Source organism: Hevea brasiliensis, chromosome 4 (assembly GCF_030052815.1).
Source record: "Hevea brasiliensis isolate MT/VB/25A 57/8 chromosome 4, ASM3005281v1, whole genome shotgun sequence".
Lineage (NCBI taxonomy): Eukaryota > Viridiplantae > Streptophyta > Magnoliopsida > Malpighiales > Euphorbiaceae > Hevea > Hevea brasiliensis.
The window spans coordinates 78,249,134-78,321,222 of record NC_079496.1 but is presented as its reverse complement, the minus strand read 5'-3'; the positions used below and the strand labels follow the sequence as shown (position 1 = coordinate 78,321,222).

At 35.5% G+C, this 72,089-nt stretch overlaps 1 protein-coding gene and 1 long non-coding RNA gene across 8 annotated transcripts; one reads left to right on the top strand and one right to left on the bottom strand.

Annotated features, from left to right (window-relative positions):
- The first annotated feature begins 23,572 nt into the window (after positions 1-23,572).
- Positions 23,573-66,412, top strand: LOC110654817 (potassium transporter 10). 2 transcript variants are annotated; one of them, XM_021810935.2, is made up of 8 exons: positions 23,573-23,970; positions 24,396-24,621; positions 25,940-26,185; positions 31,420-31,470; positions 31,575-31,835; positions 31,998-32,165; positions 64,900-65,154; positions 65,257-66,412. In XM_021810935.2, exons 1-8 carry the CDS (start codon positions 23,842-23,844, stop codon positions 66,270-66,272), a joined length of 2,352 nt encoding a protein of 783 aa, XP_021666627.1. In that variant the 5' UTR covers positions 23,573-23,841; the 3' UTR covers positions 66,273-66,412. The 2 variants fall into 2 exon arrangements, with proteins under 2 accessions (XP_021666627.1, XP_021666628.1); XM_021810936.2 differs by lacking the exons at positions 23,573-23,970; positions 24,396-24,621; positions 25,940-26,185 and adding an exon at positions 31,299-31,317.
- LOC110654818 (uncharacterized) lies at positions 25,897-63,407 on the bottom strand. Of its 6 annotated transcripts, none has more exons than XR_002494775.2 (5): positions 63,297-63,407; positions 61,012-61,147; positions 26,797-26,871; positions 26,356-26,440; positions 25,897-26,277 (listed from the first exon to the last, which is right to left on the bottom strand). It is a non-coding gene; the product is annotated as an uncharacterized LOC110654818 (long non-coding RNA). The 6 variants fall into 6 exon arrangements; XR_002494772.2 differs by having other exon boundaries at positions 25,897-26,242; XR_009148260.1 differs by lacking the exon at positions 26,797-26,871.
- Positions 66,413-72,089: the final 5,677 nt, after the last annotated feature.

The window sequence follows — 72,089 nt, the reverse complement described above, 5'->3', positions numbered from 1 at the left end:
CCACCTTCTGGATAGCCGGTATAGGTTCAACAATTCCTTGTAACGTAGCGCCTAGGCCTTTGCCTTCTTCATACCCATTCTTCGACATTATCTTGGCTACCATAGCTATAGCCCCTTCATTTCTGGTTTCTTGTAGTTCAAGGGCCTGGAAGGAGCTTTCCAATGACTCCTCAGCCGCTTCCACATAAGGAAGTGATTGTGGCTTGGTGACCAAAATGGCTTCTTCCCCTCTTACAGTGATGATTTTGCCGTCCATGATGTACTTTATCTTCTGATGCAAGGTTGAAGGAATGGCATTTGCTGAATGGATCCACGGCCTCCCCAGCAACATAGTGTAGGCCGGTTCAATGTTCATCACCTGGAATGTGACGTTGAAGGTGCATGCGCTAATTTGGAGTGGCAAGTCGATGTCTCCCAACACTTCTCTTCTTGTACCGTCAAAGGCTCTTACCACCATAGCACTTTGACGTATATCTGATCGGTCAACTGGCAACCTAGCCAAGGTAGCACTAGGCAGTACATTGAAGGCTGATCCGTTATCAATAAGGACCTTGGCCACTATACAACCTTTACATTTCACTGTCACGTGGAGGGCTTTAGTGTGTGCCAAGCCTGCGGGATCTATCTCTTCTTCAGAAAAAGTGACAAAACTGGATGCCTGGATTTGTCCCACTATTTTCTTGAACTGCCCCGGTGTGATGTCGGGGTTCACAAAGGCCTGATCCAGGATTTTCTGCAAGGCATGACGGTGCTCCTCAGAGCTCAAAATCAGCGATAACAGTGAAATTCGGGCAGGTGTCTTTCTCAACTGTTCCACCACATTGTACTCACTCTGCTTCATTATTTGGAGCAACAGCTCCTCCTCTTCTTTAGGCCCGGCGGGCTCTACTTCCCCCGTTTTCTCAATCTCCTCTTCTGTGTTCTTCTGTAATTCTCCTATTTTTACTTTCCCCTTCTTCTTTTCTTTCTCTTCGTTCCCGTAACATCTCCCACTTCGAGTTATAAACTCGACTTCTTGCTCAGGTGGGGAGGATTTTGTGCCAGCGACGGGCTGAGGATTAGGTTGGGGAGTAGTATTGCTGGTAGGTCCGGCGTAAGTCATTCTGAAGTGCTCATGAGGAGTGAAGCACGATTTTGGAGGTGCCGGAGGTGAAGTAAGATTAGGAGCCGGCATACTGCTCGATGCTCCTTGGGTGAAAACTTGGAAATTGTAGTTCCAAGGGACAACATGAGTATTTGTGACTGGGAGCTGAGGCGGGGTTCGGATAATCGTTATTGGTGGTGAGGGCATTGGGGCATTGGGGACAGAGAAGGTTAATCTAGGATTGGGGGTAGAGGTATTCTGGCCAAACCTGGTGGTATTTACTTCGCCCTCCACTTTCGATCTCCTTTGGCATCTTAAAATTTTGAGGGACAGCAAATTCTAGACCTCTTGCCGGAATCCCTCACAGTCTTGCAGCTCATGATCAGCTGCCCCTCCATGGTAAGGACATCCCGTACCTTTTTCTGATTCCGATACCTGAGGGCAAAGGTAACCTTCCCTCATCGCCATGGCAAAGATTTTCTCAAAGTGAGGAATTAGCTCTTCTACCTCTGGTGCCAACCTCTCTCCATCTGGTTCTATCATATTTACTCCATTGCCCGCATTATGATTGGGCAACGGGTTTGAGGTAACATTAGGGAGGCAACCATTTCCCTCAATCTTTAAGCACCCGTACCGGATTAAAGCGTGCACTCTCCCTCTGAGTGCCCCGCAGTTGTCAGTTGAATGCCCTTGTGCCTCTCCATGATATTCACAACGGGCAGTGGCATCATACCACCTGGGGTATGGTGGCTGAATTGGGTATAGGGGAACTGGTACAATCTGGTTTATACCGACGAGGTATCGGTATATTTCACTGAGTGGGAGGGAAAGGGGTGGATCAGGGTTTCTTGGTGGTCTGGGATTATTTTGAGGTGGCCTGGGTTGGGTAGGTGGAGGAGGTGGTCTGGGTTGGTAATTTGTAGGTGGGTATTGTGGGCATGGGTGTGGATAATTTGGGAAAGGAGGTGGAATGTTTGCAACTGTTTGGCCATGAGGGGGACGATATGGCCGGTAGTTATTTTGAGGAAGTGGAGAGTAATTATTTTGCCGGGTGACGGAATGCACATCACCCTCCTTCTTTTTGCCAAAATTGGCAGTTTTCTTCGTAGGATTCTCAGTCAACTCCTGCAACCGTCCCATCCTTAAATTAGCTTCTATCCTTTCACCGGCTTGGATGATGTCAGAGAAGCTGTTGGAAGTGTTTCCAATCATCAAATTAAAGTAAGGAGCCTTCAATGTTTCGATGAACAGGGAGCATAATTCATTATCGGTCACTGGAGGATATACTTCTGCAACCTTCTCTCTCCATCTTTGGGCATATTCCTTGAAGCTTTCCCTGTCTCTCTGCACCAGGTTTTTGAGGTCCCTCCTTGTAGGGGCCACATCACAGTTAAATTTGTACTGTTTCAAGAATGCATCAGCTAAATCCTTCCAGGAGTGCAGTTTGCTCCTGTCCAACTGTATGCACCATCTCAGGGCTGCTCCAGAGAAGCTCTCATGAAAGAAGTGGACGAGAAGTCTGTCATCTTCTGTCAAGGCAAACATTTTGGCGATGTAGGTTGCCAGGTGAATGCGGGGATCTGAGTTCCTGGTGTACTTGTCGAAATCCGGGACTTTGAATTTGGGTGGCACCACCACATCTGGCACCAATCTCAGTGACGCCACATCAACTGAACCATACATGTTCAACCCCTCTATTGCTCTCAATCTTTCCTCTAGAGCAGACAGCTTCTCGTTTTCCCTGGCCTTACTTTCTCCTCCTACTGCATAAAATGCTCCTCCAGTTGGGAGATGAGGGGTAAAGTGAACTGGAGGGATTACTATTGAAAGGTATGGGTCAGCATTTGAGACAGCTGGGTAATGGGAGAAATGTAGGTCATTATTTATAGTAGCCGGATTGACAATGATTGCCGGATCTGGGATAGGTGACTGAAAGGTGAAAGAAGTTGAAGCTTGATGCGGATCATTTGTTGTAGGTGGTGGGGGAGGTAATGGTAGGTTAGGTTCTGAAGTGGGTTTATTTTGGGACATCTCCCTCATTAGTCTCATAAGTTCTGAGACCTGATCCTTCAATTCGGAAACCTGTCCTTATAGGTTCTGTACTTGTTCCTGATCTTCCATTATCTTCTTTGTTCGGGATCTTGTTAAGTACACTCGCTTGGGTTGAACCGTGTGCTTGGTCAGACTTGCCTTGTTTGAAGCAATGTTGATTTTCTGTAGGGAAATAAGTAAAAGCTTTTTGTAAATTTTGAATTTCGTAAAAAAAATTAAAGGTCCTGGTTCGGACAAAGGATACAGTGGCATTTGGGTGCCAAAATGAAATCTGCAGAAGGATGGTTGCATCAAATTTATCATGGCATCATTCAATAGTCTGACTGTGAATGACTGGATTGAATGCGCGTTTATGATACCTGTTCATATGGCATATCCAATTTTTCGCATAACCCTAGCGAGGGGGTTCCTACGGGAGTTATACTATTCATTCACAATTTTGCTAAACCATGGCCCGAACCGCCTTATAGATTCAACAATGGTTTAGCATTCTGTTCTGGTCTAAGAACTTCTTCTGCCGACTAACTTGAGGATGCCATGTTAAAAATGATGCTTATCCTTTTACAGACCTTAATTTGGTGATGCCTGCGGGAAAAACTTGTTAGCAGGATAAATTCAGGTAATCTTGAATTATACTATTGGCAGAGTGACACCTACACATTTATCAAAGTAGGAAAATGTGTAGGTTTTCTTAACAGTATGATTCAAGATTACCCTTAAAAATAAGAACAAAATAAACAGAATAGGGTAAGAATAAGTATGCCCCTTTTGTCCTAAAGTAAAGGAAAGTCCTAATACCGGCTGGGTGCTACCTAATTGGACAGATCTATCTTACAAGGTAGCTTGCTACGGCTTCCAGCTATCGTGATAGTGTAGCTCAAGGTCTAATTCTCTAAAAGCCACAGGTTCCCAAATTGCCCCTCATCAGAAAAGAGAGCCCCATTTTATCCCCCATGATACTGTCGGGAAAATTCCACGGGTATCACAGTGAATAGAACGAGTTTCAATTTGAGCAGAAGCCTTCACGGATACTAACGGGGTAAAAACCCACAGGTACCGCTACATGACTCCCTCCTATTTTCCTAAAAGGGTAAGAAAGCCTGGGTATAGGGTTGGAGTGTGTGAGGACATTATGTGAGTGCTCAGTGTGTGAAGGGACACCTTTACCTCTTCCCAACTCAGGGGGATTTTTATTTTTCCTCTTTTTTTTTTCCTTTTAAATGAAGAACGCTGTGGAAAGTAAAACAAGCAAGACAAGCAAAATGGTTAGCAGGGATAAAAATAATTAACGTGCAGCATTTTGCGGAGTAAGCCTACCTAACTATGATTTGATCGCAAAATTAAATCTACCTTTGGACCTCTAGACCGGGGTTAAGTTTTATGTCGTCCCCAGCGGAGTCGCCAAGCTGTCGCAAGGGGTTTTGCGATCGTCTGGATGAACACTCACCGAAGTGGGAAAAGTGAGGAGTCGCCACTTTAATTTTGAGGGAAATTAAAGAAAACCATTTGTGAAAGTAAGTTAAAATAAAACCACTTCAAAAACAGAGATTCTAGGTTCGGGGTCCGTAAACGAGTGGGGAAGGTATTAGGCACCCCACCTCGTCCCTCAATGAGGGTAAGCAGATTTAACTTCACGTTTTTCGTAGTTATGAGGGTTTGAATGGAAATGTTAATCCTTTTTTATCGAAAGGAATGTTTGATTTTTCACTAATCTGGATTACCCAGATACATAAGTAAATGAGACAACCTTAGTGAGTTGCTGTTGCGTATTAATTTTATTTCAGGGGGAATCATCTTACGTATTTGTTAAAATTTAATTTGGGAATCGGATAAGAACTCTCCTCCGATCTCCTTTAAATATTTATTAAAATTTTTAAGCTTGAGAATCGGATAAGAACTCTCCTCCGATCTCTTTTTTAAATATTTATTAAAAAATTTTAAGCTTAAGAATCGGATAAGAACTCTCCTCCGATCTCCTTTTAAATATTTATTAAAAATTTTTAAGCTTGAGAATCGGATAAGAACTTTCCTCTGATCTCCTTTTAAATATTTATTAGAATTTTTAAGCTTAAGAATCGGATAAGAACTCTCATCCGATCTCCTTTTAAATATTTATTAAAATTTTTAAGCTTGAGAATCGGATAAGAACTTTCCTCCGATCTCCTTTTAAATATTTATTAAAATTTTTAAGTGGAAACCGGATAAGAACTCTCCTCCGATCTCCTTTTAAATATTTATTAAAATTTTTAAGTGGAAACCGGATAAGAACTCTCCTCCGATCTCTTTTATTTTAATAGGGATCGGATAAGGACTTTTCCGATCTCTCGAAACTTGATTACAGCTACCCGTCACGAAATCCTAGAACTAAGTGTTTTGGCATTTAAAGATGCAGGGGCTCGGAATAAGGCTTCTTTTAACTCATTGGTACCTTGTAACTAGTCAGGAGATACCAAACCGAATTTTCCGACCTTCCTATGTGGTCGCCTTACCAGTACCTTTTGATACCCAATCTATCCCATTTATCTATCTTAAAGTTCGGTTTTACTCTGCCTTGTGTTGTCTTACTCAATTGTCTTTTGCATTATTCTAGTGATTCGGCCTTACTATTTTCCCGACTCATTGTTTAGACCTTTTATTATTTTTAAAGAGACCCTTAAGATACGGTTACCTATATTTTACCCGACCCCTTATACATTACTCGAGACTAGAAGACTTGCGTTCAGAAATAACAAAGATTAATAAAAAGAATGGACTGATCAACAAAGAAGTAAACCCGAGAGTAACCTTTTGGTATTCTTTAGCGCAATATAAACTTAGAAAAAAAAACTATGTACATAAAAGAACAAAGGAAATACAAAAAATGAAAACGAGCACTTAATAAAATGGCAATACGAGCACTCACCTGTAGGGAGCCAAATCTACTAAACTAAGTATTGAATCACAAAGCTTAATAAAACTGCAGGTTGGTAACCGGAAGGTTAAGGTCCGCCTTGAAACGAAGGATGCTTCGCTAAAATGCAATCAGGTCGAAATAATACCTAAGTTTAAATGAGGTTGAGCCTGGACAATGGGAGTAGAACTAAATAAAACAAAGAGCTGAAAATGAGAGCACCACAGGATAATGAACGAACTGAAAATAGAGAGTTTCAGTATTCAAGAATCCCTTTTGCAAGAAAAACTTTAGAAAACTGGTTTCAAAAGTTTTTCTTATGAACGCTAAAAAAAGCAGAGTAACGAACTGAATTAAGTTTCAGAGTTCTTCCACTATAGTCACTGCCCTCTTTCTTTCGTCCTCCTTGAACAGTTTTTCATGCAGGTTTTTATAGGAACCGGGTGCTCCCCATGAAGGGTCAGGATCTGTTTTGGGGGAGATGGAGGGTTAAGATTTTGAAGGACATGATCTAAGGGCTCGGGAATTAAAGAGAATCAGAACGGACGACTGGGATCCCTTCTGGAGTATTTGTCCTTTTCTTTTTTCTAATCTGACGGCCCAAAAATTCTTGTCAAGAGCGATCCGAGGGCTAGGAGTGAAAGGCGCTGATCTTGTCGTTTTCTTCTTCGATCCGAGGGCTTCGAGCTTGTCCTTATAAGTAACATCAACGGTGGAGATTAGGATGTACAACACTGTCCTGACGTACTCTGGCACATGTCAGTAATGCGAGTGATTCTGGGGCGTGCGGTTGAGATTTTACCTGCAACGCTTTAACTACCTCGGCTTTGATTATGACGATAATCGGCAGGAGCTGTCTTATTCTTTTTGTCTTCCGACCTCCCCTCCTTTTCGGTCTTTCCAATGTGATCCTTTTCCGATCTCTCATACCGGGTTCCTCTCTTCCGATCTCTCCTGACACGCTCTCTTCCGATCTTTCATGCCGGTCTCCCTTCTACCGATCTTTACCACACCAGTCTTCCTTTTTATCGAGCTCGGTCCAGTCAAAGCATTTATTTCCCTCAATTCTCAAGGCGTCCGCTTCATTTTCTTCTTGCAATAAATGCTCAAATTTTCCTATATATATACCTTCAACCGGGAAGACCTACCTCACTTGACTTTCTCCCCTATTCTCTTCATTTTCCTTATTCTAGCTGCTCCGGCAACAATCCCGGACAAAATGACTGCTTTTAATCTTTTTCCGGTTGTCCTCTTTGTTCCTTGCCTGAAAATTTACGATCCTGGTGATCGAAAAATTATGATGACCTTACCTGATGACAGTGAGAGAACTGGACTAATTAACCGATCTGGATCGAGGACCTCGACCGCGCTGATCTTGAATCGTTCGCCCGATATAATCGGCGAACTGGTTTCTGGCGAGAAGACTGCTAATATTCCCCTCAACACCGGTGACTGCTCTTTGGTGTTCATCTGGCTCCTTTCCACCTTTCCACACCGGTGTTCCGGCTTTCGAGCGGTAACTTTAATGACGACCTCTCTCATTCTCATGAGAGTCATAGTCCCCCCAGCCGGTCTCCTGGTCAAACAAATCTTTTGACTCAGCCACGAGACTAGGCTTTGACATAGGCCTTTTAGATAGGATGTTCCGCCGGTCTCTAAAGATCGCCCTTATGATGTAATCAGACCTTTAATGTAATCCGATCTTTAGAGATCGCCCAAATGATGTAATTAGACCTTTAATGTAATCCGATCTCCAGAGATCGCCCAAATGATGTAATCAGATATTTTCGGAAATAAAATTTATTTTAACAACTGTTGTTTTATTATTATTGCATTGATTATTTTCTGATCTCTGAAGTATTTATCCGATCCGACTCTTAATTTGAATGACACTTATCCGATCCGTAATTCAAAACACCTTAATCTATCGCTCTATAGTTAATCGATCTCTTTATGGAATCTCTGGAATATTCGTGAGACGTGTCAGAACAGCTGGCGAGTCCCGCTATCCGATGCACTACCTGGAACATCGTGAGCATTAAATGCTCGGACGAGTATAAATAGGGGTGGGGTTAGCCGGTTGCTCCGAGTGCGGAAGGGGGTCCTTCCCAACCTCCTGTAAGGTCTCTTTCCCGCGGTGCCCAAGTCTTGATCCACTCATTAGAGAAGAACCGCACGGTTCGAGAGAACCCTGGTTTTGCTAAGGTCTTGGCGTCCTCCATCTGCCTTCGAGAAGATCGGGATAGGCTGTCTCCGGATAACCTTGATGACATCTTGACCAGATCTATGAGCCTGAACGTGGAGTGCTTGGTGAACCAGCACATGGTCTGGGAGAAGGCTCATCGCCTGGGTAAGGAAGTCGAGAAGATGGGTCATGAGGTGTCTTCTCTCCGATCCCAGCTTTCGTCCGCTCAGGACTACATATCTCAAATTGAGGGACGAATGAAGTTCTATGAGGACAAGCTGGCCGAGCAAGCTCATGTTCTGGCCGAGCGAGATCGTGTTCTTGAGGAAGCTCAGGCGCTCCGAGCTGATGAAGCTGCTAAACTCGCTCATCTTGCTGAGGAGCTCAAGGCAGAAGAAGAAGAAATGGTGACCGGAGTGGCCGGCGCTTATGTGAATGCTCACAGAGATCTCCTGGCTGAGCTCAAGAAGCATTATCCCGAGGAGGCCTTCTCCTGGATGGCCAACCTGGCTCCCGAGGACGAAGGTGAGGATAGCGAAGGGGAGGCTGAAGGTGAGAGAGAAAATGAACAACATGTAGTTCAGGCTGGGGGCGATCCCCTAGCCAAATGACTTGTATAAATTTTGAAATGAAATGAAATGGAAGTTCCCCTTTTGTTCAATGATTGATTGTGATCGAAAAGTTTCTAAATTGCGTAAGCACTTGATTGTTTGAACATATTAGAATGACAACTAAAAGTGATTTTTAATCTAAGTATAAGAGATCGGAAAACACAATATGCATGAGATCAGTTACGAAACGGGACTTAATTAAAATTAGAAATTTGGCTTTGAACACTTAAGATCGGGATCATCATTAAACCGAGTCGAAACCTTTATCATTCTCAAATTTTTTAATGAGAGACCGGCAATCAGACTGGTGGTACGAAGGCCTAATGTTGGTTCAATCTTATTTGACAAGAAAGATCGGAAATATAATTAAATGATCAGGGGACTCGAGAATTGGTTTGAGGGATCGGTGAGGCTTTAAATGACCTGGAGACTTGGTATTAATTAAATTCCTTTTGAGGGGAGATTGGAAATGTGGTCGGTTGGCAAAGGGGACTGTGTTGGGGATCGGCTTCAAAGTTTATTAATTTCGGGGGGATCGGCCAAAATATGGTGTCAACCTTAATCTTTGAAAATGTCATGAAAATTAAAATTGTGGTACATTATATTAATAGTGAAAGAAATGATAACAAAATTACAAATTTGGAAACTTGGATTAATTTAATACTTTAACCAAACTTAGTGCTCCACTAAGTGAAGTTAATGGACATTAAAATACAAAATTAGTGGACAGAAACTTCATCTTCAACCTCTCACTTCAAACTAGCCGAATTACTCTCCTAAGCTTTCATCCACGGCTGCCCACTTTCCAAGCTCAAATCTCTATGATTAAGCCATGCTTTCCTCAACTTGTCTTCATTAAAGTTTATCCTCACCTTGCAAGCAAGAATTTGATAGTGATTTCAAGAGGAATAGGTGAGGTTTGGTCAAGCTCACAAGGGGTAAGTATCCATTTCTTCATCTTTTCTTTGTTAAAGTTTGTGTGGGTGTTGTGGTGAGTTGATTTATGGAAGAAATTTTGAGGTTTGATAAATTATGGGAGGAGTAACTTTTGGCAGCCATGGAAGTTCAAAATATTTAGCTTGTTTTTACATGTAAATGGTGATTGAGGTGTTGATTTAAGTGCTTATATGTATAGGAGTGATTTACCATGTATATAGTTTGAATTGTAAGTTTGAAAAGTTAAAATGGAAGCTTGATGTATATGTGTTACTTGGGCAGCCTCATGGTGAAGATTGAAAGTGTTTAATTTCATGAAAAGTTTGTTAAATTATGGTACTAAAAGGGGCAGCATATGTATATGATTTACTAGTTAATATATGTGTAATTTGATGATGGAAGTTATATGTAATGGTTATGAGTATTATGTGGAGACATTGTTTAGAATTGGATATTGTGAATTAAAAGTGTAATTGGTACATTGTAAATTGGTTATATTCAATGTAAAGTGATGAATGGTTTTGGTATGATACAAATGCAGAATTATTTGGGAAGTGAAGTTATAACAAGGTTAATGTGTATTTGGATTAGTGTTTGAGAGACATGTAAAGGGCAGCATGCAAATGAGCCTATAACCCTAAGTGTGTGACTCCAATTAGTATGAGGCCAATTGGAGGTGAAACTAGGCACAAAATGTGCCAACTTTCATGTTGGAAGCCTACCTAAATTCTGTCCAAAAAGTGACATGAAAATTGACCAAATCCGAATTGGTGACTTTGCAAACCTGAAAATTTACCATTTGAACAGCAGTCAGTATTTTGGCCATAACTCACTCAAAACAGGTTCAAATGACCTAAAATTTATATGGTTGGAAAGCTTAGACATAGGGCTACATCTTTTGTACAGATAACAAAACCCATAAGTGACCATAAGTATGTCAAAATGATTGCACAATTTCGGGTATAAAAACTGCCAGAATCGGAAATGACCTAAAAATGACCTAAGTTTGCCATTTTAGTGCAACCAGTCCAGCATTGGTAAAATGACCATAACTTGGTCTAGTAAACTCCAAATGACCTAAAATTTGTGGCAAAAGTTTAATAAGACATAGACCTATAAGTTTATAATTCTGACCAGAATCCAAAAACCAAGGAAACTAGGTCATCCGGCTAGGTCAAAACAACATATCAAAATCCGATAAATTGCAATAAAATGCAATACACTTGAAAATGAAATTGGTAACATATAATAACACTAATGGACTATAAAATATGACATATTGATAACATTAAAATTGATTCACCTAGAATGCATCAAAAGTCAATATTATAGGTTGACTAATAAAAGCAATAGTATTAAATAAATTAATTATTGAACCTTGTTATTAGAGACAATTTAACTGAGTACTGAAACACTTTAAATTATGTGTTTCAGTTAGCAAAGACTCAGGAAAGGGGAAAGAACCATTGAGTCAAGGCCAAGAGGCATTTATCAGAGATTTGTGCACAACAGTTATTTCTTTTGAATTTTCACTTGAAATAAATTATGACAATTTGTATGTTATTGCTGAAATTGTGAAAATTTTGTTTGAATGAAATTTGATGGATACTTATTGATTGAATTTTATTGTAAATAGTTTGAAACCACAACTATCATGTATATTTGATTGAATTCCTCGCTAGCTTGTCTAGTGGGACGAATTGGCTTTGAATTTCCTCTCTGGCTAAAGTGTTGAGGTGTATGCCAGTTGAGGACGAATAGGATGAGGACGAATAGGATGAGGACTCATATAATTGCTAGCTAGCTATGTTATTCCTCATTAGCCATTGGCTTTTGGGATGAATTGGACTTTGGAATCATGATTAAGCTGTGTGTGTGATTTATTGATATTCATTGAGACATTGTGAAATGGAGTTTAATTCTTTATGACCTTCTCTCTCTTTTGAATTTAACTATAATTTTAAGTATCCACAGTTTGTATAATTTATGGTTTATGGTTTTAAATTGTATTTTCTTAATGTTGTGCACCACTGAGACATTGGCTCAGCGATAGCTTTTTCATTGCTGTCGTAGGTAGACAAATAGATAGAGCAGTAGAGTAGGCTGCTTGTGCTACACTTTTGAGATTCTTCTGGGTATATTGAGTATACCGCTTTTTTTGTAGTTTTGTTGTAATGTATGTGACTGTATGAATATATAGTGTACTTGGTCTTGAGCAGTTGTAAACTAAAGTTATAAACTAAAGTTGTAATATATTTCTCTTATCTCAGCTTTTGAACTACTCAGTCATTTTGTAGTCTATCTTTGGAAATACTGAAAATTGATGTTGAATTGAGTTTGACAAATGTTGAGAAAATTGATTTGTGTTGAGCCATATTGGAGTTTGGGATTGAACAAATATATTAGAGGTGCTTTTTACAGGTTTTTGAAGAACTATTTTGTTCAAAATACAGACGGCACCCTGTCAAAATTTTTACAGAAATTATTGATACTCCAGATTTGTTATTTGGTTTCACTTCAGTAAAAAAAAAATTTTAACACCTGTCAAAAGTGTTCACCACCGTAAAAAGAAATAAGAAAAGGTTTAAAATTCCTTATAGTGTATTTAATGGGTTATCAGTAGACGAAGTTAGGTAATTCATTAGGTATACTACGGATTCATGTTATGCCTTACGGAGGGGTAAGGTGTGACAGGAATAGAATTTTGCTATGGCGCAACTTTACCAAAATAGAAATTATTTGCAAACCTCACCATGGAACACCATAGGGATGCACACAACTTTATATAATAATCAAATGTCGATATTGTAATACGCATCTCACAGCACAAACAATGAGAACATTGCATAGGTTACTATCATATGTCCTAATAGACCATGTTTCCCAACCTCTTATCTCTCTTTAACTGAATGATACCATAAACTTACCCTAACTGGGCTATCCACTCATAACTGCCAATAGTGGTACCCTTACCCCTATCTAGGGTAGTTATACTACTATAACTCACCTTTATGTACTTATACCTTGCACTAGATAGGCACGCCTCTTAACCCCATTCTGATAAAAACACAATATTCCATGGAATACGTATCCCTATAGAAGACCTCAACACATGAGCTAGCTCAATTTCACATCACCGTGTACTCCACGAAAATCATGACACTAAACTGAAGCAATATTACACTACCCAAGGAATAATGCAAAATCTAAAAATAAGAAATTATGAAATGAGATCCTGTACTCTGTATGTGATAACTCTAGGTATACAACTCTAGGTATACACTTTTTCATAAATCTAGAGCTTAAGCTTAAATACCAACTTTACCATGACCCAACTCTACAGGTTGGACAAACACTTGGACTTGGGCTAGCATAAAACCCCCAAAGTCTATAGTAAGTCTTACAACTTCCTAACCCAAGACTAGACTCTATTTCAAGGCCCAACAAGTAAAAAAAAAAAAGAAATAAAGTATTATAAATTAATTTAGGCTAACTCAACCCAATTGTAACACCCCTATATTTGGTAGTATGTTTTATTGTTCCAATGACCAGTGTCTATCCGGACAACTAAAATATTTGGAACTACACTTAAATATTAGTGAGGAGACATGAAATAATAAAATACAATAGAGGAAAATACAAGAAAAGCAAAGGAAAAATAAGAGCAATGAAATGTAACTAAGTTAAACAAGTAAAAAACCGTAGCGATTGGTGACCGCACCGGGAAGTTGCAGCGAGGACCGTTGACTAGCCCTAGACCGCGGGAAACCCTGAAAAATATTTTTAAGACTTAAATAAACATTTATTGAGGTATAATTGACTTAGAAAATGTCAAAGCAAAATTAATAAATTAGTACAAAGAAAAACAAAAAATTGAGAAACCGACAAAAATTGGTGTTACCGAAAAATTGGGAATACAAACCGAATATGGCCATTTTAGCCAATTGACACCTAGAGTTGGCTTTTTACCTAAATGTCCATTAAAAATAAATAGTATTAAAATTTAGGGACCCCATGAAAAAGGAAATTAAATGTGTAATGAAATTTAGGGAAATGTGGGGGATTAAATGCAATTATGAAAACTTTAAATTATAATAAGATTAAAATGGGTTAGTGGAGCACTATGGACACCTTAAAAAATTACTAAGGAACATATTAGTGGAGCACTAGTCGTTACATCTTCTTCTTCCACAAATTCCTTCAAAGTTGCCGAATCCATTTTCCTCTCAAAACTCCATGGCCGGCCAAACTTAAAGCTTCATGCCACCTTGATTCAACCATGAAATCCTCTAGTCTTTTTCACTAAAGTTATTCTATACAACTTAGGTAACATTTTGGGAGCAAGAAAGGAAAGTTTTGGTGGAGTTTTGAGAAAGTCCATAAGAGATAAGTAACCATTTCTTCATCATTTCTTTGTTAAAGTTTTTGTTTAGTTTGAGATAGGTGATTTGATGAAGAAATTTTAAAGTTTTGAGGAGTTATTGATATATCTAATTTTTGACAACCATGGAACCTCATGGTTAATGAATTATTCTTACATATATTTGTTGGGAATTTATGTTGATTAAGGTGATTTAATGTCCTAGTAAGTTATTTCCATGTGTATGTGGTGATTATGTATTTGATATTGAAGTTGAAGAAATTATGGGAAACTTTGGCAATTTGGAGCATTTCGGCAGCCTTGAAACTTCTTGATGAATGCTTGAATTCATGAAGATATTTGATGAAATGTGATCTTAAAGATTGCCAAGTATGTATGTAATTTAATAGTGAATTTATATGTAATGGTTAGGAGTGTTATGTGTATATATTGTTTAGAATTGAATATTGTGAATTGGAAGTGTAATTGGTGCATTATCAATTGGTTATATTCTGCCCAAAGTGACTATAATGTAAAGTGATGAATGGTTGTGGTATGATACAAATACAGAATTAGGTTTGGGCAGTGAAGTTATAGCTAGTTGAATGTGTGATTGGTTGGTGTTTCAAAAATGTGTTAAGGGCAGTATGTATTTTAAGCTATAAATGGAATTGTGTGACTCCAATTGGTATGAGGCCAATTGGAGGTGAAACTAGGCACAAAATGTGCCAACTTTTATGTTGAAAGCTTACCAAAATTCTGTTCGGAAAGTGATACTAAAACTGACCTAATCCGAAATTGCAAACTTGGTAACCCAGAAATTGACCATTTGAATAGCAGTCAGTCTTTTAGCCATAACTCACTCAAAATAGGTCCAAATAACTTGAAATTTATACCGTTGAAAAGCTTAGATATAGAGCTACATCTTTTGCAGAGATCACAAAACCCAGAAATGACCATAAGTAAGTCAAAATACTTGCACAAGTTTGGGTATAAAACCTGCCAGAATTAGAAGTGACCTAAAAATGACCTAAGTTTGCCATTTTAGTGCAACCTGTCCAGCATTGGTAAAATGACCATAACTTGGTCTAGTAAACTCCAAATGACCTAAAATTTATGGCGAAAGTTCAATAAGACATAGACCTACAAGTTTGTAATTCTGACCAGAACCCAGAAACTGAGGAAACTAGGTCATACAGCTAAGTCAAAACAGCATACCAAAATCCGATAAATTGCAATAAAATGCAATACACTTGAAAATGAAATTAGTAACATATACCAACACTTAAAGACTATAAAATGTAACAAATTAGAAACAATTTAAATGAGTACTGAAACACTTTAAATTGTGTATTTCAGTTAGTAAGGACTCAGGGAAGGGGAAAGAACCACTGAGTCAAGGCCAAGAGGCTACTCATCAGAGGTTTGTGCATAACAGTTATTTCTTTTGAATTTTCAATTGAAATAAATTATGACAATTTGTATGTTATTGCTTAAATTGTGGAAAATTGTTTGAATGAAATTTGATGGATACTTATTGATTGAAAAATATTGTAAATGGTTTGAAACCACAGCTATCATGTATATTTAATTGAATTCCTCGATAGCTTGTCTAGTGGGACGAATTGGCTTTGAATTCCCTTTCTGGCTGAAGTGTTGAGGTGCGTGCCAGTTGAGGACGAATAGGATGAGTACTCATACAATTGCTAGCTAGCTATATTATTCCTCATTAGACATTGGCTTTTGGGATGAATTAGACTTTGGAATCATAATTAAGCTGTGTGTGTAATTTACTAGTATGTATTGAAACATTGTGAAATGGAATTTAATTCTTTATGACATTTTTTGTCTTTTGAAATTAACTATGATTTTAAGTATTCACAGTTTATATGATTTATGGTTTATAGTTTTAAATTGCATTTTCTTAATGTTGTGCACCACTGAGATTGTAACACCTCATCAGAGCAACTCCGCACATTCTCATCGTCCAGGTGACGGTCTGGCCGACTAGAACGTCCGGAAAAATATTTAAACTAAAGTTAGGAACCATAATTAACTCAAATATTAATAAGAAAAATTTAGTAAAAATTTTAGAAATAAAATACAACCAAGTTAAACGAGCCGGTGCCCAAGCGATGGGTAACCAGAGGTAAGTTGCGGTTCTCGCAACGAGGAGCCCTAGACCCAGAAAAAAATTCATAAAATAATTTTTGGGACTCCAGAGAAGGGTTATTGAGGTTTCTATGGCATTAGAATGCCAAGAAAATATTTAGAAAAATTTTTTAATCGGTACAGCCAATTTTGACCCGTTAAGCCAAACGGAGGGCATTTTGGTCATTTCGCCTTCAGAGGTGATTTTTGGCCGACTTGTCCAGTTAAGTAAATAATTATTATGATCTAAAATATGAATAAATATTGGTAAAAATTTAATTAGAAATGAGTTAAAGAAAGAAGAAAGAAAAATCAAATAAAAAGGGCATTTATGATATAAGCTTGATGTAATTAAAACCCCTTAGCCAATCAAAACTTAACAAATGCATTTATAAGACATTAAATAAGAGAAAAGAAGTCAAAATATGAAAAAGCAATCTGCTCACCTTCACCTTCTTCACCGAATCTCCATGGCCATTTTTCTTCATCAAATTTTCAAGCTTTAAGCTTGCAATATCTCTTTATCTATCCACCAAAATCCCTAAGCCTCTTGACTAAAATTTATCCCCACATCAAGAGGAATATTTTGATTATCAAAAAGTGAGGAAATTCCAAAGTTTCTACAAGTGAAAGAAGTGGTTAAAGTGAGGTTAGTGCTTACTTTTACAAATATTTCTTTATTTCTATGTTAAGGGACTTGAAATAAGCAAGGAATTGTAACTAAAATGAATAACAATTATGTGTATGAATGCCATGAATTTCGGCAGCCCTATTGAAGGAATAGAAATGAGTGTTTTGTTGGACTTAGAGTAGATTAGAAATGATGTTTAAGGTACATATACACAAGTATAATGAATTGGTATGCTAACTAAGGTAATTAGTGTAACCCTTGAATTTGAGCTAAGGTTTTAAGAATGAAAGTTTGACTTGGCTTAGGAAATTGTTAGAGAACATTTTAATGGTCAATTAGTGACCATTTTAGGTAAGTTGACCACAATTTGGACTGAAATATAGCATGGCCAAGTGAATGTGTAGGTCGTAAGGATGACAGCAGAGTGACTGAAATTTCAGTTCACTTGGACTGCCATATCCTTGGCTGTGTTGGTTCAATTGGTGTTTGGCCAATTGGACATGAAACTAGGCTTATAATGGCACATTTTTGCTGAAGAAACCATGCCCAAAAGACCAAAGCAAGAGGACCAAAAGTTGGCCCCAATCCGGATACCCTGCAACAAAGACTGCAGAATGACCAAATGAATAAGAATCGTTCATTTGGCCATAACTCAATGTAGATATGGTCAATTGATCTGAAATTTTTACAGCAACAAGATAAGATATAAAAAAACAACTTTCATGAAGAAACCTAGCCCAAATTATGCCATTAACTCATTCAAATTATTGAGCAAAGTTAAGTTATCAAACCTGCAACTCTGCAGATTTTCATTTGAGCAGTAATGTTTGGATGGCTATAACTCTCTCTAGAAAACTCGGATTTAGGCGATTCTTGAACCGATGGAAATCTAAGGTATGGTAGAACATTTCATATGAAGAAAGTTAGACCAAATTATGAACTTAACTTGACAAAATTACTGAACAAAATTGGATCAAAAATCGCTGCACTCCAAAATCTCAAAGATGAATAAAGCAGACGTGAACGGTAAATTTATTTTAGCCATAACTTGAGCTACAAAACTCCAAATGGAGTGATTCAAAAAAGAAAATTCAACTAGACAAAATAAGGAACAACTTTCATGTTTACCATTTCCTCAAATTCTTACATCAAACAAAGGCCCAATGGAATAGTAAAGTTGAGTTACAAAAATTGAAAATTTTGCTTCTCTTGGTTTAAGCTTAGAAATGGTATTAATGCTTAATGCCAACAAGTTTTAAATGCAAAATGTGGTACATTGGAAGTGTTAAAACCAATGCAACTATTTTCTATGCAAAAGTCAACTTTTTGTTGACCAATGAAGTAAATAGTGACACCAAGACTTGAAATTCAAAAATTGTGAAACTTAAAAGTGCAAAATGCCCTAGTAGGCCTAATGTGATTGGTTTGGATAGGTTGGCATGCCAATAGGGTATTGTTTTAGCAGTACTGCGAAAGGTTTTATGCCTGTATTCATGGCTTTATGCCTGTATTCATGGCTTTATGCCCGTATTCATGGCTTTTATGCCAGTATTCATGGCTTTTATGCCCGATCATGTGATATCATGGCTTTTTAGCCATACTGACTGCATAGGTGGTTGACGTTCTGCGTCCCATGGTATAACGGCCCGAGGCACCGCGGTGTCCAGCGCCAACGACCCGTTATCCACCCGATGCTCAAGATAGGTTACTTGGGCATGGAAAAGTATAATCAGAATTGAACCGATTGTTAAAGAAAATACGAAAATTAAATATCAGGAATGATTATGATAGAATACAAAGAAACTCAAGATCATGAAGAAAATAATTAACAAAATGCATGAAGAAGTTAATATCATAAAACGTAATTAGCCCTCGACTAAACATTAAGTTGGTAATTATTCAGTTCTTATGAACACAATGGCTAAGAAATTATGATTTTTATTTGCATATTATATTTTCTTGTATTATTGGCACCACTAAGCTTTATGCTTAGCGCGTCGCTTTTGCAACGGGTAGGTACTGAAGATTTGGACAGAGGGCTCAGTAGACCACATATTGAGTAAGGCCGTTCACAGTTCTGCATAGTGTTTGTGTCACCTCACCGTCTGCAGTGCATTGGTAGGACACTAGGTGTCATTTTGGTATTTTGTAATTGATTTTATTTTCTCATGTGTAAATGAACTTATGAAATGTAATTTGATGTTTATGTAAATAATGAGAATTGTGTTTGTAAAAGGAAAAGTGAATGTGTATCTATAATTTATATATGATTATCATATGTGATGAATGATTGAGAAATGAATGGTTGAAAAATGTTGAGATTTTGATAAATGGAATTGAGATGATTGAATATGAATATAGAAAGTGTTTTTCACAGGTTCCGAAGAACGGTTTTATCCATTTTTAGCCGGTATTCTGCCGGATTTTCTTTAAAATTTTCGGAACCTCAAACAAATAAAAATTTCGATAAATGGCTTAAAATGAATTATATTTCACAAGTTATATTCAAAATTATGATAAAAATTAATTAAGATAAAATAGAGTGCTCCGGCCCACTGAGTGGCATTGCTTGCTCGGCTACACTGTAGTCGGGTAAGGGGTGTCACAGAGATATTGGCTCAACGATAGCTTTTTCATTGCTGTCGTAGATAGACAGACTGATAAAGCAGCAGAATAGGCTGCTTGTGGTATACTTTTGGGATTTTGCCAGGTATATATGGAGTATACCACCTCCTTGTAATTTTTGTTGTAATGTATGTGAACTGTATGGATATATTGTACTTGGTCTTGAGCAGTTGTAAACTAAAGTTATAAATTATTTTGGCCTGTAAAAATGTTGTATTATACTTCTCTTATCTCAGCTTTTGAACGACTCAGTCATTTTGCATTCTATTTTTTTTTTGAAACTACTGAAAGTGAGATTGAATTGAGTTTGACAAATGTTGAGAAAATTGATTTGTGTTGAGCCATATTGGAGTTTGGGAATAAAACAAGTATATTGGAAGTGCTTTTTACAAGTTTTTTAAGAATGTTTTGTTCAAAATACAGATGGCACTCTGCCGAAATTTTTATGGACTCTATTAATATTGCATATTTGTTATGTAATTTAATTTTGAGTAAAAGATTTTAAAACTTGTCAAAAGTGCTCACTACTGTAAGAAGACATAGAAAATTGTTTAAAATCCCTTGTAGTGTATTTAATGGGTTATCAGTAGAAGAAGTTTAGTAATTCATTATATATACTACGGGAACATGTTATGTCTTACAGAGGGGTAAGGTGTGACACCAATAATTATCAGAAATCTACCACTAAGGGAGCCTAGATCAATCCTGATACCCAGCATGCATAAACCATTTAATACTATTAATTTTCATTAATTAATAAAATATATTTATACACTAGTGTTATAGCTGAATTCTAAAAAATTAAAAAAATAGATAAATAAATGAATAAATAAATAATCACCATAAAAACTAATAACTAAGAAGCGCCACAACCTACGGAGAAAAATGCTGGTTCAACTCGAAAATAAACTTGCTCCTCCTATAACCTAGGAAAAAAAATTGAACAGGAATGAGCATTTGACTTAGGGAGTTTATATATTAATTACAGATACAATTTTTACAAGTAACTAAAACTAATATAATTCTACCATAAAATGCACATCCAAAACATATAATAAACAATCTACCCAAAATTTGAACGAGAAGATAATTTGGAATTACTCATGCACTTAGTGTATCACATCAATGTTTAAATATGAGAGCTGATTCTCTATATAGCTCTCTTAATCCAAATATAACATCGAACTCAACTCAAGTTGGACTTTTGCTTAAATCCAATTGTGGGGGCCAGCGATACTCACTCAAAGCTGTGTCTCACTTGACTTTTCATATCTATAAGGATTGGGTTCCATCGAGACTAGCTCAAGCCAAGACTGCCCGTCCAATCCATATCCATAATATACCACATAAATATATCACACACAGAGTTTTAAATTATCCTCAAGGCAGCAAACACAATTAATTAACAATAATTAAATATACAATAATAGGAATGCCCTCAGCATATTTTAACTAATTATATGCATAAGTAATTATTTATAGAACCCATGAGTATGCCATGTATATAAATAATATTGAAATTATAAAAATAACTAATATCTAATTTATAGACTGGTCGACTTGATTGTAATTAGTTCGGCTAGAGGGAAGAATCGACTAGCCTTGATCACTAATACAGATGCATTGACTTCTATTAATTGACCTACAAAAATTAACCTACTAATTTAAACTATAAAAGTAAGAATTTAATTTAAGATTTTGCCAAAACTTCAACAGAGTCTCCTCTGTAACTAGACCTAATCCCCTACAAGAAAACTCAACTAAAAGCAACAACAACAATACATAAGGCCTCAGGCCCACCACATCAATCATTAATGCTCATTCAGAGCCTACAAGAAACCTAATCTAAGTCCATATCTCCATTCTCTAGCTTTAGTCCTGTTTGTAGGTTTTACAACCATCGCAAGTGCGTGGATCGCTAACAAGTAATAAAGTGATGAGTAAAGTATCATTCTCACGATAAATTATAGGTGTAAGTATTAAACTACACGACAACTTTGACCGTCTAAACTTTCGAAGGTTATAAGAGAGTAAATGTTGAATAACTATTGAAAACTATAAGAAAATAAATCTGAGAACTTAAAGAGAATTCTAATTGGGTGAACAATCCTGGAATTTTAAATTTCATACCTTAACCTTGTTATGGTTTTAATCTTGCTACACACACACACACAGATTTCTTTGAAATGTGAAGTTTAATTTTTGTTCTAATTAATGCCGAACTTAAAAATAATTTTTTCGTATTTTTAAATAATAAAAATTAAGTTTCAAAATATTTATCTATTAAATTTTTAAATATTTTTTAAGTAATTAAAACTTAAAAATAAAAAAAGAAGGAATAAAAACTTCAAGAATCTATATTTTTTTTTGCAATTTTTGTGTTTAAGTGTTTCCGTTATTTTATTTTAATTTTATTTTATATATTTTATAATAAAATTAAATTTTAATAATTTATTCAACAATAATTATTATCAAAGTAAGATATATTTTACAAAAGAAAATAAAAATAAAATGTAATTGAAGTATTAGTAAATTAATTAATATTACTTTTAATTAAATAATTAATAAATAAATTAAAAATAATTATATTATAAATAAAAATATAATTAATTTTAACAAAAAAATATTAATTGTTACATGTGTAATGATAAATTAGTATTCTCTATTTTAATTGGCTAAAAAGAAAATAAAATTTTCTTATTATTTAAAAATTTTAATTTAATTGGTTTGATTTATCTTGTATTTAAATATAAATTCTATTTTATTAGTAATTTTTAGGTGAGTTGGTAAGTGAATTTTCTAAAAATTTAATCCAAATTTAAAAGTTATAAATTTAATTGTAAAATAGTCATTTTATCAATTTTTTAAGTTCGATAGTTAGCAATAAAAAATTATATTTATATAAATAAAAATATATAATGAAATTTATTATATATATTAACTTTTTATTAATTGCATCACTATCTTTTCTTTAATTTTTTTTTGTAATTTTTTTGTGTTAATAAAAACTAAAAAATAATTTATTTTAAGTAGTAAGAATTTCATAAAATTAAATAAAAAAATTAAAAAAAACTCTACAATATTATAAACTTAATAGAATTTTCATATATTATATCATATATGAAAAATTATATATAAAAATTGAAATCACGAATTTATACAGAGTATAAAATAACATCCATAAAAAACTAATATTATTTAAAAATTAATTATTTTATTATTTATATTATTATAAAACGAGTAAGTCCAAAATATCAATAATTTTTTTATTTTATATTAAATACTAAAAAATTCAAAATTAATCTAAAAACATAAAAAATAAAATAAAAAAAATATTATTAACTTTAATTGAAATTTAAATTAAAAGCGTCCTAATTTTGAAAACTTAAATCTCATTAGTTCTATATTTTATGTCTAAAAGCAAAGAATTTTCTCTAAGGATGTTAACAAGTTTAATTTTTGCAAATATTCGGTTAGACCGAATTTTAATAGAATGAGTTTAGATAGTATATAATCAGGTTTATAATGAGTTTGGATTTAAAATTTAATACTTGTTATGAATTCGAGTCAGATTTGAAATTTGTATGTTAGGTATCTATTATTAATCGTTTATATAAATATTTAATTAAATATAAAATATAATTTTTTATAATAATATTTATAAATTTTATATATTTTTTATTTTATATAAAATAAAATTTAAATATTTTATAAAATTTTTAAATTTAAATTATTAATTAAAATTATTTTTACGTAATTTATGAGTTTAAAATTTTTTTTAGTAATAATGATGAGTTTAGAATGAATTTAAATAATTTACAGTGCATGCTAATTGGTTTTAGAATAAACTTAAATTTTAAAAATATTAATAGGCTTGGACGCTAATTAACTGTTTCAAAAATGCGTATTAGTAAAATCACTTGGCTTGGGGAATATATTATCATTTATATAAATAATTGATTCTTTATATTATTACCTTATAATTGATTCTATAACACAAATAAGATGTATGGACACAAATCTCCATAATCTAAAACGACAAAGAAATGAAGGCAGTGATGACTACTGTGGAAGTACGGATCAGCATGGACCTATTCACAACTCATTACTCATCACTGTTGACTGTCAAGAGACCAGTTTCTCAGATTCTCACCCGTATCACTGTTCTTTGTGCTTCACTGTTAGTATGCATCTTTACTGGGTTATTTTGGGTTCTTGTTGAATTTTAGTCTAATAATTTCATTGGCGTTGATTTGAAGGTTTAAACCCTGGTTTTTGGTTAGGCTTATAGACATTTCATTTGGGTTATTTGAAAAATGGCTTCAAAAGGAAAGGGTGATAATGAAGAATCTGGTTATAAAAGTAAAATCTGGGTTTTGGATCAGAAGTTGGATCAGCCCATGGATGCAGAAGCTGGGAGACTTAAGAATAAGTATGAGGAAAAGGTACAAAGCATTTCTATTTCCAGACCATTTTACTTTCCTCTCTCCTGAGCTATCTTTTGTACTAATTGGAAGTTACATTGGTAAGCTGAACTGCATCTAAGGCCTTTCTTATTTACAGCCATATAAGATTTGTACTACATATAAGATTTGGACAAATCTCTTCCCTTGAGCTAGTTTTCGTTGGAGTTAGGCCAGTCCATTTGGTTTGGATAAAGGCTTTGTGCTACATATAAACTTGGGCATATCTCCTCCTGAAAGGAGTTTATGAATGAAATTGAGTAGCATTGTTGTTGACAACTCCGTATGCTATATAGTTGGTGTTTATTCAAGATACCATTCTAGTCCAACAAAGTGATAAGGAGATTATGAGGATACTAAGGTCTCGAAATTTGTTTTCTTTGCTGATTTGTTTTTGTTTCTTTCAGAAATCTTCCACCTTATTACTTTTGTGCCTCGCATTCCAAAGCCTTGGAGTGGTCTATGGAGATCTAGGCGCTTCGCCCTTGTATGTCTTCTACAATACATTTCCTGATGGAATCAAAGATCCAGAAGATGTGATTGGAGCTCTGTCGTTGATTATATATTCCCTCACATTTATTCCACTCTTGAAGTATATTTTAATTGTTTGTAGAGCAAATGACAATGGTCAAGGTGAAGTAATTTCGACTTCTAATTTGTTTTAAAGTTTACACCATCAGTGCCACATGGTTTTCCTACCCATTTTTCATATAAAGTTTCTTTGTTCTCTGATGTCCTAATCCCTTTATAATTTACATACCTTTTTGTCAACCAGACTGTTTAGATTTCTAACATTTTCGTTATGGCTTTTATTAAAGAGCTTATCAGAATAACTTATCCCCGTTTTCTTGATCATTTACCAAACTTTTTTGGCTTCATCTTTGACAATTTGACTTAAGTTCCAATATTCTCTTCCCTTGTCTGTTCTGATTTGTAGAAACCCATGTATTTGCCTTTCATTATTCTCTCCACTGGCTTTGTTTAATCTTACTAACTTCTTAGCATCAATTTTGGCTAATTTATCCTTTTCACAAGCATCTTCATTCTGGCACTTGGGGTGATTCTTGTAATAGTTCTGTTTGGTCTTCATTACACATTGCACGTTCTAGTTCCACCTCCAAGCTTCCTATGGGGATGATCTATTGCCTTTCAACATAACTAAAACTTCCACTGCATATTTTCTTTTGTCTTCTTAAATTTCTGCAACTATTTGTTTGCAAAATTTTCATCATAGCCAAATTTCTATATTAGTTGATTGTACCTTCTCTTTCCACCACCAAGCTTCCTTTGAGGGTGGTCTACTTGCTTGCAACACCTAAAACTTATGCTGCCATGTTTTTTTCTTCTCAAATTCTCGCAACTATTTGTCATATTTTCATCATAGTCAAATTTTCAATATTTTTCATTTTACATTGTCTTTCCACCACCAAGCTCAATTTGAGGGTGGTCTTCTTTGGACCTAATTACAACTTTTGTTGCCTCCTTTTTTTTCCCCACTTTTATTTTAGCCAAAGTTCCATTTGTCAACTTGTAATTGCTTAAACTTGAAAGTCACATGTTTCTCTCCTCTTAAGTTTTACCACCTTGTGATTTCCATTTATCAACCTAATTCCTTAAGTCTTTCATGCGTTGCGCAATGACTGCCTCTCTGGTGTTTCCTTACTATCGTTGCATGATGCTTCATTAACCAATTTGATGTGAATGATGATGAATTTACATTCAGGGAAAAACAGACTCATGTATGTTTGTGTACTTATAATTTTCTATTTCTATCACTTATGCTTTCTTAGCATTCTATTTTCTTTGATGATTTCATGTTTCATTGGGTCTTCTTGCTTATCCTAGCTGAACAACTAGTTAGTACCCACTCTTTCAACGTGGTTTACATATGTAATTCTGAAGCCGGTGGGGAGTGAAAGCATCTTTTGAATTAATATATTTTGTGTTGCAGGTGGAACATTTGCACTTTATTCACTACTTTGTCGGCACGCTAATGTAAAGACTATCCCTAACCAAGATCATACAGATGAACAGCTAACAACTTATAGCCGTTCTACAATTTATGAAAAATCATTTGCTGCAAAGACAAAGAGATGGTTGGAAGGACACTCTTTCAGGAAGAATGCACTTCTTTTACTTGTTCTTGTTGGCTCCTCCATGGTTATTGGGGATGGAATTCTCACGCCAGCTATATCAGGTATATTTCCTTTTCAGCTGTGAACTTAAATCTAAATATACTTCCTTTGATAGCTCTCTGTAGACAAAAGGTGGTATATATAATTTGATTGTCTGTAAATATGTTAAAAAAACAAGTGAATAAGACTGCAAATTGTGTATGAAATAAAACAAATGATAAGAAAAAAATACCCATAATCCCTAGATCAGAGAAGAAAGTTTTCAGTTTCTCATATTATATTGCAGCTTGAACACTCTTGCTTTTGGAAACGTAAAACTTGGGAAGGAAGAAAAAGGAGAAAGAAAAAAGTCATCTGTGTTAATTCCTAAAATAATATTGGGCTTGAAAAATTTGAAAATCACAAGGAAATATTTGAAACTTCAGATCTTAATATCAAAATTTTCCAGAAAGTGAGTTACATTTCCATAGGATTGTGTGAGACAAACAAACATGCAAGTCAATATGCATTTGCGCTAAAAAATAGAAATAAAAGTGGACTTAAAAAGTGTTTTGCATTTGGTGCCTTTAATAAATGATAAAAATTTGTGTAGTTAGAGAGTAGTTTGAGTTGCTTGAATTTGTGTCTTATGTGTGCATTACAAAACAGAATTGAACTATTGTTTTACTGATACCATTGGAGCACTGGGGAGCACATGTTCTTCATTGGATTTTTCTCCCCTCATTTTGCTCTGGACTGCTCCCAAATTCTGAAAAAGTCATCGATGCAGAATACACTTCTAAAGATTTTAGTAGTACTTAGTTTAGAAAAAAATATAGATAACAAGAATTTTAGTTTAATAAGAATTTTAGTTTTTTAATGATTGTGTATCCTAAATAGATTAGGTTCCTAATTATATTGGGATTCTTCAATTCCTAATATGATTGAATTAGGGTTCTCTAATCCTAATGAGATTGGGATTCCTAATCCTATAAATAAGACCTAGGTTTTTCATTGTTAGCAGTTTTATTATGACAATTTCTATAAGCTTAATAATATCTTGAGAATTAGTTCTCTTTTAACTAAGGGCTTTGTTAGGCATAGTCTTAGCCCATGTGCTATTCCTGCACTCTTGACACCTAAGAAAGATGGTTCCTGGAGAACGTGCGTGGATAGTAGAGCTATAAACAAGATCACTATTAAATATAGGTTCTCAATTCCTGGACTTGAGGATATGTTGGACTTGTTTGCAGGAACTTGTGTGTTCTCTAAAATTGACTTGCGTAGTGGGTATCATCAAATTAAAATTAGACCAGGAGATGAGTGGAAAATTGCTTTTAAAACCTAAGAAGAATTGTATGAATGGTTAGTGATGCCTTTGGGATTGTCTAATGCACCTAGTACTTTTATGCGTGTCATGAGTCATGTTTTACAATCTTTATTGGTAAGTTTTTGGTAGTTTATTTTGATGATTTTTTTTACCTACAGTAAATCTAAAGAAGAGCATTTGGATCATCTTCGACAGGTTCTTGATACTCTTAAGAAAGCAAAATTATATGTTAACTTTAAGAAGTGTTCTTTTATGCAATCTAAAGTGCTTTTCTTAGGTTTTATTATGTCTGCGCAAGGCATAGCAGCTGATCCTGAAAAAGTAAGAGTCATTAAAGAGTGGCCCACACCTAAAACAGTTTCTGAGATATTTAGCTTTCATGGATTGGCTACTTTTATAGAAGATTCATTAGAGGATTTAGTTCAATCATGGCCCTTATTACTAATTGTCTTAAGGAAGGTGAGTTTGATTGGACTAAAGCCGCTAATAAAGCATTTGATGATATTAAGTTGAAAATAACTGAAGCATCTGTTTTAGGGCATCCTAATTTTGATAAAGTTTTTGAAGTTTCTTGTGATGCTTTAGATGTTGTTATTGGAGGTGTCTTGAGTCAAGAAGGTCATCCTATAGCATTCTTTAGTGAAAAATTCAATGAGACTAAACAAAGGTATTCCACTTATCATAGGGAGTTTTATGCTATAGTCTAGTCTCTTCGTCATTAGCGATATTATTTATTGCCACAAGAGTTTGTTTTGCTTTCTGATCGCCAAGCATTGAGGTATTTGAACTCACAAAAGAAATTGAATTCTAGACATGCTAGGTGGGTTGAGTTTCTTAATGAGTATTCGTTTGTTCTTAAACATCGTTCTGGTGTTGAGAATAAAGCAGCTGATGCACTTAGTTGTATAACAATTGTTCTTCATGAAATGAGTGCAAATGTCATTGGATTTGAAAAGATGATTATGATACTTGTTCTGATTTTGGTCTTATTTTTCAAGAGGTGAATGCAGGTAATTGTCGTGATTTTGTTGATCTTGTTATTCATGATGGTTATTTATTTAAGGTCACTAAATTGTGTATTCCTCGTACTTCACTTAGAGAATTTTTAGTATGGGAATTACATGCAGGTGGACTAGCAGGACATCTTGGAAAAGATAAGACCATTGCATTTGTTGAGGATAGATTCTATTGGCCTTCATTAAAGAGAGATGTTGCTAGGATTGTCTCACAGTAACTTACTTGTCAGTTAGCTAAGGCTAAGAAATATAACACTGGTTTGTACACTCCTCTTCCTATTCCACATACCCCTTGGAAAGATGTGAGTGTGGATTTTGTTCTTGGGTTACCTAAAACAGCTCGGGGGCATGATTCTATCTTAGTAGTAGTGGATAGATTTTCAAAAATGGCGCATTTCATTCCATGTAACAAGATATGTGATGCTTCACATGTAGCTGCATTGTTATTTAGGAAAGTTGTCAAATTGCATGGTTTACCTTCTTCTATGGTGTCTGATAGAGATGTTAAGTTTATTAGTTACTTTTGGAAGACACTTTAGAAGTTGTTTGGCACAACATTGAAATTTTCTTCAGCTTTTCACCCTCAACAGATGGTCAAACTGAAGTTGTGAATCTTAGCTTGAATGATTTGCTTAGGTGTCTTGTAAGAGAGAAGCAAGGTAATTGGGATTTGGTTCTTTCTATTGCAGAGTTTGCTTGTAACAATTCAGTAAATCGTTCCACAGGTAAGAGCTCTTTTGAGATTGTTCATGGCTATTCTCTCCGTACCCTAGTTGACCTTGTTCCTCTTCCACTTGATATTCGTGTTTCCCAACCTGCTGAATTTTTGCTCAACATATTCATGAATTGTATGCTGAGTTTAGGCGAAAGATTGCTTTAAGTAATGAAAATTACAAGCTTGTTGCTAATGTGCATTGTAGCAATAAAGAATTTAATGTTGGTGATTATGTCATGGTTCATATTCGCCATGGAAGATTTCCTAAAAATTCTCTAAAGAAACTTCATGCTTGAGTCATTGGCCCTTTCTCCATTTTTCAAAAACTTGGATCTAATGCATATTTACTTGACTTATCTAAAGATATGAATATTAGTCCTGTTTTCAACGTGGGGGACTATCACCTTATCAAGGCACCTTTGAGCCTCCTATTTTGCCTTCTAGTGTTTCTGCAGGTCAACTTGTGCCAAAGTCGTCATCAGTTCCTTAGTCGAGAGATATCATTCACATTGTGCTTAATGATGAGTTCGTTACTTCCTCACAAGGTGGATTTCGTAGATTTCTTGTCAAGTGGCAAGGCCGTCCTACTTCTGATGCTACTTGGATCACACGAGGAATTCCAGAGCCTAGATCCTTCACTCTTGAATGCATATTTGCAAGTCAACTCTACGGAGTCGAGTTCTTTTTAACCAAGGGGGAATGATGCAGAATACACTTCTAAAGATTTTAGGAGTACTTATTTTAAGAAAAAATATAAAAAATAAGAATTTTAGTTTAATAAGAATTTTAGTTTTTTTTATGATTGTGTATCCTAAATAGATTAGGTTCCTAATTAAATTGGGATTCTTCAATTCCTAATTATGATTGAATTAGGGTTCTTTAATCCTAATGAGATTGGGATTCCTAATCCTATAAATAAGACCTAGGTTTTTCATTGTTAGAAGTTTTGTTATGACAATTTCTATAAGCTTAATATTATCTTTAGAATCAGTTCTCTTTTTTTCAAGGATTGGTCCTTGATTTTTTTCTTTGTTTTTTTATTCTTTCCCTTTGTTCTACGTCAGTTGTTTTGTTCATTTCACAAACTTTAGTGGGGGCCTCAGGCGAAGAGTCCAAAGCAGGACCTCTGTCCCATGTATAGACTCTAACATAACATTTCATAACTCAAGGGACCATACTGTGACATGAGTTCATTTATGATGTGAGTGCCTATTCGTTTGAGACAACACTATGCTATGCAGGCTCAAAATAGTTATTGTTTTTTCATCTATTGTTGTTGTGATTTTTTCAGTGAGCTTTGGATGAGCCTGCATATGCAGGGCAAGTCTTGACTTGTTGATATAAAGTTTGGGGATGCTCTCATTAGCTCATGGGTCTCTCAGCATAGCATCTTTAGGCTATTAGGTAGAATCCGCTAACAAAAAAAATGCTCAAACCATTATAGCTACCAATTCAAAGCACTTCCTCATCAATTCATATGCCAATTAATCGTGCTCAGCATCTAGTTAATGTCCTTTTATTTTACCACTGCATCAGTAACATGTGGTGAATAATGTGAATTGGTGTTAGTAAAGAATCTATCTGGTACCCCTAAGTTTATACCATGACTTAATTAGTTCTTTTACTTACTGATGATGCCTTGGCGGCCCAATCTGGGAAATATCTGCTAGATGTTCAAATTAATAAAAGCTTTGTATGGAAGATATTGGGCTTTGATTTGAGTGAGCCATGAGAAAAAGTTAACTATATTAATACTTGTATGGAACTTACGTGATCTTATTACAACTTACCCTTCTGTTTGACAATCAAGATGGAAATGCTCTTAATGTGCAATTTTGTTTGGGATGTTAAAAGCCTTGCCATGAGGCAAGTCTAAACTTTAATATCAGATGACACAACCCAAGTTTCAGTTTACTGAGACCTAGATCTAATATTTCGTGGTCTCAGTCTTGGTTTAATGAGTGGAACACCCCTGGCATGAGATCTTGAATTGTTGAGCCTTTGCCAAAGGGCTTTAATTTAGCCATTTTTGTTTCAGAAGGAGAAATTCCTTGGAAAGGAGAGTAAGAGGAAAGATTAGAAGCAACCAAAGGTTGACACTGTTAACCTCAAAATTGTTTGAACGGTTGTTATATCTCAATGCTTGAACTAAGGGTACTAACTATTACTAATGGGATATTTTGTTCTAATTCTGTGAATATTTATTACTTTAATATACCTTAATCACAATCATTCTTTCTTGTACTTTTTTGGCAGTGCTATCGGCAGTGCAAGGAATAAAATTAGACCATCCCAAGATGACTAGTGGTATCTCCTTTGTCCTAAATCTGAAAATTTTCTTATATTGGAATCCAAAGAGGTTTTAAGTAGTTTTTTTTTTTTTTTTTTTTTTTTTGTTTTCTATGAAACAGATATAGTTGTATTTGTCGCTGTTGTGATATTAGTAGGCCTGTTTTGTATGCAACACCAGGGTATAGATAGGGTTGGTTGGCTCTTTGCCCCAATTGTGCTCCTCTGGTTTCTCTTGATTGGAGGTATTGGCATATTCAACATTTTGAAATATGACAAAGAAGTGTTGAAAGCTTTTTCTCCTGTGTATATATATCGATACTTTAAAAAAGGAGGGAAAGATGGTTGGCTCTCTCTTGGAGGTATTATGCTTAGCATAACAGGTAAAACTTCATGTTCTCTAGTTTAATTTAGTTAGTTCGCTTTCATTCTATATAAACCCATTTGACATTCATCAAAATTAGGGAGTAAGTCACATGAAAAATGAAAATTATAAAGAATAAATCAATGAACGGGCTCTGATGACTAGTTGTGAACTATTACAGGAACAGAGGCCCTTTTTGCTGACCTGTCCCATTTTCCAGTATTATCGATACAGATTGCATTCACAGCAATTGTTTTTCCATGCCTTATTTTTGCCTATTCTGGACAAGCTGCATACCTCTTGAAAAATCCAAATCATGTAGTTGATGCATTTTATCGTTCTATTCCAGGTTTGTTCCAAACTTACATATATTCTATTTTCTATTTTCTTATGTCTTATGGAGCTTAGGATATAAGTCACTGAAAGGATGCTGAAGCACACACACAAACACAAAAATGAAAAAAAAAAGGTGCTTGTCTAATTTTAAAAAGGGATTGCATGAAAGGTTTCAAAAGCCCAAGGGTGGAAATACATCGAGCGCAGTGAGGCCAAGTGCCATCATGGACCCTATCCCTAACCCCTACTCCTGAGTCTTGTCATTTCTCCTATCGTGCTTCTTTGCCCCAGTGGAGTTTGTTGTCAAATTTTCATTTAAAAGGAAAATTTATTTTCTATGACTACCAATTTTTTTTTTTAAACCGAGGATTTGTGATTAATTCATAATTGCAAGCACTTTATCCTTATAACTTGTCTAGTCAGCTGCCTTTTCTCTAGTACAGAATATAAGGGTTTCAAATCCCCTCTCCCTTGAGTAAAAGACCTTACAATTCTTTTAGCTAACATAACGCTTGAGGCCCAAAAGACAAAATGGATTGAAATTATCCATCAAAATGTAAATTTATTTAAAAGATTCTTAGATGAATAGCTAATAGTGCTTATACTTGATAGGTGGATGCTTAGAATTTATTAATTCCTTATCTTTTTCTTTTTATACATCAAGAATGTTTATTTGATTTATTACCATTATTATTGACATTAGTGTGAATGAACTTATGTTTTGTATATTAAAAAAATGATGATTTATGTTATTAAGTTTGCCCCCACTAAAAAACTTTTAAGTCAACCACTGTAATGCTCATTCATAAATGGGATAAAAAAAATGATAGAAAGCGAAGTGGGAGCTATTGTAGAAGTAATACACCTACTTATCCTCAATACATAACTTAATTATTCGAGAAAAAGCTCCCTCATGAATAGAAAATTTTCTCTTAAGTAAAGTTCACATGTCCATGACATGAAAAATCTTTTGACCAAGAGATAGGTGCAGATGTCCATGATTGGTAAATCACTGACCAAGGGATATGATATAGTTTTCCAGCAATTATTAGGGATGTGATTCTTAGACATTAAAGAATATATCTGGCAGCATGTTTTGTTAGGCTTTTGATTAACGGAATCAAATTTTCATAATCATTGTGTTGTTTTGTTTTCCTTACCGTTTCACTAGGACTGAAGCATGGACCAAGCACTTCTTGTAATAGAGGCAACCTCTGATAAGTGATAACACTAGAGCTCCTTTTCAATGTGTGTTAGCTATTGGTTAAAAAGGCTAATACAGTATATCAAATCATTCTACTTTTAAGGTTTTGTTTTGGATTCTCCAAATAGGAAATGTTCAGCACAAGACATGTGTGCATTATGCAATGTCTGCATCTGATGATGATAATAAACAAAGTCGCAAATTAAAGCAGAAGAAAATAAGTTGTTAAATTTATACTTCAAAGACTGATTATGAAGACTTAGTACAGTACTTAAAACTGCAGTGGCAAAAGAAGATAACTCATGGTCTCATATATTGAGAGAGATAATGCAAGGAGGAGAAAGTTGTTTAGAGAAGCAGTTAATGCATTTGATGAGCTTTTTCAATGTATGGTTAAAGTTTTTGCTACACATAAGATTGAAGTGTGGAGAAATTTCAGATGAGCTTTATATTCTATTTTGGGCATACATACAGTATTAGATGATAGTTTTGTTTCATTTATTTGTTCTATACTGATAGATGTAAGAAAATGATATTTGAGAGAATTTTCTTTGTATTTCTTAATAGTAAAAGGTGATATACAAGGCTCCCATTTATATACAAAGAATCATACGTAAGTAGGAAACTAAAAAGTAAGAAGCTAATTATAATAGAAAAATACAATTACTGCCTAATAATCTGTATTCCTAAAATCAAGGGATTCCAACACTCTCCCTTAATTTGGTTCCTGGATATTAGATGTCCAACTTGCAAACTAAAGTGTGGAATACTTTGATGCTTAGACCATTTGTAAATATTTCAGCCAGCTGCTCCTTTGAAGTCACACAAGTCACAGTCAATGAACCATCTACAATCTTCTCCTTTATGAAGTGCAAATTAATCTCCATGTGCTTGGTCCTATCACGTTGAACTGGATTGTGGATAATATTAATAATAATTTTGTTGTCACAAAATAAAGATAAACTATTAGTCTTTGACAACCTCAACTTTTCCATCAATTTTTGCAACCACAACAACTCACAGATGTTTTGTGCCATAGCTCTATATTCTGCTTCTGCACTTGATCTAATTATTACATCTTGTTTCTTGCTTCTCCAAGTAACTAGGTTACCACCAACAAAGGTGCAATAATCTGATGTGGATCCTATCATCAAGAGATTCAGCCTAATCTGCATTTGTAAAGGCTTTTATCTAGAGATGACTATACTTTGGAAAAAGAAGTCATTTTTCAAGGTGTAGATTTTGGATACCTCAATGCGGAAAACAACTTCTAAGCGAGGTACTCGAGGATCATGCATATTGTAGAAGTTTAGAGAAAGAAAGGAAAGATTTGGGGAATGAACTGCTTAATTATTCCCTTAAGCAATGGGTTTAATATATAGTTTTGAAAATACATCAATTTAGGTAATATAATCAATATCCTTATAATCAATCCTACAATCAATATCATGACTTACGAAATCAATCTATTCACACATAGTCAACATTCTTACACTCTTTCTCAAGCTGGAGCGTATAGATCATATGCTCCTAGCTTGTTACAAATATAGTCGATTCGAGGTCCTCTAAGGCCCTATAAGGGATTTAGTAAGGATGTCCACCAATTGGTCATTTGAATTCACGAAACTGGTGGCAATACATCCTGACTCAATTTTCTGTTAGATGAAATGACAATCCACCTCTGTGTTTTGTTCTTTCATGAAAAACAGGATTGGAAGCAATAAGTAATGTTGCTTGATTATCACAAACCAATTTCATTTGTTGAAAGTCTCCACACTTGAATTCTTGGAGAAGTTGTTTTAACCAAACAAGCTCACAAGTGGCTAAAGCCATGGCTCGGTACTCTGCCTTTGTGCTTGGCTTAGCCACAACATCTTGCTTTTTACTTTTCCAAGATATTAGATTTCTTCCAAGTAGGACAAAATACCCTGAAGTAGATTGTCTATTTGACGGAGAATATGCTCAATCTGCATCAGAATATCCCACAATTTGACTATGCCCTTTGTCTTCATATAATAGTCCTTGTCCTGGGGCTCCTTCAATGTATCTAAGGATGCGAATTGCTGCGTTCCAATGACTATCACAAGGAGCTTGAAGAAATCAACTAACCACACTTATAGTGTGAGAAATATGTGGTTGTGTGATTGTGAGATAGTTAAGCTTACCAATTAGGCTTCGATATTTACTAGGATCTTTCTGTGGCTCCCTTGTGTAGGAACAAGTTTAACATTTGGATCCATGGGAGTATCTACGTGTTTGCAGTTTAACATGTCAGTCTCTTCTAGTATGCCAAAAGTATATTTTCTTTGTGAAATAGTGATACATGTCTTGGACTATGCCACTTCAATCCTTAGAAAATACTTTAACTTCCCCAAATGTTTAGTCTAAAAGTGACTGAATAAATGCTGCCTAAGTTGAGAAATCCCTTGATGATCATTATCTGTTATGATAATATCATCAACATAAACTATTAGATAAATGCATTTACCACGATCATTTTGATGATAAAACACTGGATGATCATCTTCACTTTGAAGCATCCCAAACTTTTTGACAACACTGCATCAACCAAACTATGCTTTTGGAGATTGCTTTAAGCCATATAAAGATCGTTGTGGTTGACACATTAAGTCAGACTCTCCTTGAGCAACAAATTTTGGTGGTTGCTCTATATACACTTCCTCAGCCAATTCCCTATGCAAGAAAACATTTTTAATATCCAATTGATAAAGAGTCCAGTGATTCATGGCAGCAAGAGAAATAAGAAGTCGACAAATGCAATTTTGGCCACTGGGGAAAAAGTATCACTATAATCAAGGTCAAAGATCTCAGTGTAACCTTTGGCTACAAGGTGAGCCTTAAGCTGATCAATATTGCCTTTAGGACCAATTTTGACTATATAGACCCAAAGACAACCAACAGTAGATTTGTCCTGTTGCAACGGAACTAACTCCCAAGTACCATTATTATGGAGAGCAATTATCTCCTCTGTCGTTGCATTATGCCAGCCTAGATGTGATAATGCTTCCTTAATAGTCTTTTGGATAGGAACATTAGACAAAGTAGAAACAAAGGCAAAATAGGAAGGTTATATCTGTAGAGATAAAATGTTTATTTGTAGTTGGGTCATGTTATGAAAAGTAAATCTCTATATTATTTTTTTGTATATTATGTATTCTGTATTCCTATTTAGGATTTCTTATTTAGGATTTCTTCCTAATTAGTAGAACACAATTATAGGAATCAATTGTATATATATACCCATGTACAGATTAATTGAAATTAAGGAGAATTATCTCTTTCTACATGGTACAAGAGCAGGTCATCTATCTAGGGTGACTATTTGTTCTTACCACCCAGCTCAGGAGAGACATTGGCCGCCGACTGGCCATTTCGACTCCGATCAACATAGCCGGCGTCGCCTCAACCCCCTCATTCCACCACTGTGTGCTGTTGCCTGATCCAGTATACCATTAAAGGACTTCTAAGGTTTGGCTCTTAGATCCTATTTTGGTATTTGCTTGATTTGTGATTTTGGATTATTTTATTGCTGTAAGCACTTTGCATTAGCATTTCGGTTAGTTTTCTTTATCTCAACAAATGGCAGACAATAAGAATGTTATTTCTGATGTGATTCCAATGATGACTAAGATTACGGAACACAAACTTAATGGTTCAAATTACCTGAAGTGGAGTAAGACTGTTAGGGTCTATTTGCGTAGCATTAATAAGGATGATCACCTTACTAAAGATCCACTTACTGATGATACACGGCAAATTTGGCTAAGGGAGAATGCTCGGTTGTTTTTGCAGCTTCAGAACTCGATTCACAGTGAGGTAATTAGTTTAATTAATCACTGTAAATTTGTTAGGGAATTGATGGATTGCTTAGATTTTCTTTATTCTGGTAAAGGGAATATCTTCCGTATTTATGATGTTTGTAAGGCATTCTACCGTGCTGAGAAAGAGGATAAGTCTCTCACGGCTTATTTTATAGATTTTAAACGAGTATATGAGGAACTTAATGTATTGTTGCCTTTTAGTCCTGATGGGAAAGTTCAGCAGGCCCAATGGGAGCAACTGGCTGTTATGAGTTTTCTTGCAGGTCTTCTTTCAGAGTATGAGACTGCTAAATCTGAGATTCACTCCAGTTTTGAGATTTCCTCTTTGCAGGAATCGTTCACATGGGTCTTTCGTGCAGAGAGTAACCAATCTTCACAGCCTGCCAGTAGTGCTCTTATTAGTCGTAATCCAAATGGACAACAGGGTAATAGAAGAGGAAGTAGAGGAGGAATTACAGGCAATAGAAGTAATTAGCGTAATGGAGAGGCTAGTTCTAATCAGGACTCAAGAGGAGTCATTTGTTATTATTGCCATGAGCCTGGCCATACAAAATATAATTGTCTGCAACTTCAGAGGAAAAATCAGCGATCACAGATGACAAATATGGTAGCAGAGGATTCTACAGTATCTTCCTCTGAGAAAACTATTTTGGTATCTGCACAGGATTTTGCATAGTTTTCCCAGTATCAGGCATCTCTAAAGCCTACCAGTTCCCCTGTCACTGCGATTGCTGAGTCAGGTAAATCCACTATATGCCTTGTATCTTCCTCATCCAAATGGGTTATTGATTCTGGTGCGACAGATCACATGACAGGTAATTCTAGTCTTCTATCTGCTTTTCAGTCTAATCTCACTTCCTCTAATATTACTTTAGCTGATGGTTCTACTTCTTGTGTCTTGGGTTCTGGAACTGCGAACCCGACTTCGTCAATTTCTTTGTCATCTGTTTTGTATCTACCAAAATTCTCTTTTAATCTACTTTATGTTAGTAAACTTACTCGTACCTTAAATTGTTCTGTTTCTTTTTTTCTTGACCAGTTTTTGTTTCAGGATCTTACGATAAAGCAGATTATTGGTGGAGGACGTTAGTCAGGTGGTTTCTACATTCTGGAAAATCATGTACTGCGGTCGCTTGTTTGCTCCAGTACGTTAACATCTTTTGAAGCTCATTGTAGATTGGGCCATCCTTCTTTGTCTACCATGAAGAAGCTGTGTCCTCGCCTTGATCTTTATCGATTTAGAATGTGAGTCGTGTCAGTTTGCAAAACATCATCGTTTGCCTTCTGTGTCTAGAGTCAATAAACGAGCTTCATCCCCTTTTGAGTTAGTTCATTCTAATGTTTAGGTTCCTTGTTCTGTTACTTCTAAAATTGTATTTCGTTATTTTGTTACTTTTATTGATGATTATTCTCGTGTTATCTGGTTATATTTAATGAAGAATCGTTCTGAGTTGTTTTCTATCTTTTGTGCCTTTTGTAATGAAATCAAAACTCAATTTAATATTTTTGTGCGCATATTAAGAAGTGACAATGCCAAAGAATACTTCTTAGCACAATTTCAGTTTTATATGACACAAAATGACATTCTTCATCAGTCTTCCTGTGTGGATACCCCAGCCCAAAATGGCGTGGCCGAAAGAAAAAATCGGCATCTTCTTGAGGTAACTTGTGCTCTTTTTTTTTTTTTTTTTCAGATGAAAGTTCCTAAACACTTTTGGGCGGATGCAGTTTCTACGACATGTTTTTTGATCAATCATATGCTGTCTTCTGTCCTTAATGGGGATATTCCTTATACTGCTTTGTTTTCTACAAAATCTTTATTCCCTGTTGAACTCCATATTTTTGGTTGTACTTGTTTTATGTGTGATGTTCGTCTATAGGTTATTAAATTGGATCCAAAGTCTCTCAAATGTGTCTTCCTTGGGTACTCCTAGCCCCAAAGAGGGTACCGCTGTTTCTCTCCTACTATTAATCGTTATCTTGTTTCTGCAAATGTCACATTTTTTGAGTCCACTCCATTTTTTCCTTAATCATCTGTGTATGAGAGTCAGGGGGAGGAGGATGATCTCTTAATATATACTGTTCAACCAATGTCTAGTCCTCTCCCACAGCCTGTTCCTTTTGTCTGTAGACCTACTCGACCTCCCGTTGTTCATGTTTATTCCAGGAGATTGGAGATTCCTGACTCAGATCCTCCACCAGCTACTTCGTTGAGAGATCCTGTACCTCATACTGATTATGATTCTGATCTAGAATTACCCATTGCTTTTCGTAAAGGTAAACGTTCATGTACTTACCCTATCTCTTCTTTTGTTTCTTATAATCAATTGTCTTGTTGTTCTCGGTGTTTTGTTACTTCTTTAGACTCTGTTTCTATCCCTAATACTGTTGGTGAGGCACTGTCTCATCCTGGCTGGTGCTATGAAAGAGGAAATGGAGGCTTTAGATGCTAATGGTACATGGAAATTATTGCCTTTGCCCACTGGTAAGAAAGCTATTGATTGCAAATGGGTATTTACAGTAAAGGTAAATCTTGATGATTCTGTGGCTAGGTTAAAAGCACGCCTTATAGCAAAAGAATATGTTCAGACTGTTATGGAAAGTCAATCACTATGTTATGAAAAGTCAATCACTATATTATTTTTCTGTATATTTTGTATTCTGTATTCCTATTTAGGATTTCTTATTTAGGATTTCTTCCTAATTAGTAGAACACAATTATAGGAATCAATTGTATATATATACCCATGTACAGATTAATTGTAATCAATAAGAATCATCTCTTTCTACATGGTATCAGAGCAGGTCATCAATCTAGGGTGACTATTTGTTCTCACTACCCACTCGGGAGAGACCTTGGTCGCCGATCACTGCTTTCAACCCCGATCAACATTGCCGGCCATCTCAACCCTCATTCCACCACCGCAGGTCGTTGTTCGATCCAAGATAACCATTAAAGGACTTACGAGGTTTGGCTCTCGATCCTATTTCGTATTTGCTTGATTTGTGATTTTGGGTTATTTTGCTGCTATAAGCACTTTGGATTAGCGTTTGGTTAGTTTTCTTTGTCTCAACAAATGGCGGACAATAAGAATATTATTTCGATGTGATTCCTGATGACTAAGATCACGGAACACAAACTTAATGGTTCGAATTACCAGGTGGAGTAAGATCATAGGGTCTATTTGCGTAGCATTGATAAGGATGATCACCTTACTAAAGATCCACCCACCGATGATACACGACAAACTTGGTTAAGGGAGGATGCTCGATTGTTTTTGCAACTTTCTAACTCGATTCATAGTGAGGTAATTAGTTTAATTAATCACCGTGGAATTTGTTAAGGAATTGATGGATTACTTAGATTTTCTCAGATTCGTAAAGGGAATATCTCCCGTATTTATGATGTTTGTAAGGCATTCTACCGAGAAAGAGGATAAGTCTTTCACGGCTTATTTTATGGATTTTAAACGAGTATACGAGGAACTTAATGTATTGTTGCCTTTTAGTCCCGATGTGAAAGTTCAAAGAGCCCAACGGAGCAACCGATCGTTATGAGTTTTCTTGTGCCTTCCTTCGAGTATGAGATCGCTAAATCTCGATTCTCTCGATCTTGAGATTTCCTCTTTGCATGAAACGTTCACACGGTCCTTCAGACAGAGTACTCAATCTTCACAACTCACAAGAGTGCTCTTATTAGCCAGAATCCAAATGGACAACGAGGTAATAGAAGAGGAAGTAGAGGAGGAATTACAGCAAATGTATAATCAGCGTAATGGAGAGGCTAGTTCTAATTAGGACTCAAGAGGAGTCATTTGTTATTATTGCCATGAGCCTGACCATACAAAATATAATTGTCCGCAACTTCAGAGAAAAAATCAGCGATCATAGATGGCAAATATGGCAGCAGAGAATTCTACAGTATCTTCCTCTGAGAAAACTATTTTGGTATCTGCAGAGGATTTTGCACAATTTTTCCGAAGATCGTGCATCTCTAAAGCCTACCGCTTCTCACATCGCGATCACGAGTCGTAAATCTACTACATGCCTTGTGTCTTCTTCATCCAAATGGGTTATTGATTCAGTGCGCATGCATCACATGACAGGTAATTCTAGTCTTCTATCTGCTTTTCAGTCTAATCTCACTTCCTCCACTGTTACTTTAGCTGATGGTTTTACTTCTTGTGTCATGGGTTTTGGAACTGCGAACCCGACTTCGTCAATTTCTTTGTCTTCTGTTTTGTGTCTGCCAAAATTCTCTTTTAATCTACTTTCTGTTAGTAAACTTACTCGTACCTTAAATTGTTCTGTTTCCTTTTTCCCGATCGGTGTTTGTTTCAGATCTTACAACGGCGCATTATTGGTAGAGGACGCGAGTCAGTGGTCTCTACATTCGAAAATCATGTACCGCGGTCGCTTGTTTGCTCCAGTACCTTAACACCTCTTGAAGCTCATTGTAGATTGGGTCATTCTTCTTTGTCTATCATGAAGAAGCTGTGTCCTCAATTTCAGTCTTTATCAGTACTAGAATGTGAGTCGTGTCAGTTTGCAAAACATCATCGTTTGCCTTCTGTGTCTAGAGTCAATAAACGGGCTTCATCTCCTTTTGAGGTAGTTCATTCTGATGTTTGGGGTCCTTGTTCTGTTACATCTAAAACTGGATTTCGTTATTTTGTTACTTTTGTTGATGATTACTCGTGTTACCAGTTATATTTAATGAAAAATCGTTCTGAGTTGTTTTCTATCTTTTGTGCCTTTTGTAATGAAATCAAAACTCAATTTAATATTTCTGTGCGCATATTAAGAAGTGACAATGCCAAAGAATATTTTTCAGCACAATTTCAACCTTATATGACACAAAATGGCATTCTTCATCAGTCTTCCTCTGTGGATACCCCATCCCAAAATGGCGTGGTCGAAAGAAAAAATCGTCATCTTCTTGAGGTAACTCATGCTCTTCTTTTTCAGATGAAAGTACCTAAACACTTTTGGGCGGATGCAGTTTCCACGGCATGTTTTTTGATCAATCGTATGCCGTCTTCTGTCCTTAATGGGGATATTCCTTATACTACTTTGTTTCCTACAAAATCTTTGTTCCCTATTGAACTCCGTATTTTTTGTTGTACCTGTTTTGTGCGTGATGTTCATCCACAGGTTACTAAATTGGATCTAAAATCTCTCAAATGTGTCTTCCTTGGGTACTCCTTACCCAAAAAGGGTACCGTTGTTTCTCTCCTACTCTTAATCGTTATCTTGTTTCTGCAGATGTCATATTTTTTGAGTCCACTCCATTTTTTCCTCCATCATCTGTGTATGAGAGTCAGGGGGAGGAGGATGATCTCTTAATATATACTGTCCAACCAATGTCTAGTACTCTCCCACAGCCTGTTCCTTCTGTCTCTAGACCTACTCGACCTCCTGTTGTTCATGTTTATTCCAGGAGATTAGAGATTCCTGACTCAGATCCTCCACCAGCTACTTCGTTGGGAGATCCTGTACCTCATACTGATCATGATTCTGATCTAGACTTACCCATTGCTCTTCGTAAAGGTAAACGTTCATGTACTTACCCTATCTCTTCTTTTGTTTCTTATAATCAATTGTCTTCTTATTCTCGGTGTTTTGTTACTTCTTTAGACTCTGTTACTATCCCTAATACTGTTAATGAGGCATTGTCTCATCCTGGCTGGTGTGATGCTATGAAAGAGGAAATGGAGGCTTTAAATGCTAATGGTACATGGGAACTATTGCCTTTACCCACTGGTAAGAAAGCTATTGGTTGTAAATGGGTATATACAGTAAAGGTAAATCCTGATGGTTCTGTGGCTAGGTTAAAAGCACGCCTTGTAGCAAAAGGATATGCTCAGACATATGGGGTTGATTACTCTGATACTTTTTCTCCTGTAGCTAAATTTACTTCTATTCGCTTGTTTATCTCTTTAGCAGCTACATATGATTGGCCCCTGCATCAATTGGATATCAAGAATGCTTTCCATCATGGTGATCTTCAGGAGGAGGTGTATATGGAGCAACCACCTGGGTTTGTTGCTCAGGGGGAGTTGGGTAAAGTTTGTAGGCTTCGAAAGTCTCTTTATGGCTTGAAACAAAGTCCTAGGGCATGGTTTGGGAGATTCAATGAAGCAGTACAGGAATTTGGTATGCAAAAGAGTAAGTGTGATCACTCAGTATTTTATAGGCAATCTGAGGCTGGTCTAATTCTCTTGGTAGTCTATGTGGATGATATTGTCATCACTGGGAGTGACTCACAGTATTTTATCTCTTAAAACCTTCCTCCAAACTCGCCTGCACCAAAGACTTGGGATTGTTAAAGTATTTCTTGGGTATCGGGTTATGAGAATAAACAAGGGTATTAACTTGTCTCAAAGAAAATATGACCTCGGTCTATTGACACACACACGAAAATTAGGTGATAACCCTAGTAGCGCACCAATGACTCCAACTTTACAAATCATAGCGGGGATAGTGAGTTGTTTGAAGATCCAGAGAGATACAGGAGATTGGTAGGAAAATTGAACTACCTTACATCCACTGGCCCCGACATTGCTTATGCCGTTAGTGTGGTAAGTCAGTTTATGTCTTCCCCAACTATTGCTCATTGGGAAGCCTTGGAACAAATCTTGTGTTATCTGAAGGGCGCTCCAGGAAGAGGTTTGCTATATGGTAATCATGGGCATTTGAATGTTGAATGTTTTTCAGATGCAGACTGGGCTGGATCTAAGGTTGACAGGAGGTCAACTACTAGATATTGCGTTTTTATTGGAGGAAATTTGGTGTCTTGGAGAAGCAAGGAGCAGAGTGTAATTTCTCGATCTAGTGCTGAATCCGAATACAGAGCCATGGCACAATCAGTATGTGAGGTAATGTGGATACTTCAATTACTAGATGAGACAGGTTTTAAGACCTCCCTGCCTGTGAAATTGTGGTGTGATAATCAAGCTGCTCTTCATATTGCTTCTAATCCGGTGTTTCATGAGCGAACCAAACATATTGAGATTGATTGTCACTTTATTCGTGAAAAGATTCAGCGACAGATCATCTCAACAGGACACATCAAAACTGGAGAGCAGTTAGGAGATATTTTCACAAAAGCTCTGAATGGAGCTAGGATTGACTACATTTGTAACAAGTTGGGCATGATTAACATCTATGCTCCAACTTGAGGGGGAGTGTTATGGAAAGTCAATCACTATGTTATGGAAAGTCAATCACTATATTATTTTTCTGTATATTTTGTATTCTGTATTCCTATTTAGGATTTCTTATTTAGGATTTCTTCCTAATTAGTAAAACACAATTATAGGAATCAATTGTATATATATACCCATGTACAGATTAATTGTAATCAATAAGAATCATCTCTTTCTACACAGACATTTGGGGTTGATTACTCTGACACTTTTTCTCCTGTAACTAAACTTACTTCTGTTCGCTTGTTTATCTCTTTAGCAGCTATATATGATTGGCCCCTACACCAATTGAATATCAAGAATGCTTTCCTTCATAGTGATCTTCAGGAGGGGGTGTATATGGAGCAACCACCTGGGTTTGCTGCTCAGGGGGAGTTGGGTAAAGTTTGTAGGCTTTGGAAGTCTTTTTATGGCTTGAAACAAAGTCCTAGGGCCTGGTTTAGGAGATTCCGTGAAGCAGTACAGGAATTTGGTATGGAAAAGAGTAAGTGTGATCACTCAGTATTTTATAGGCAATCTGAGGCTGGTCTAATTCTCCTGGTAGTCTATGTGGATGATATTGTCATCACTGGGAGTGACTCTGCAGGTATTTCATCTCTTAAAACCTTCATCCAAACCCAGTTTCAGACCAAAGACTTGGGATTGTTAAAGTATTTCTTGGGTATTGAAGTTATGAGAAGTAAGAAGGGTATTTTCTTGTCTAAAAAAAAATATGTCCTCGATCTATTGATAAAGACAGGAAAATTAGGTGCTAAGCCTTGTAGTGTACCAATGACTGCAAATTTACAATTGTTAGCAGGGGATAGTGAGTTGTTTGAAGATCCAGAGAGATATAGGAGATTGGTAGAAAAATTGAACTACTTTACAGTCACTCGTTCTGACATTGCTTATGCCGTTAATGTGGTAAGTCAGTTTATGTCTTCCCCAACTGTTGCTCATTGGGAAGACTTGGGATAAATCTTGTGTTATTTGAAGGGCGCTCCAGGAAGAGGTTTGTTATATAGTAATCATGGGCATTTGAATGTTGAATGTTTTTAAGATGCCGACTGGGCTAGATCTAAGGTTGACAGGAGGTCAACTACTAGATATTCGTTTTTATTGGAGGAAATTTGGTGTCTTGGAGAAGTAAGAAGCAGAGTATAGTTTCTCGATCTAGTGCTGAATCCGAATACAGAGCCATGGCACAATCAGTATGTGAGTTAATGTGGATATTTCAATTACTAGATGAGACAGTTTTTAAGACCTCCCTGCCTGCGAAATTGTGGTGTGATAATCAAGCTGCGCTCCATATTGCTTCTAATCTGGTGTTTCATGAGCGGACCAAACATATTGAGATTGATTGTCACTTTGTTCGTGAAAATATTCAACAACAGATCATCTCAACAGGACATATCAAAATTGGAGAGCAGTTAGGAGATATTTTCACAAAAGCTCTGAATGAAGCTAGGATTGACTACATTTGTAACAAGTTGGGCATGATTAACATCTATGCTCCAACTTGAGGGGGAGTGTTGTGGAAAGTCAATCACTATATTATTTCTCTGTATATTTTGTATTCTATATTCCTATTTAGTATTTCTTATTTAGGATTTCTTCCTAATTAATAGAAAACAATTATAGGAATCAATTGTATATATATACCCATGTACAGATTAATTGAAATTAAGGAGAATCATCTCTTTCTACAGGTCATACATTTGTAACTTTTTTGTAAATGAGAGTATCCCAGGAAGGCACATTTAATAGATTTTTGTTGAAGTTTGTCTTTTCCTAAGTTAAGATTATGCATAAAACAGATACAACCAAACACACAAGGAGAAAGTGGGTAAGGAGTTTGATTTGGAAATAAAATGGAATGAGGACTTCGATTTTGTAATACAGAAGAAGGCATATGATTAATCAAGTAAGAAGTAGTAAGAACAACATCCCCTCAAAAACAAAGTGGAACATGATAGTGTATGAGTAAGGTGTGCGTGGTTTCAATAAGATGCCTATTCTTATGCTTTGGTACTCCATTTTGTTGAGGAGTATGAGCACAAGTAGTTTGATGAATAATCCCTTGAGACAACATGAAGGTTTGAAAGAGGAGAAAAATATTATCGTGCATTGTTATTATGTAACACTTTAATGGAAACACCAAAATTGATTGCGTATCTCAGCAATAAATTTTTTTTTAAGATATTACTGTGATTTAGCTTTAATTAGTTCCTGTAATTAAGTAGGATTTGTTGTGATACTATATTGCTCTTAGTTAGACTAAGATCAGTAAATCTTTGTATTTTGTATTCTTGTAAAATCCTATAAATTCCAATCAAACTTGAGGGAAATAATCGAACTTTTCATGACTATTTCTCTTCTTCATTTCTTGCATCCAAAGCCTAACAGTAACTTGGTTTGTCCAACTCAGATTTCCTTCGTGTTTTCTGGTTTTCATCTCTTTAACATGACGGAGAAAGGAGATTCCTCAAACATAGGTGCATTTAAGCTATTTTTCTCTTCTATTTCCAGCTCTTTAGTTATTACTACTGTGGAATTACAAAATAATAATGATTAATATCATAATCTGCATCAGTAGAGTTATGGTTTATGGGTCAAGGTTATGATGATCATTTAGTTAAGAATGCTAATGACAGTGTTACAACTGATAGGAAAAACTGGACTAAAATTGATGTACAATTATGTAGTCTTTTATGGCATTCACTTGACCTTAAACTACTTCCCTTGTTCCAATCATGTAAGACTTGTAATAAGGTCTGGACTAAGGCTAAGACTCTCTATACTAATGATGTGTAGTGCATATACATACTAGTCTTAGATATTGTCTATTTACAGTAAAACCACTAAGATATGGTAAGTTATCTAGGACAAGTAAAGACATTAAAAGATGAGTTCAACTCTTTTATACCCTTCTATGATAGTGTTATTAAACACGAACAACAGCGGGACAATTTCTTTATGGTTTGGGCTTTGATATGATCCTGGCTCTATACAGATCAAATACTAACAAGTTCTATTATCCCTTCATTAGAAGATGTCTCTGCCCGACTGTTGCACATTTCTCTAAATGCAGTTGATACCAAAGAAATTGAGACATCTGTTTTAACTGTATAGACTAGAAATTAGGAGGGTGGTTATCAGAAAGGAAAAGGGAAAAACTCTAGGTCACATTGCACTTACTATGACAAGAGTGGTCACACTCAAGATATCTGTTGGGCTTTACATGGTCGACCACAACACAATAGCCAATTTACCAATACTAGTTGACCTGCTGCTCATATGGCTCATACCAATGGAGATGGTCTTCTTCCATTACCCGATGCAATTGTTCAACAATCTAATTCCATTACCTTAACTAGAGCTGATTACAATGGGTACCTTGCTTGTCTGACAAAGTCTTTATCTATTGGCCCATGGCTACTAGATTCTGATGCATTTGATCACATTTCTGGTAATAATAACCTTTTGCCCAATTTTCTCTAAAGTTACTCTTGCTAATGGCTCACAGAATGTGGTTAAAGGAATATGAGCAATTCAATCTTTTCCTTCAGTTTCTTTAGTCCTATTTGCCCCTAAATGCCCATACAATTTGATTTCTATTAGCAAATTAACCAAAAATCTAAATTTTTATGGCGGACTCTGTTATAGTGCAGGACTGGGGTACGGGGAAGACGATTAAAGCAGGACCTTAGTCACAAGGACTGTATCACCTATCCAATCCAAGTACACCAATTGTTTTCACTTCCGATAAGTTCGTTGATCTTCTCTACAATTGTTTGGGTCATCCAAGTCTCACCAAACTTTAGAAATTAGTACCTAGTCTTTCTTCTTTATCATCTTTAGAGTGTAAGTCATATCAACTTGGGAAACAAACTCGAGCTTCATTTCCCAAGCGAGTCAATAATAAAGCTACCTCTATGTTTGAAATTGTTCAGTTGACATATGGGGTCCTAGTCGTGTTTGTTCAACTTTGGAAATTTTCATTATTTTGTTACTTACATTGATGATTATTCTTGTTGCACCTGGGCATTTTTAATGAAAAATCATTCTGAATTGTTTTCTATAGTTGAAAAATTATGTGCTGAGATTCATACTCAATTTGGTGTTTCAATAAAAGTGTTACGCAGTGATAATGCAAAAGAATACTTATCTTCTCCTCCTAACAATTTTTTGTCTTCCCAGGGGATCACTCATCAGATTTCTTGTGCATATACTTCTCAACAAATAGAGTCATCGAACGAAAAAATTGGCATTTTGTTGAAATTGCTCGTCCCTTATTGATGCACCATCATGTTCCTCTCCGTTTCTGGGGGGATGCTATTCTAATAGCATGTTATTTAATTAACCGAATGCTTTCTTCTGTCTTGCAGTATCAAAGTCTTCACTCAATTCTATTTCCAGAAGAAAATCCTCACATTTGTCATTGCGTGTGTTTGGTTGTATTTGTTTTGTTCACGATCACACTCCTGGAAAAGACAAACTTCAACCTAAATCTATTAAGTGTGTCTTTTAGGATACTTTCGTCATCAGAAAGGTTACAAGTGCTATGATTAAACAACAAATAAATATTTTATCTCAGCTGATGTAATCTTCTTTGAAACCTACCCATATTTTTCACCAAGTTCCATGAATAAAAATCTAATTTATGAAGCTCTTCTAGTTCTTATTTTTCTATCTCCACAAATTAATCATGCTCCACTTCTTTGAGTTTACTCCCGTCGTCCACACACTCCGACCGACATCAATGATACTACTATTCATGATACAGGTGTTGATAACTCTTCTTTTCCTTCGTCACCTACTCCAATCATGCCTTTAGTAGAAGCAACAACTTCTCCCATTGCCATTAGAAAAGGTATTCGTTCATCTCGCAACCCATGTCCATTTATAATTTTTTGGGTTATCATCATTTATCCCCATCTTATTATACCTTTGTTGTTTCTACCTTATCTAATGTTCCCATACCTAAGACTGTTATATAAGCATTGGAACATTCAGGGTGGCGAGATGCAATGATAGAGGAAATGACTGCACTTCATGATAATGAAACTTGCGAGTTGGCTCCATTACCACAGGGCAAATCTATTGTTGGATGTCGTTGGGTTTATACTGTGAAAGTGGGTCCTAATGGCAAAATTGATCAATTGAAAGCCGTATTGTTGCCAAAAGATACACTTACACTCAAATTTAGGATAAATTTTGACAACCGTTCCTGAACTTATCTAGTATAACATTATAGTCCTTCAACTTAAAAATATAATATAAAACCCCTTCAACTTAAAAATATAATATAAAACCTCTTCAACTTTCAAATTTTGCACAGTAAAATCCCTCTAACCTCTAATTGTCGGTTTTTCAGTTAGACGCTGACCTGAATAGTTCTAGCGTGGAGCTTAATTAATATTACTCTTTTCTCTCTCAAGTTATGTGTAAATTAAATCCTTTTTCTCACTGTAAATAGAATGATTTTTCAGGTGCAGAGAGAATAATTTTATAATTTGAATAAGAGAGGAGAGAGAAATATTGACTAAGAGTCATGAGGGAGATGTTCACATTAGTTTTCAACTGAAAAATTAGTAATTGAAAGTTAGAAAGATTTTACTTTGCAAAATTTGAAAGTTTAGGAGGTTTTATGTTACGTTCTAAAGTTTAAGGACTGTGGTGTTACAACCATATAAGTTCAGGGATAGTTATTGAAATTTACCCCTCAAATTTATGGGCTTGACTACAGTGATACATTCTCTCCAGTGGCTAAAATTGCCTTAGTCCGTCTACTTATTTCTTTAGCAGCAATGCATCATTAGATAATAAATCAGTTTTATATTAAGAATGCCTTCCTACCTGGGACTTGCCAAAGAGGCATACATGGAGCAACCACTAGGGCTTATTGCTCAGGGGGGATCTGACTTAGTATGCTATCTACGACGGTCACTATATGGTTTAAAGCAGTCCCCAAGAATATGGTTTGGATGGTTTAGTAATGTAGTCCAACAATTTGAAATGTCTTGAAGTGAAGCTGATCATTTAGTATTCTTTTATCATGATAAGTGTGGTAAAAACATCTTTCTGGTGGTCTATGTTGATGATATTATCATAATAGGCAATGATAATGATGGCATTTCTCAGCTCAAGCAACACTTATTTAGTCATTCTGGGAAAATTGAAGTATTTTCTTGGGATTGAGGTAGCACAGTCTAAAACAGGCATAGCTATTTCACAAAGGAAATATGCTTTAGATATACTTGAAGAAACAGTTATGATGGACTGCAAACATGTGAATACCCCTATGGATCCAAATGTTAAACTTATCCCTGGACAGGGGGAGCCCTTGGAAGATCTTGGCAGATATCAAAAATCGATTGGAAACTAAATTATCTCACAATAACACGACCGGACATTTCATTTGCTATGAGCGTGGTTAGTCAATTTCTCCAAGCTCTTTGCAAAAATCAATGGGATGCTGTAATGCGCATTCTCAGATATGTCAAAGGGGCTTTAGGACAAGGTTTGCTGTATAAAGATAAGGGTCACTCACAAGTTGTTAAGTACTCTGACGTAGATTGGGCAGGATCTCCTGCGGATGGGCGATTTACTTCAGGATATTGTGTCATTATTAGAGGAAATCTAATTACTTGGAAAAGTACAACAACAAGATGTAGTCACCAGATCAAGTGCAGAAGCAAAATATCGAGTTATGGCCCTAGTTACATGTGAACTTATTTGGTTAAAACAACTTCTCCAAGAATTAAGGTTGAAGAAGTTAAGTAAATCAAGTTAATATGTGACAATAAAGCTGCCCTTCATATTGCCTCAAATCTAGTTTTTCATGAAAGAACCAAACATATAGAGGTTGATTGTGATTTCATTAGATAAAAGATTGAATCAGAGTGGATTGCTATCAGTTTCGTCAATTCAAATGATCAGCTAGCAGATGTGGTAAAAGAGGCTGAGATACTTTATTGTGGTAAAAGAGGCTAAGATAAAAAGAGGCCTAAATGCAAGAGACCCAATTGCAAGAGATAGCCTAGAAGAGGTTGCTAGAGTCTGGCGAGAAGGCTGGTGCAGGTTTTGGCGAGAAAGTGTCTATCGGAGAAGCCTTACATGCCGACGTGTGAACAGTGGCACAGATGCTTATGGTGGCATGTGGAGAAGAATCCGGCAATGCGACTTCGAGAGTAGGGTCATTGGCGACTAGCGCTACTGATGGAAATGGTGGTGAGACTAAGAGACGCTCGCACACCTGCTGTGTTACTTGGGTAGAGAGGAAAAAGAAAAAAAAGGGGATTTAAACCCTAGGCTTTGATACCATGTAGAAGTTTAGAGAAAGAAAAGGAAGATTTGGGGAATGAAATGCTTGATTATTCCCTTAAGTAATGGGTTTAATATATAGTTTTGAAAATACATCAATTTAGGTAACACAATCAGTATTTTTATAATCAATCCTATAATCAATATCATGACTTACAAAATCAATCTATTCACACAGTCAACATCCTAACACATTGACTCACTACATAAGTTATGTCTGGTCTAGTTTGCAAAAGATAAATTAATCTCCCAACCAATCTTTGATATCTTCCTAAGTCAACTAATACCCCAACTCTAGCTTGTAGTTTGTGATTAGTTTCAATAGGAGATTTTGCAGGTTTACAGCCTAACATGCCTATTTCTTGTAGGTCTAAAATATATTTCCTTTGAGAAATGAAGATTTCTCTATCTAATTTGCTAACCTCTATCCTAAGGAAGTACCTTAATCTATCCAAGTCTTTAATCTCAACCTCTTGGACCAACAGTTTTTTCAGATGGGCAATTTCCTCCTTTTCATCTCCTGTTACAACTATGTCATCAACATAAATAATAAGTAATGTGATCTTATCTCTATAGTGTTTCATAAATAAAATATGATCTACATTGCTTTGATAATATCCAAAAGAGATTATGGCTTTACTGAATCTGTCAAACCATGCTTTGGATGAATGCTTCAAACCATACTAAGCCATTTTTTTTAGGCTACAAACTCTCTTTTTGGTTATATCATCATCAAACCCTAGGGAAATTTCTATACACACCTCCTCCTTGAAGTCTCTATACAGGAAAGCATTCCTTAAATCAAATTGCTGTAAGTCCCATTTGAGATTTGCTGCACATGACAACAAGATTCTGATGGTATTCATCTTTGCAATGGGGGCAAAAGTCTTCTGACAATCAACCCATATGTCTGAGTAAAACCTTTAGCCAATAACCTGGTCTTGTGCGTTTTAATGGAGCCATCTGCCTTATGTTTTACTGTGAACACCCACTTGCATCCCATTGGTCTCTTTCACAATGGAAGAGAAACAAGATTCCCTGTCTCATTTTTTGATAAAGCTCTCATCTCCTCTATAATAGTTGCTTTCCATTTTGGATCAAGACTTGTTTCCTTCCAACCTTGTGGGATAGAAACAAAAGAAACAGATAAGACGAAGGCTTTGTAGGAAGGAGACAAGGAGTCATAGGAAATAAAATTAGAAATGGGATGCTTAGTATAAGCCCTAACTCCTTTTCTGAGAGAAATAGGAACATCAAGATTATCAATGGTAAAATTAGAATAAACTTAGAAACATAATTAGGATCATCAAGAATTAAAGAAAACTCATCACATTCTTCAGGAACTGATTCTAGGAATACTGGTTGATCAGGTGTATCAAGTTCAATGGTTGTATCTATCTTATTTTGACATATGTAAGTTCTCAAATCCAATCTATTCAATTTCTCTGGGTTTGAGGAGGTGGTTGGTCCTGGTTAGGTGGCTCATTACTAAGGTGTGACCTAAGCCTAATAGTCTCTCCTTGAAGCCTAATAACCTAGTTATGAAAAATTACCTCTTCCTCTTTCTCCTTATGCCTCCCCTTGAAGAGGTGACTTAACAGGAAAATAAGACTTAAATTCTCTAAAGGTAATATCCATATTGATAATGTTATAGAAGTCTTCTTAATGAGAAAGTCTACTCTAATTAGGAGATTGACTCCTATAGGATAGGGTTCCTAATTCATGTAGAATTAGAGTTCTAATCCATATAGAATAGGAGAAGATTGTATAATATATATATATATATATATCTGTGTATTAACACCTTTGAAAACATGGAAAAATACCTCAATTACATGGTATCAGAGCCACAGGTCCCTAGTTCCGAAGATTTTTTCCGTTGAAAATTTTCTCCCGTTCCCTATTCTAGTTCATCAGCACACTGTAACCTAGGAGGACTCCCTAGGACTATCAAGGTACCTCATAGCCAGCCTCAGAAGCAGGCCCAGGTACTGATCGGCCGCCCCTCGAAGTCTAGTGACCAGATGTGGAGAGAGTGGCCTCCACGCGCCACTTCTGTGTTTCGGCTATTGTTCCACGCGCCGGCGCATGTCCATGCGTGTGGTGTTTTTCGGCGACTCCTGACGACCGGACATTCTTACCCAGCGTCGCCCTGACGAGGTGATCCCATCCCTGCAGGCCGTGTTTGGTTTTGGCATTGTGTTCTTGGCAGTGTTTGAAGAATCGCTTCTCTTGGGTCACTGGATCTGCTAGTGTTCGATAGCTCGGGCTATTTGTGGACTTTAAGGTGCAATGGCTGTGGGTGAGACCAAGTCTGTAATCACTAATGTAGTCCCAGTGATGACTAAAATCACTGAAAACAAACTTAATGGCTTAAACTACTTGGAGTGGAGCAAAACTATTCAGATTTATTTGAGGAGCATTGACAAAGATGATCATCTCACAAAAGATCCACCGAATGATGATACTAAGCAAACTTGGTTAAGGGAAGATGCCTGTTTGTTTTTACAACTTTGGAATTCAATTCATAGTGAGGTAATGAGCCTTATTAATCACCGTGAGTATGTTAAAGAACTGATGGAGTACTTAGAATTTTTATACTCTGGCAAAGGCAATATTTCTCGCATATATGATGTTTGCAAAGCATTTTATCGACTTGAAAAACAAGACAGGATTTTATGGAATTTAAACGTGTTTATGGAGAGCTTAATGTTCTGTTACCATTTAGTCCTGATGTAAAGGTGCAACAAGCTCAACGTGAGCAGATGGCTGTTATTAGTTTTCTTGCTGGTTTACCCTCAGAATATGAAACTGTTAAATCTCAGATTTTCTCTAGTTCTGAGATTTTCTCCCTTTATGATACGTTTACACGTGTCCTTCGTACAGAAGGCACTTATTCTTCTCAACCTATTAACGGTGCTCTTATTAGTAGAAATATGAGTGGACAACAGGGCTATAGAGGAGGGGTTACTAACCACAGAAACAATTAACGTAATGTGGAGGCTAGTTCTAATTAGAACTCGGGAGGAGTCATTTGTTATTATTGTCATGAGCCTGGACACACAAAACGTAACTGTTTAAAACTTCAGAGGAAAAATCAGCGATCTCATGTGGCAAATATGGTAACAGAAAATTCTATAGTGTCTTCCTCTTCTGAGAAAACTATCTCAGTGTCTGCAGAAGAATTTGCACAGTTCTCCCAGTATTAGGCATCTCTAAAGCCTTTCAACTGCTCAATCACTGCTGTCGCTGAGTTAGGTAAATCCACTACATGCCTTGTGTCCTAATCGTGCAAATGGGTCATTGATTCTGGTGCTACAGATCACATGACAGGTAATTCTGCTCTTTTATCTAATTTTCAGTCTTTTACCACTCCTTCCATAGTCATGCTAGCTGATGGATCTGCTTCGTGTGTCATTGATTCTGGAATTATGAATCCAACCACATCGATACCTTTGTCATTTGTTTTATGTCTACCTAACTTCTCTTTTAATGTACTATTTGTTAGTTAAACTCACTCGAAACTTAAATTGTTCTATTTCCTTTTTTTCTGATCATTGTTTGTTTCAGGATCTTATGACGAAGAAGATTATTGGTAGAGGGCACGAGTCAGGAGGTCTCTACATCCTTGATAAATGTGAATCGCGATCTATTGCTTGCTCCAGTACCTTAACTCCTCTTGAAGTTCATTGTAGATTGAGCCATCCTTTTTTATCTACCTTGAAGAAATCATGTTCTCAGTTTCAGTCTTTATCAGTATTAAAATGTGAGTCATGTCAGTTTGCTAAGTATCATCGTTTACTTTCTGTGCCTAGAGTCAATAAACGGGCTTCGTCCCCTTTTGAATTAGTTTATTCTGATATTTGGGGTCCATGTTCCATTACTTCTAAACTTGGATTTAGATATGTTGTTACTTTTGTGGATGATTACTCTCGTGTTACATTGTTATATTTAATGAAGAATCGTTCTGAGTTATTTTCTATCTTTAATGCTTTTTGTGTTGAAATTAAAACTCAGTTTGATACTTCTATACGTATGCTAAGAAGTGATAATGCTAAAGAGTATTTTTCTGAGCACTTTCATAACTATATGACTCAGAATGATATTCTTCACCACTCTTCTTGTATTGATACCCCATCTCAAAATGGTGTTGTCGAAAGAAAAAATCGACATCTTCTTGAGGTAGCTAGGGCACTTCTTTTTCAAATGAAAGTACCTAAAAATTTTTGGGCCGATGCAGTTTCTGCATCATGTTTTTTGATCAATCGCATGCCATCTTCTATCCTTGATGGGATATTCCTTATACTATTTTATTTCCATCTAAATCATTATTTCCTATTGAACCTTGGATCTTTGGTTGTATTTGCTTTATGCGATATGTTCGTCCACAAGTTTCTAAATTGGATCCAAAGTCTCTTAAATATGTTTTCCTTGGATACTCGCGGCTCCAAAAAGGATACAGGTGTTTTTCTCCAACTCTTAATCTTACGATCACATAAAACTCCCGTGGCACGTCTCCACTTCAACCATCCGGCTTTAATCCTATGACTAACATCCTCCTCACATCCCCCATCTACTTGAAGGACTGAGCCTAGATATTTAAAGTGATTACTTTGGGGCGAGATCACCCATTCAAACTAACTCCTTCCCTATCACCAGTTTGGCCTTCACTGAACTTGCAATGCATGTATTCTGTCTTCGTTCTACTTAACTTAAAATCCTTTGACTCTAGAGTACTTCTCCAAAGTTCTAGCTTTTTATTGACTCCTTCTCGTGTCTCATCTATCAGAACAATATCATCCGCAAACATCATGCACCAAGGAATACTCTCTTGTATGTGTTTTTTCAGTTCATCTAAAACTAATGTAAAAAGGTAAGGGCTTATGGCTGATCCTTGGTGTAATCCAATTGAGATCGGAAAATCTCTTGTGTCCCCTCCCACTGTGCGCACAATAGTAGTTGCTCCTTCATACATATCTTTCAATACTTGTATGTACCTAATAGATATCCTCTTTTGTTCTAACACATTCCATAAGACTTCTCTTGAAACACTATCATAAGCCTTCTCCAAATCAATAAAAACCATGTGTAGATCTTTCTTCACATCTCTATATTTCTCCATCAAGCTTCTAATGAGAAAGATCGCTTCCATAGTTGAACGACCGGGCATGAAACTAAATTGATTGAGAGAGATAGAAGTATCATGACGTAGTTGATGCTCCACAACTCTCTCCTACAACTTCATAGTATGGCTCATGAGTTTAATTCCCCTATAGTTTGAGCAACTCTGTATGTCTTCCTTATTTTTAAAAATAGGTACCAAAATACTCTTCCTCCATTCATCAGGCATTTTCTTTGAGTTTAGAATCTTATTAAATAATTTAGTTAACTATGTCACTCCCATATCTCCCAAATACTTCCACACTTCAATTGGTATTTCATCGGGTCCACAGGTTTTACCCACTTTCATTATCTTAAGTGCTTCCTTTACTTCTAAAGATCTAATCCTTCTAGTATAATTCATATTCTTTTCTATTGTTCTATAATCTATATTCACGCTATTACCATTTTGACTATTATTAAAGAGATCATTAAAATAATCTCTCCATCTTTCTTTAATGTCTTCATCTTTCATCAACACTTTTCCTTCTTTATCCTAATGCACCTAATTTGATTGAGATCTTGACATTTCCTTTCTCTCTTCCTTGATAATCTATAAAATGGTTCTATAGCCAGATTAAATGCACGTCTTGTAGCCAAAGGATATGCTCAAACATATAGGGTAGATTACTTTGATACTTTTTCTCTTGTAGCTAAACTAGCTACAGTTTGATTGTTCATCTCCCTAGCAGCTACGTATGATTGGTCTTTGCACCAATTAGATATAAATAATGCCTTCCTTTATGGTGATCTCTAAGAGGAGGTATATATAGAGCAACCATCAGGGTTTGTTGCTTAGGGAGAGTTAGGTAAAGTTTGCAAACTTCGAAAGTCTCTTTATGACTTGAAACAAAGTCCTTGGGCTTAGTTTGGGAGATTCAGTGAAGTAGTACAAGATTTTGGTATGCAAAAGAGTAAGTACGATCATTCGGTGTTCTATAGGCAGTCTAAGACTGGCCTAATTCTATTGGTAGTGTATGTTGATGATATTGTTATCACTGGAAGTGATTCTGTAGGCATTTCATCTCTTAAACACTTTCTTCAGACCCAGTTTCAAACAAAAAATTTTGTCCCACTCAAATATTTCTTGGGTATTGAAGTTAATGAGAAGTAAGAAAGGTATCTTCTTGTCTTAGCGGAAGTATGTTCTTGATCTATTGACAGAAACTGGAAAATTAGGCGCTAAGCCTTGCAATGCACCAATGACCCCGAATCTCCAACTTGGAGCAGAGGATGATAAACTATTTGAAGATCCAGAAAAATACAGGAGGTTGGTAGGTAAATTGAACTACCTTACAATAACTTGTCATGATATTGCATACTCAGTCAGTGTGGTAAGTCAGTTTATGTCTTCTCAAACTTCTACTCATTGGGAAGCTTTGGGACAAATTTTGTGCTATTTGAAGGGAGCTCCAGGGCGAGGCTTATTATATAGTAATCATGGGTATTTGAATGTTGAATGCTTTTCAGATGCAGATTGGGCAAGTTCTAAAGCTGATAGAATATCAACTACTGGATATTGTGTCTTTGTTGGAGGTAATTTAGTGACATGGAGAAGTAAGAAACAGAGCGTAGTCTCGCGATCTAGTGCTGAATTGGAATACAGAGCTATGGCACAATCAGTGTGTGAAATAGTATGGATACTTCAATTATTAGATGAGGTTGGCCTTAAGATCTCTTTGCTTGCGCGGTTATGGTGTGATAATTAAGCTGCAATCCATATTGCTTCTAATCCTGTGTTCCATGAACGGATCAAGCATATTGAAATTGATTGTCATTTTGTTCGGAAAAAGCTTCAACAAGGGATTATCTCAACACTACACATCAAAACTGGAGATCAACTAGGAGATTTGTTTACAAAAGCTCTAAGTGGAGCTCGGGTTGACTACACCTGTAACAAGTTGGGTATGATTAACATCTACGCTCCAACTTAAGGGGGAGTGTTATAGAAGTCTTCTTAATGAGGAAGTCTACTCCAATTAGGAGATTGACTCCTATAGGATGGGGTTCCTAATTCATGTAGAATTAGAGTTCTAATCCATATAGAATAGGAGAAGATTGTATACATATATATATCTATGTATTAACACCTTTGAAAACATGAAAAAATACCTCAATTATAGATAAAATATTTTCTGGTAGGAGGATGATAATGCTTATAGCCCTTTTGAGTACCAGAGTATCCTACAAACACACATTTAAGAGCTCTAGGTTTTAACTTTCCAACATTTGTTTTGTGGACAGAATAGACACATAAAAAATTTTTTGGAGGAACAGTATAAGAATTGTGACCTTTTTAAAACCTCTAGAAGGCTTCAAAGTTTAGCGTTCTCAAAGGCATTCTATTGATAGGATATGTTGCAAACAAAATTGCATTTTCCCCCAATAAGTTGTAAGAAGATTCATAGTAAACATAAGATATCAAGCCACTTCCAATAAATATTTATTTTTTCTTTCAGACACTCCATTTTGTTTTCGAGTATTGACACAACTAATTTGATGTACTATATCATTTGAATCCAAATAAGCGCAAAAAATGCCATTAACATATTCTGTGCTATTATCAGTTCTTAAATTTCTAACCTTAACATCAACTTGTGTGTAAATCATTTTTGTGAAATTGCTGAAAACAAGAAAACACTTCACTTTTTGATTTCATCAAATAGACCCATGTCAACCTAGTGCAATGGTTAATAAAATTGACAAACCATTTATAACCAGACAAACTGTTTGCGTAGGTCCCCAGACATCTAAATGAATAATCATAAAATGGACCAAGCTTTTATTATTTATGAAAGAATCACAAACTAGTGAATTTGAGTTGTAATTCTTAAACAAATTAGGATATAACCTCTCCAGAGTAGAGAAAGGTGGATGTCCTAATCTCCTATGCCATTGATAATATTTTCATTAGCACTCATAGACTTTCCTAACAAAGCGTAGTTTGCTCCAAGATTTGAAGGACCACATACATCATCTAACAGATATAGACCATCTCGCAATCTACCACTGCCAATTGTTTTTCCTGTTTTCAAATCATGAAATATGCAATGAATAGGAAAAAATTCAATTTGGCAATTAAGGGCTCGGGTAATAGAACTGACAGATAAAAGATTGATAGGAAAGCCAAGAATATGAAGAATTAAATTGAGATTTATATTGGAAGTGCATGTAATACTAGGTATATACCCGCGCTTTGCTATGGGTAACATGGTTTTAAATAAAGGCCGTTACATTGTTATTTATAGTTTTTAGAGGGACTGTTATCCGCTAAGCAGTTATTTAAAGGTATATCTTGATTTGCACAGGTAACGGCCGTGGCTACTATTACGTAACGGTAACTGCCGTTATTTATCGTTAAGTAATGGTAACGACCGTTACTCCAATAATACTTTCTAATTTTAACTATTTTTGAGAATTAATTTTACTAAAATACATTATTAAATACAAAATAATATTTAATTTGATGTATTTATACTTATTATATAGTTGTGTATCTTAATTTTACTTGTATTTATCAAAATAAGCTCATTTCATAAACTTTGCAAATTTTTCAAAAAAAATTGCATAGCGCCAAGCCGTTACCGTTACATTTGGGCCATTATAGGCCAATTCCGTTACCCGCATCTGTGACTGTGATTTAAAACCATGGCAGGTAAATATATATTTTTTTCCGAAACATTTATAGTAAAAAAGAATTACGTTCTCCATATATGTATCTATTTCGCATCAATTGTAAAAAAATATAATAAAAAAAATCAATCCCTATAAAAGTGGGAAAAAAAAAAAGAATTTTGGGTTCTTTCTGTTTTATCTCGATATGTTCATGTTTGCTTGCTGTTGAGCAAACCCTACCTCCATAATCCATGTGTTATACCTTTTTATACCTCTAAAACCTAATTTCTTCATTTACTTCTTTGAGCTCAAAAAGAATGATATACTGTTAGTTATGTGTGTGCCTACTGTCTATGTAGTTTTCTATTATTTTCATGTTAATGACAACATTTGAAAAAAAAATGATATCACAAAGTTATTGAATTCACCATTTAGATGAAAAAAAATAAATCATATCAATTTCTTTGTAAAAATAAAATAAAATTCCATGCACAAATTAAATGGCTCAAAAAAGATCCTTAATACCATGAAAGTTCTTTCTGCAAGCCTCTGCTGAATACCACACCAGAAACCCAGGCAGGCTGTGTGCAACTGTGTCCCCTGCATTTGTTTAACCCGTAGTGCAGGTTTGAATTTAACTATACTTGTCATCTTAGTTCCTCTGCTAGACGAATAAAAAAAAAAAAAAAGAAAGGCACCTACGTCAGGAACAAAAATAGCTCAATTTAACAATAGAAATATACTCAACTCAACTCAACTAAGCTTTTATCCCAAAAATTTGGGGTTGGCTATATGGATTCGCTTTCTCCACTCTAAACGATTTTGGGATAAATCCTCAGAAATTTATAATGCTTCTAGGTCATGTTGTATTACTCTCCTCCAAGTCAATTTAGGTCTACCCCTTTTTTTCTTTCTATCCTCTAACCTAATGTGCTCTACTTGTCTAAATGGAGCTTCTGTATATCTACGCTTCACATGACCAAACCACCTCAATCTCCCTTCTCTTAACTTATCCTCAATTGGTACCACTCCTATATTTTCTCTAATACTCTCGTTACGGACTTTATCTAGTCTAGTATGGCCACTCATCTACCTTAACATTCTCTTCTCTGCAACTCTTATCTTAGACGCATATGACTCCTTCTTCTCTGCAACTCTTATCTTAGACGCATACGACTCCTTCAATGCCCAATACTCACTACCATATAACATAGCCGGTCATATGGCTGTATGGTAAAATTTTCCTTTCAACTTATTGGGAATCTTGCGATCACATAAAACTCCCGTGGCACGTCTCCACTTCAACCATCCGGCTTTAATCCTATGATTAACATACTCCTCACATCCCCCATCTACTTGAAGAACTGAGCCGAGATATTTAAAGTGATTACTTTGGGACAGTACCACTCCATCCAAACTAACTCCTTCCCTATCACCAGTTTGGCCTTCGCTGAACTTGCTAACAATAGAAGATATAATTGATCAAAAACCAAATAAAGGAACAACCAAGAATTGTCAGACAGATTTCAACCAAAATTACATACAGTTCCATTCCTGTGTTTCCATGAAATTCATTTCTGTACGACAACAGAACTGCTACCCATAACAAAATTAAATTCATAGATTCTTCTTGCAGAACATCTCAAGAAAAGGAAACAATTCAGCAATATTTCATAAACAAAGCAATACAGGGGACCAGAATCCAAATTGGGTAACTAAATGAATTTGAGAATAAGGCAGAAATTCCTCTTACCAAGCAAATAACTAAGAATCAGCCAAAAAAAGAGAAAGCTATATATTACACGGAATAAAGATTCTTATAGGTTTTTTCCAAGTCAATAATGGAAGAAATCTATTTCACTACATTCCATTACAATCCTACCAAAGTGAGCATTAAATCATCATAAAATATCTTCAACCCTTTCTGTGCAGCTAAAGAGACAGGTTATGCATTAGACACACAATAAACATTCTTATAGCTTTTTGCCAAGTCAATGATGAAAGTACCTATTTGACTGCACTCCATTACAATCCTACCAAAAGGGGCACTTGCATCACTACAAGATATCTTTAACACTTCGAATGCGGCTAAAGAGACAGGATAACCTTTTCTAAATTTCAGAAAAGTCATATATGCAATTTGTGCCTATTCTTTATTTATGCCTATTCTTTTGCTGTTTATAGTGCACAAAAAGATACATACGCTTTGATATAATAGTAAGTAGGTGTTAATTGGTACTCTAAATCTGGTACTCTAAATCTCACTTCCAAACACAACAAATGGCATCACAGTCAAAAGTATCACTCTTTATGTACAAAAAGTAAGAGAACTTTATTTTTCTTTTTTTTGGATGAAGATAATTTATAAATAACAGAGGCAAAATGTTAGTGATGTTGGTAATGAAGCTTTCTGAAATAGCCAGACCACTCTTTTAATTCAGTAAATATCACTAACCACAGCTCTTTTCTGCACCAAATAAAGAATGAACCAATAAAGAAATTGCTGAATATCATGTCTAAACCAATTAGGATGTAAGATAGTTATTTCTTTCCTTTGGGAAGATTGAGCAGGAATGGTGGATCCTAATATACTACATTTCTCCCTAAAACATAATGCAAAATTAAAGTAAGATCCACAATCCAAGGAAAAAAAACCCCAAAATAAAATCTACATCAACAGATAAAAATCATACAAAAATCCAATAATTTTGCATAATCAAATAAGCAAAAAAACATCATAAAAAAATAACAAAAGTTATAAAATTAACAACTATAAGTAAATAATGAAGAAAGGTAAATGCATGACATACCGAAAGAAGAAAACCAAAAACCCAATGATGGAAACACAAAACAAAATCACTAAGAAAAGAAGTAGAAGTTTTAAGAAGAAATTAAAACATGTCAAATGGTACAAAACAATTATAGAAACATACAAACATAGTACAAGAAGCGTGAAAAATGAAATGATTGCCAAGAGCATGCTTAAAAGAAGAATAATTAATTCACTATTTGGCATGGGAAAATCGGTAAAAAAAAAGGTAAACCTAATCATGAAATTAAAAAGAATAGAAATCACCTGTTACCCATCAAATCAAGAAGAAGCAAATCAACTTGAAGAAGCAAAAGGGTGTAGAAGGAGATGCTTTGCCACCAAATCGCAATTGAGTCATATGAGATGAAGACTTTGAAAAAAAAAGAGAAAAAGGCTAAAAAAAAAGAAAACAGCAAAAAAGGGAGAACAGAGGTGGGAAATGGCAAGCAGAACATTGAAACGGCGTCATTTTTCGAAGAGGATGTCTCAATTAGGGAATGGAAAAGAATTCAGCGTGCAAGGAAGGGAGAAAAAAAAATATAACCTGAAGAACAGCATCATTTAATTGAAGGAGGGGAGAAAAAAAAAAGGTATAAAGTTGCACGAAATAACCAAATCGCTGCTCAATTGCCACTATTCCTTAGAGCAATAATTTTGGCATGGAAATGTACCAGAAATTGTGGTAAAGGAACTGTTCGCTATATGGACCTTTTCTTTTACTGGGCATGGGGAATAGGTAGAGCATTTATTTGAAAAGTTTGTCATATGTTTGTTTGTTCTATGTTTGTTTGTTCCAAAATCTATAACTCAACAAGATTTATCAAATTTAGCAAGAAAAACATTGCTAGATTTGACAAAATTTGAAAAGACAACTCTGAAAAATTGAGATTCAAGAGCAAACATCTTAAAACTGATCTTCTTCATTGAAAATTTTGTTCCTTTAGTAATCCACTTTTTTAGACATATTCACTTATGGTCAGGTCAAGGACAAGAGTTGAGTAGTGGCGCGGCACACAAGAAAAAGCTGAAAATGAAAAGCCAGAAAGGTCCATGAGTTGTGAACAGTACCTCGTGAACAGTGCACATAAACAGTGTGCGTGAACAGTGCCAATGTATAGTACTAAAAACTGTCCTAATAATCGAATGCTCTTATACGAAGGTGAAAAAAATTGATATTTGAGGGAATTTTCTGTATTTCTTAATGGTAAGAAATGATATACAAAGCTCGTACTTGTATACAAAGAATCATACCTAAGTAGGAAACTGAAAAAATAAGAAGCTAACTACAACAGGAAAATACAATTAATGCCTAATAGTTTTCCTCACATCAAGGGATTCCAACATGATGGGGTTTAGGTAATTTATGAAATTCATAGGCCATATTTGGAATATAGGCTTAGTTGAGTTGAGTATAGGCCATATTTGGAATCATAATCAAAGAACTGTCTCCCTTTTTCGGGGTAAGCTATTCCTGTTCTACGATATTACAGATAATGTGCATTTGTGGAGAATTTTAGAATTGTCGTTAATGTGCTGAACTGTTCTTTTGATTTTTGTGGCTTGCAATTGATTTCAAATGCTGATCTTTAATTATTCTGCAGATAGCATATATTGGCCAGTACTTATTGTTGCTACTGCTGCTGCTGTTGTTGCAAGTCAAGCCACTATATCTGCAACTTTTTCATTAATCAAGCAAGCTCTTGCCCTGGACTGTTTTCCAAGGGTTAAAATTGTCCATACATCAGAAAAGTTCCTAAGCCAGATATACATTCCAGACATAAATTGGATTCTTATGATTCTTTGTGTTGCAGTGACAGCTGGGTTTAAAAATCAAAGCCAAATTGGGAATGCTTCTGGTGAGTTTATTCTTTATTGAACTCTCTGAATTGATCCATTATTTCTTCCATTAACATACATCCTTCTTTTCTCCCAACATTTTTTTTTTTATGTCATAACAGGGACAGCAGTTGTGATAGTCATGCTGGTGACCACATTGCTTATGATTCTAATCATGCTATTAGTATGGCGGTGCCATTGGATTATTGTTGTGATTTTCACTGGTTTGTCATTGATAGTGGAGGGCACTTATTTTTCTTCTGTACTCTGTAAGGTTAATCAAGGTGGTTGGGTTCCTCTGGTGATTGCAGCAGCATTTTTTGTTATCATGTATGCGTGGCACTATGGTACCATGAAGCGCTATGAGTTTGAGATGCATAGTAAGGTTTCAATGGCATGGGTTCTTGGGCTTGGTCCCAGTTTAGGACTTGTTCGGGTCCCCGGAATAGGACTAGTGTACACTGAGCTAGCCAGAGGGGTGCCTCACATCTTTTCCCACTTCATCACAAACCTACCTGCTATCCACTCTGTGGTTGTTTTTGTCTGCGTGAAGTACCTGCCAGTCTATACAGTCCCTGAAGATGAGAGATTCCTCATAAAGCGAATAGGACCAAGGAATTTCCGAATGTTCCGTTGTGTTGCAAGGTATGGATATAAAGACCTCCACAGGAAAGACGAAAAATTTGAGAAGAGGCTCTTTGACAGTCTTTTCATGTTTATCCGGCTGGAATCCATGATGGATGGGTGTTCAGACTCAGATGACTATAGTTTAAATGGCCAACAAACTGAGCAGTCAAGAGACATGAATGACAATGGCAACAAAGCTTCATCCACTATGAATGCAACAATTTCATCTGGAGATTCCATAGTGCCCCTTGACGCCATCAGGTCAGCCAGTCAGGTGAGCAGCCCAGTTGAAATTGACGAGTTAGAGTTTTTGAGTAACTGTCGAGATACTGGGGTAGTACACATATTGGGGAATACAGTAGTAACAACAAGCAGGGAGTCAAAGTTCTATAAGAAGGTAGCCATTGATTATATATATGCTTTTCTTAGGAAGATCTGCAGAGGAAACAGTGCAGTGTTCAATGTTCCTCATGAAAATCTCTTAAATGTCGGACAAATAATTCGGGTATAATAGCTTATTAGCATGGGTAGAGAGAGTAGATCATGTTCGCTGTATTCCATCAAACTTATTGTATGAGAATGTATTTTGGTACCCATTAATGGATGCAGCTGAGTAATAAAAAGATGAGATCAACCAACTTCCTTTTGAAAGCTTCATTAATTTATGATCTATATTAAGCAAATATTAGGCAGGACTTTTTGTAAAGATTAATATAGATATATGGTTGCAATGAACTGATGTACCATGGGGATTTAACCCCATGGCTCATCAGAGATGTATTTGGTCACCTGCTTAACACTCAAGTGGTTCTCAAGGCCCCTGTTAAAAATAAAGTAGGTGAAAGAGGAGTTCATTGATGGCTAATCAGAGATGTTTCAACCAGTCTAGAATAAAGCTATAAATGTGTGGAGAATTAGTCTCGGTGTAACATCTCAATTCAGAGGGGAAAGAAATCATTGCATGATATTGCAGTCCTAAATGTTTGGGTTATTGGAGAAAATAGTGTTTGAATATCTGATTTGGGTAATTAAGGCCATGCCATACCCCTAATTCACGACCAAAATCACTACGCTGTGGAGGTTGAGAAGCTTGGCTGTGAGCAATTGATCCATACGACACCTGCCCGGACAGCCTGAACAGGGACACAAAAGGTTAAACTCACTAGTTAAATAATCTCTTTCAACTAATGCATTATGATTACTTTCAAAAGACAGATCGTTGCTTCAAGCCTCACCTTCCTTACAGGATCACACTGTTAGAAAACATTGATTGCACAACAAATTTGAGTATAAAATTTAATCTTGAAAATCAACTTTAATTAACTTATGGAATGATGGTATTTAAAATTAATTATCAAGCAAATTATCTTAATTAACTATGAGAATTTGTTAACCACCATATTAGGTTGTAGTAAACCACCAGCTGTCAAGATGTTCGGCCTCTAATGGTATTCACACAGACTTGTTGTGAGAAAATTCTCTAAAACTTTCTTAGATAACATGGAAATTTGAGTGCTAGCTGAAAATGAAAATGAAAGCTCTCTTATGGGAAAAAGAAGACAAGGTTTCTTTTATATATTAATAATTTAATGCATTAAATTGATTAATTATAAATTGACCCCTATAAGAATTAAAATCACATAATTAATTCATACAATTCCTGATTATTAGAAAAAAAATTTATACTTTGGTCCATAAGCATCTAAAATTATTTTATTTTATTTTAATCAAGTCCAACTTGATAATTCATTTTAATTCATCACCAACAATCTATATAGGTGTGACTTGTTAGGTTCCTAATATGTTGGCAACAAATATAATTATAATCATTCTCAAGAATTAAATAAAATTAATATTTTAATTTTGTTATTAATTCATAATTGATTAATTATATTTTTAGATTATTCTTGATATCTAGCAATGTGTAATGACCACTCAAATATTAAAACTTATCAAAATAGTTTGACTAGCATTTATGTTATCAGTCTATCAATGTAATTGATATCCCTTCATTACAATATTCTAATTTATACACTAATGCATGAAATGTGTTTACTATGCATAAAATTATTTTTATTCTCTAGTGTGATTGATTAATTAAATAAGATTCTTAATCTTATTTCACTTTGCGTAAGGATTTAATAATCCATGCTTTCACCTTGCGCAAAGATTTAACAATCCACATTGGCTTAGAACAATTAAAATATTTTCCCTAATTACCTAAGGTGATGAATTCTATTTTGTCAGTTAAATATCTCCATATAGTTCATATTATATCCAACAACTGTCGCATTTGTTATCCTTATATTGAATGACATGTGAGTAATATCAAAACACAGTAATTCCTATATAAGATAACTTAGTGTTCCAAGTTAAAGGATCATTTATATGACTGTCACGTGAGTTTTTCCATAGACACAGGTAAACTTCCATATGGAATCCTCATGTGGGTCAGTTCAATGAACTTATTACCACAAGCACCTACATGTTGGTTCTAGTTATCCCATTAACTCAGCTTAATGAGAACTGCTGCTTCTTTTGATAAATGAAAGAATGCAATATGTATTGGTCTCAACAGTTATATCAATGTCCAGTCTCGATATAACATCAATCAGAAACATTTTGAAACAATGCTATAATGCAGTCAAAGTCTCACAATTATAACCACATTATTATTTCCACTATTATACGTATAAGTCCCATGGATTTTATTTTTATTAGTTAATTTTCATTAAAATTAACATGAACATTAAAGACAAAAGCAGCTTTTATTAATAACAAAAAATATATATACATGCAATTAAGTGATCACACTTGCAACTAACACATTGGTTGCAGTGCATACACACTAACAATCTTTCACTTGCACTAAAGCCAATCACCCATGTATCTGATGCCATAACCTTGCAGGTGGTGATCATGTATTTGCTAGGACAATGCTTTAGTAAAAGGATCTGTAAGATTCTTTTCAGTGGGGATTTTTTTTTTTCCATCATTTCATCTTTCCACTCAATGATCTCCCTAATCAAATGGAATCATCTAAGTACATGTTTGGATCATTAACTAGAACGTAAATAAGAGTAGATTGACTAAACTGAAATATCAGTAAGTAAAAGCATTCCAGAGCTAGGGGTTCACACTTCGATCAATTACAAACTTAATCTAACCTATTCAATAATTGGGAGATTATTGTTTTGAAGGAAATTAATTCAAAGTTATCTTAAGTCCTCTCTCAAGGCACTTAAGTTGTATCTTATTTAACTTAAACCCTACTTTTGTGACAATTAAATTAATTAGGACCCCTTAGGTTCTTTGACTAATTGTTAGTTACACAAAGAATTTTAACCTATCTCTATGTTAAAAATCCTAAGTTTAAGATCTTGTTATTCCAATATTAATTTTCATCTTTCAGTCTTTCAATTAATATCTAGAAGCAATACTAAGTGGGTACAAACACATAGCATGCATTAAGAGCACAAGAAATTGAATCAAAGAACAAAATCCTAGAATTATTGAAATAGAATTAAATTAAATCTATAACTAAATTAAAAGTGCTACATCCTTAACTCCAGAATAAAGAAAACTACTCACTCATGGTGAGTTCTACAATCAAACTTGAAATGAGAGAATAAAGAAAAACATTATAAGAAGTAGAATGAAGAAACCTAAAATGAGAATTTTGCAGTTGTGGAATTTTAGAACTTCGGCTGAGAATCTCTTCTGGAAGTCTTGCCAAACGATCTCTTACTAGGTGGAATTGCTATGCTACAATGTAAAAGAATTGATCCCCGCTTTATTCCTAACTTATTGTATTTATATCTAGTGTAAAAGTCCTTAATTTAGAGTACTAGTAGCATTGGAAGTCCTTCCAGGTTAAGCAAAAAGGAAGAAAAGTCGAATTAGGACTCTCTACTGGTAGCCATTACACAGCCATGTAGCATTGCACAGGGCAGGGCTATGTAATGCTCTGGACTACTTTGTATTTCATTTTTGAGGCAACAGAACATTACACGAGGTAAGGAGGGCTACACGGGGCAGGATACATGGCCCGTGTTGTTAGTCTTCTACAAGGTGAAGGAGCGGAAGCATGAAAAACATAAGTTTATATCATTGAATTCAAAAATTTTTCACCTATGGTCACGTGCATCATGCAAAATTCATTTTTATCTATTTGATTTCAATGATAAACAGTATATTAAAACTCTTTTAATATGTTTTGGATCTACATTTGCCATTTAAGATTTTAGAATTAATTAGATTAATTTATTAGAACCCTAGATTAGATCAAGAACAAGTGCACTAACCTGTTTGATGCACTGCAGTGTGTTTGGCACTTTTGGGATGCGTTTAGGACACCAGATGTTGTCCCTCTAGCTTGTCCATACCAAGATCACCAATGGAAACCCTTGAACAACTTCTAAAACTTTTCCAATCAATTAGAAAATCAAGTTTTGCCTTTTGAGAGATTACAAAAGTATACAGGACACTAGAAACGATTTCTAGTATTTTTAATTCAAGAGATTGTTTGCTAATCTCTTTGAATTGATGAGAGATGAAGAAGAAGAGAGGGGAGATGTTCTTTGGGTGGCGGCACCAAGACATTTTACTCTTTCATAATAACACTTATATAGCTAGGTTATCACTTAAAACACTTGCCACATGTCACCTTTTGATTAGCTCTAGGTTTAATTGACCCAATCACATTGTGCCAAGTGTCAAACCTAGATTTAATCTTGACTTTGATCATCTTATATGATTAAAAGACATATAGCAAGCTTATGTGTAGTGCCATGTGTCACCATCTCATGGTGCCACATGTCACCCTGTGAAATGGCCAAAATACCCCTGTGTCTTAATTTTGAGTTCTCAACCCAAAATAATTATTTCTCTTCTTCTAATAAATTTATATCAAATATAAATTAATTAATTAATCTCTATTAATTAATTTCTCATTAATTAAATTCATATTTAAACACTTTAAATATAAATTTAACTTATACTATACATCCAATAACCTAGATTTGGTTTCAAGCCATGCTAGGGACTTTGCAATCTAATTGCAAACCAAACCTATTTAATTAATCAATTAAACTCTTTAATTAATTAATTAAATCATATTTAATTTGGTGATTACTTGTGTATGTGTGTGACTTACTAGGCTCATCACTAATTGGCGACGAGACATGATATCAACTCTAAATATCATTAGAACTATTTCTTACCATAAATGATTTCTCTAAATCATTTTATGCACCTTATAGACCATAGTTAACACTTAGCATAGCATGCCATGGCCACCCAATTAGTAATAAGGTTTACTTTAAATGAACCTATAATCATATGTTACCATGTACTAGAATCTCTCTGTTACAAAATCCCAATTCGAGCTGGAGTCATAGTTTATGTCAAACCCCATTTGCTATGAATATTATGTTCTCTTTTAATTCCAGTTCTTGATTAAAAGATTTTTCTCATAGAAACTCTTTTCTGATTAAATCTATCTGTCCTGGCCAGGAACTTGAAACATCAAGAACAATTAAATGAACATAGGATTTTATCCCAATTTACTTAGAGGAACATATTTCATCTTGATCAACACCTACCTCCATATATAACTAGTAGGAGCCAACACATGCCCATATACCCATACACAGTACAAGTATGAAAGTAGTATCAAACTCAAACCACTTATATACAAGATAACTGTGTTATCTCAAGTCTAAAGATTATATGCACTAATATGATTTATGACAATACATTGACAAGAGTAAACTCCATGTGCTTGTCATAAATGTCACTGGTTCGGCCTACTTATTATGTATAAGTGCCTATCATGTTTGTTATATGGCATGAGACTCACCATTCCATCTTATTTATATCTCATATAAATAACTTGAGAACAAACATGATTATAATCTTTTTGGATAAGTCATGTCCTTATTGTGAAGTATCTTCGATTGTGAACTAATTTATGATACTTTGTGCTAGAAATACTGTTACTCATATTCTTAACAACTTAAGAATAGAATATCTAACAAAATATCAATGGACATTTTCTATTACACATAAATATATTATGTAAACGGAAAAGTGAAAATGCCTTTTATTATTAAAACATGTACAAGATACATACTAAATTATATGTTTTAGGGCATAATACTAACACAAAGTTGAGTTACACAGGTTGTATAACTTACTTGCATGCCTGATGCAACTCTCCTAGCCTTTAATTCTTTACTTTTTGACTTCCCAAACTTCTTCGCACTTGTTCTTGGCTCTAGGATTGCATCAAAACACATGATGTAATATAAAAATCAAGGAATTTAGG

What these genes read in the sequence shown, in the direction of transcription:
- LOC110654817 (XM_021810935.2), top strand. Translation starts at nt 23,842, where the DNA reads ATGGCTTCAAAAGGAAAGGGTGATAATGAAGAATCTGGTTATAAAAGT. An exon ending in AGCAAATGACAATGGTCAAG is followed by an intron (nt 24,622 to 25,939) that starts GTGAAGTAATTT and finishes TTTGTGTTGCAG; the next exon opens with GTGGAACATTTGCACTTTAT. An exon ending in ATTTTATCGTTCTATTCCAG is followed by an intron (nt 32,166 to 64,899) that starts GTTTGTTCCAAA and finishes ATTATTCTGCAG; the next exon opens with ATAGCATATATTGGCCAGTA.